Source organism: Harpia harpyja, unplaced genomic scaffold (assembly GCF_026419915.1).
Source record: "Harpia harpyja isolate bHarHar1 unplaced genomic scaffold, bHarHar1 primary haplotype scaffold_39, whole genome shotgun sequence".
Lineage (NCBI taxonomy): Eukaryota > Metazoa > Chordata > Aves > Accipitriformes > Accipitridae > Harpia > Harpia harpyja.
The window spans coordinates 136776-206160 of NW_026293320.1; the positions used below are offsets into that span (position 1 = coordinate 136776).

The 69385-nt window shown below is 60.8% G+C and overlaps 1 protein-coding gene and 1 non-coding gene across 2 annotated transcripts; one reads left to right on the forward strand and one right to left on the reverse strand.

Moving 5' to 3' along the window:
* Positions 1-22821: 22821 nt before the first annotated feature.
* LOC128138323 (olfactory receptor 14C36-like) lies at positions 22822-42452 on the reverse strand. Its single transcript, XM_052779622.1, has 4 exons — positions 42309-42452; positions 40835-41092; positions 30945-31033; positions 22822-23815 (listed from the first exon to the last, which is right to left on the reverse strand). Exons 1-4 carry the CDS (start codon positions 42450-42452, stop codon positions 22822-22824), a joined length of 1485 nt encoding a protein of 494 aa, XP_052635582.1.
* TRNAF-GAA (transfer RNA phenylalanine (anticodon GAA)) lies at positions 29607-29679 on the forward strand. Its single transcript has one exon. It is a non-coding gene; the product is annotated as a tRNA-Phe (tRNA).
* Positions 42453-69385: the final 26933 nt, after the last annotated feature.

The following is a 69385-nucleotide window of genomic DNA, read 5'->3' on the forward strand; positions in this document are numbered from 1 at the left end:
ACCTGGCCTCCCAAGGGCTGCCGGCGGGGTAGACCTGGCCTCCCAAGGGCTGCCGGCGGGGTAGACCTTGCCTCCCTAGCCGACGCCGGTTGGGTACACCAGGCCTCCCAAGCCGGCGCTGGCAGCGTAGACCTGGCCTCCCTAGCCGGCATCGGCGGCGTAGACATTGACTCCCTGCCGGCGCCTGCTTGGTAGACCTGACCTCCCTAGTCGGCGCCAGCGGGGTAGACCTGGCCTCCCAAGCCCACACCGGCGGCGTAGACATGGCATCCCTAGCTGGCGCTGGCAGGGTAGACCTGGCCTCCCAAGCCGGCGCCGGCGGGGTAGACCTGGCCTCCCAAGCCGGCGTCCGCGGGGTAGAACTGGCCTCCCAAGCCGGCGTCCGCGGGGTAGACCTGGCCTCCCTAGCTGGCGCCGGCGGCGTACACAATGTCTTCCAAGCCGGCGCCAGTCGGATAGACCTGGCCTCCATGCCGGCGCTGTCAGGGTAGACCTGGCCTCCCTAGCCAGCGCCGACGGGGAAGACCTGGCCTCCCTGCTGGCGGCGGAAGGGCAGACCTGGCCTCCCATGCCTGCGCCGGCGGCGTAGACGTGGCCTCCCTGCCGGCGCCGGCGGGGTAGACCTGGCCTCCCTAGCTGGTGCCGACGAGTTAGACCTGGCCTCCCTGCCGGCGCCGGCGGGGAAGACCTGGCCTACCTGTCGGCTCCGGTGGGGTAGACCTGGCCTCCGTAGACGGCGTCGGTGGGGAAGACCTGGCCTACCTCCCGGCGCCGGAGGGGTAAACCTGGCTTCCCAAGCCGGCGGCAGGGCGGTAGAACTCCCCTCTCTAGGCGGCACCGGCGGGGTAGACCTGGCCTCCGTAACCAGCGCCAGCGGAGTAGACTTAACCTCCCTGCCAGCGCCGGTGGGGTAGACCAGGCCTCCCAAGCCGGCGCCGGTGGCATAGACCTGGCCTCTCTAGGCGGCTCCGGCCATTTAGACGTGGCCTCCGTAGCCGGCGCCGGCGGGGTAGATCTGGCCTCCCTGCCGGCGCCGGCGCGGTAGACCAGGCCTCCCTAGCCGGCGCCGGTGGGGAAGTCCTGGCCTCCTTAGCCAGCGCGGGAGGGGTAGACCTGGCCTCCTTAGCCGGCGCCCGCGGGGTAGACCTGGCCTCCCGAGTCTGCGCCAACAGGTTAGATCTGGCCTCCCAAGCCGGTGTCCACGGGGTAGACCTGGCCTCCCAAGCAGGCGCCCGCGGCGTAGACCTGGCCTTCCTAGCTGGCCCCGGCGGCATACACATTGTCTTCCAAGGCGGCGCCAGTCGGATAGACCTGGCCTCCCTAGCCGGCGCCGGCGTGTTAGACCTGGCCTCCCAAGCCGGTGCCGACGAATTAGACCTGGCCTCACTGCCGGCGCTGGCGGGGTAGGCCTGGCCTCCCTAGCCGGTGCCGACGAGTTAGACCTGGCCTCGCTGCCGGCGCTGGCGGGGTAGGCCTGGCCTCCCAAGCCGGCGCCGGCGGGGTAGGCCTGGCCTCCCTAGCCGGCGTCTGTGGGGTAGACCTGGCCTCCCAAGCCGGCATCGGCGGCGTAGACATTGACTCCCTGCCGGCGCCTGCTTGGTAGACCTGACCTCCCTAGTCGGCGCCAGCGGGGTAGACCTGGCCTCCCTGCCGGCGCTGGCGGGGTAGACCTGGCCTCCCAAGCCCACACCGGCGGCGTAGACGTGGCATCCCTAGCTGGCGCTGGCAGGGTAGACCTGGCCTCCCTTGCCGGCGCCAGCTGGGTAGACCTGGCCTGTCTAGGCGGCGCTGGCCAGGTAGACTTGGCCTCCCTAGCCTGCGCCGGAGGGGTAGACCTGGCCTCCATGCCGGCGCCGGCAGGGTAGACCTGGCCTCCCTGCCGGCGCCGGCGTGGTAGACCTGGCCTCCCAAGCCTGCGCCGGTGGGGTAGACCTGGCCTCCCTGCCGGCATCGGTGGGGAAGACCTGGCCTACCTCCCGGCGCCGGAGGGGTAAACCTGGCTTCCCAAGCCGGCGGCAGGGCGGTAGAACTCCCCTCTCTAGGCGGCACCGGCGGGGTAGACCTGGCCTCCGTAACCAGCGCCAGCGGGGTAGACTTAACCTCCCTGCCAGCGCCGGTGGGGTAGACCAGGCCTCCCAAGCCGGCGCCGGTGGCATAGACCTGGCCTTTCTAGGCGGCTCCGGCCGTGTAGACCTGGAGTCCATAGCCGGCGCCGGCGGGGTAGACCTGGCCTCCCTAGCCGGCGCCGGCGGGGTAGACCTGGCCTTCCTAACCGGCGCTGGCGGGGTAGAACTGGCCTCCCAAGCCGGCGCCAGCGGGGTAGACCTGGCCTCCCAAGACGGCGCCGGCGGGATAGACCTGGCCTCCTTAGCCGACGTCGGCAGTGTAGACATTGCCTCGCTAGCCGGCGCCGGCGGGATAGACCTGGGATCCCAAGCCTTTGCCAGCGGGGAAGACTTGGTCTCCCTAACCGGCGCCGGCCGGTTAGACCTGGCCTCCGTAGCCGCGCCAGCGTGGTAGACCTGGCTTCCCAAGCCGGCGCCGGCGGGGTAGACCTGGACTCCCTAGCCGCGCCAGCGTTTTAGACCTGGCTTCTCAAGCCGGCGCCGGTTGGGTAGACGTGGCCTCCCTAGCCGGCCCCGGTGGGGAAGTCCTGGCCTCCTTAGCCAGCGCGGGAGGGGTAGACCTGGCCTCCGTAGCTGGCGCCCGCGGGGTAGACCTGACCTGCCAAGCTGGCACCGGTGTCGTAGACCTGGCCTCCCTAGACGGTTCGACGGCATAGACATTGCCTCCCTAAACGGCGCCGGCGTGGTAGACATGGCCTCCCAAGTCGGCGCCAGCGGCGTAGACCTGGCCTCCCTGCCGGCGCTGGCGGGGTAGACCTGGCCTCCCAAGCCCACACCGGCGGCGTAGACGTGGCATCCCTAGCTGGCACTGGTAGGGTAGACCTGGCCTCCCAAGCCGGCGCCGGCGGGGTAGACCTGGCCTCCCAAGCCGGCGTCCGCGGGGTAGACCTGGCCTCGCAAGCAGGCGCCGGCGTCGTAGACCTGGCCTCCCTAGATGGCGCCGGCGGTGTAAACCTTGTCTTCCAAGCCGGCGACAGTTGGATAGACCTGGCATCCCTAGCCGGCGCCGGCGTGGTAGACCTGGCCTCCCAAGCCGCCGCCGGCGGGGTAGACCTGGCCTCCGTAGCCGGCGCCGGCGGGGTAGACATTGCCTCCCTGCCGGCGCCGGCGGGGTAGACCTGGCCTCCGTAGCCGGCGCCGGCGGGGTAGACCAGGCCTCCCAAGACGGCGCCGGCGGCTAAGACCTGGCCTCCCTAGCCAAGCCGGCGGTGTAGACCTGGCCTCCCTACCCAGCGTCGGCGGGGTAGACCTGGCCTCCCTGCCAGCGCTGGCGGGGTAGACCTGGCCTCCCTAGCAGGCGCCGGCAGGATAGACCTGGCCTCCTTAGCTGACGTCGGCAGTGTAGACATTGCCTCGCTAGCCGGCGCCGGTGGGGTAGACCTGGGATCCCAGGCCTTCGCCAGCGGGGAATACTTACTTGGTCTCCCTAACCAGCACCGACGGGTTAGACCTGGCCTCCCTAGCCGCGCCAGCGTGGTAGACCTAGCTTCCCAAGACAGCGCCGGCAGGGTAGACCTGGCCTCCCTAGCCGGTGTCGGCGGCGTAGACCTGGCCTCCCTAGCCGGCGCCAGTGGAGTAGACCTGGTCTGTCTAGGCAGCTCTGGACGGGTAGACCTGGCCTCCCAAGCTGGCGCCAGCGGGGTAGACCTGGCCTCCCAAGACGACGCCGGCGGGTAGACCTGGCCTCCCTACCGGCGCCAGCAGGGTAGACCTGGCCTCCCTAGCCGGCGCCAGCGGGCTAGACCTGGCCTCTCTAGGCGGCGCCGGCCGGGTACACTTGGCCTCCCTAGCCGGCGCCAGCAGGGTAGACCTGGCCTCCCTGCTGGCGCCGGCGGGGTAGACCTTGTCTTCCTAGTCGGCGCCGGTGGGGTAGACCGCCGGCAGCAGCAGAGAGGTCAGGTCTAACCCTCCGGTGCCGGCAAGGAGGCCAGGTCTGCCCCAACCGCGCCGGCAAGGAGGCCATATCAAACCCGCCGTAGCCGACAGGCAGGCCAGGTCTACCCCTCCGGCAGCGGCAGAGAGGTCAGGTCTACCCAGCCGGCGCCGCAAGGGATGCCAGGTCTACCACGCCCGCGCCGGCAGGGAGGCCACGTCTACCTCGCCGGCATTGGCAGGGCGGCCAGGTCTACCCCAGCGGCAGCGGCTGATAGGGCAGATCTAACCCGCCAGCGCCGGCTGGGAGCCCAGGTCTACCCTGCCCGTGCTGGAATTTAGGCCAGGTCTACCTCTCCCGCGCCGGTAGGGAGGCCATGTCTACCCCGACCGCGCCGGCAAGGAGGCCAGGTCTAACCCGCCGTAGCGGACAGGCAGGCCAGGTCTACCCCGCCAGCGCCGGCAGTGAGGTCAGGTCTACCCCGCCGGCGCTGGCAGGGAGGCCAGGTCTTCCCCGCCGGCGCCGGCAGGCAGGCCAGGTCTACTCCGCCGGCGCTGGCTAGCGAGGCAATGTCTACGCTGCCGACGCCGGCTAGGGAGGCCAGGTCTACGCCGCCAGCGCCGGCTTAGGAGGCAAGGGCTACCCCGCCGGCGCCGGAAGGGAGGCCAGGTCTACCCCGCCAGCGCCGGCTAGGGATGCCAGCTCTACGCCGCTGGTGCGGTCTTGGGAGGCCAGGTGTACCCCGCCGGCGCCGGCATGGAGGCAAGGTCTACGCCGCCGACGCCAGCTAGGGAGGCCAGGTCTGCCTGCCGGTGTAGGCTAGGGAGGCCAGGTCTACCCCGCCGGAGTCGGCAGGGAGGTCAGGTCTTCCCCGACGGCGTCAGCTTTGGAGGCCAGGTCTACCCCGCCAGCACCGGCTAGGGACGCCAGGCCTACCCCAGAGCATCAGGTAGGGATAGCCGGCCTATCCCAGAAGGTAAGGTAGGGAGGTCGGGCCTACCTCCGATCGCCCGTAGGGATAGCAAGTGTACCCCGGAGTACCGGTGGAGGTACCGGTTCTACCCCGCAGTACTGGCGGGGGGTACCGGTACTACCCTCGAGAAACGGTGGGCGTACCAGTACTACACCGGATTACCAGGGCAGGTTATCACTACCACCCCGGAATACCGGGCGGGGGCTGGGTGTGGGGTATTGGTACTAGCCCAGAGTACCGGCGGGCGGTACCGGTACTAGTCTGGATTACCGGTGTGGGTAGAGGTACTACAACTGAGGATCAGGTATGGAATGTCAGGCCTACCCTGGAGCATCAGGTAAGGATATCAGGTCTAACCCACCTGCGCCGGCAGGGAGGCCAGGTCTACACCGCCGGCACTGGCTAGGAAGACAATGTCTACGCCGCCGGCGCCGGCTAGGGAGGCCAGATCTATGCCGCCGGTGCCGGCTAGGGAGGCCAGGTATACCCCGCCGGCGCCGGCAGGCGGGCCAGGTCTACCCAGCCGGCGCCGGCTAGGGAGGCAATATCTGCGCCGCCGACGCCGGCTAGGGAGGCCAGGTCTACGCCGCCGGCACAGGCTACGGAGGCCAGGTCTACCCCGCAGGTGCCGGCTTGGGAGGCCAGGTCTACCCCACTGGCGCCGGCTAGCGAGGCAATGTCTATGCCACCGACGCCAGCTAGGGAGGCCAGGTCTACCCCGCCGGCACCGGCTAGGGAGGCCAGGTCTACCCCGCCGGCGCCGGCTTGGGAGCCCACGTCTACCACGCCGGCACCAGCTATGGAGGCCAGGTGTACCCCGACCCCTCCAGAATTTAGGCCAGGTCTACCCAGACCACGGCGACAGGGAGGCCAGCTCTACCCTGCTGGTGTGGCAGGGAAGCCAGGTCTACCCTTCCGGTGCCGGCAGTTAGGCCAGGTCTACTCTGCCCGCGCCGGAATTTAGGCCAGGTCTACGCCTCACTCGCCAGCAGTGAGGGCAGGTCTACCCGGCCCGCACCGGCAGGGAGGCCAAGTCTACCCGGCCCAAGCTGGAACGGAGGCCAGGTCTACCCCACCGGCGCCGGCAGGGAGGCCAGGTCTACCACGCTGTCGCCGGCAGGGAGGTCAGGTATACCACACCGGTGCCGTCAGGGAGGCCAGGTCTACCCCTCCGGCGCCGGCAAGGAGGCCAGTTCTACCATGCTGGCGCCGGCAGGGAGGCCATGTGTACCCTGCTGTCGCCGGCAGGGAGGCCAGGTCCACCCCACCCGTGCGGGTAGGGAGGCAATGTCTACCCTGCCGGCACCGGCATGAAGGCCACGTCTACCCCACGTTCGCGCGAAGGGAGGCCATGTCTACCACACCCGCGCGGGAAGGTAGGCCAGGTCTACCCTGCCGGAGCGGGCAGGGAGGCCAGGTCTACCCCGCCACGTGGGTAGGGAGGCCAAGTCTACCCCTATTGACGTGGAAGTCCCGGACACTGCACACAATCAATGTGATCGAGCAGATGCCACTTTATTGCCCAAATAGCTCAGTTTATATACTCATTCTTGTTCCTGTTCATGCGTAAGCTGATTAAAGATTGGTTAACATGTGTTGTCCACGCTCCTAGTTACACCATATGATTGGTTATATCAACACTGTACATGCCCATAAACATAAGACATAATTGGTTGTATTAACTAAAACATGCAAAACTTTTCTCAGCCTAATTGGTCAAGATAAACTGCCGAATTGAGGTTCTTTGTGCCAAGTTCCCTTTATCGTGGAATGCGCACCTGTGTTCTTCTAATTGGCATCTTTCTTTTTTTGTCTTCTTGTTTATTCTGTTCAAGGCTTTCTAAAGGCATCTGGAACGCTCTTGCGACCGTTAGCTAAATATGTGTCCGCAACAATTCCCCCTTTTTTGTTTTACATCAATTAACACAGCCTTACTTGATCTATCAATTAATTTTTAAACACATTGCAACATACAAGGCACACAAATTAAAATACAAAAAAACCACTACGAGATAAATCAAAACTATCTTAATCAATGATTTAAGAGCAGCTCTATTTTGTAAGGTTGTGTGTCTAATACTATCTACATCTAACAGTAAATCAGATAATACTACACCAATCTGTATTCAGGAACCCCAGAATTTGTGATTCCTGGGTTGGCAATGAGGGTGAATGCCCGATCCATGGAAACCAGGCATTCCCATCCATTGAGTCCATGACCTGCTGCACAGGGGTCTCCATCAATAAGTTCTTAAACTTCGTTGATGCCAGTGGAACCCCCTATTAAACCTGTGAAAAAGGGATTACTTGGTGTTGCTGTATGGAGGCATAAGCAATCTTGTCCGGTCACGTCAGCCAGGGTCATCCAGAGGTTTTCTTTGGCTTGCGGTGGTATCCATGGCTACGTCCATCCGAGGACTGTGAGGAAGATGGACCATCCGTACATTCTTGTGCCGTCTTGCACCGCAAACTCAGCCCAGCAATCGGTCGGTGCCAGCTTTACGTCGGCATCCCCATGGAGGCAACGATGGCCTTGCCGTACAGCAGCCCGATGCTCTTTGGGAAATCCCGGTATTTATACGTTTATACATATATATACAAAGGAACGGATTTCAGCACACGTGGCCAGCGGGTGTCAAAATCCGCCTCGGTTGCAACATGGGGAGCCTATGACGCATGCGCTCACTGGCCAGGCACGCTGCACGAGTCATAGCCATCCTGTCTACTGGTTCATGGGTTTTGTGATGCGGTTGCAATGCACCGAGAATCTTGACCTGTTATGTTGGCCAAGGTGACCTACAAGATCTATGAACACAATTAATTAAACACAGTAAAAGCAACATTATACCTAATAAAATACACAAGAATAAAAGAAACCCCGATTTTTAACAAAGATACAAACCAACTCCTAAGTCCCCATCCTGCAGCTAAATGCTGTAAGCCGAAATGACAGCTTTCTTAATTGCGTTAAAGCTCTTGCAGCTCCTTCTTGCCTCTGCAGTTCTGTTATCTTGTTTATTAATTGCTCCACTGTCCAAGTTCCTCATGTCCGTTGTTTTTCTGGTGGTTCAAAGTCCGTTTATACTGCAGCTGTCACGTACTCCAGCCCACTCATGCTAACTGCGGCCTACTTATGCTAACTCTAAGTAATCAGGCTCAAAGAAATGTCCCCCATTTTCCATGAAATCTCCCACAATTCCCCCTTTTTGTTTTTGTGCAAGCCAAGTTACATGAAATGCTTTTGCAATCATATGTTCAACTATTTTTATGATACGTGGTACAATCATTACAACTGCTAATATTACAATTAAAATAACTAAGCCATGTATAAGCAAATCTTTCAACCATCCCGTAATTCTTAAACTTGTTAGTCATCTGCTTAACCCTGTGTTAGTTATCGTGAGTCTTTTACTGGGAATCATATTGATATCGGGTGTCAGTAACGTAAGTCGTCCAAGGCTACATGGCCTCCCGTTAAGTTTTGATGGAATTCCCCCCCACGCTCTAGCCCCACAAATTAAAAACATCCCTGCAGGTAAAGCAGCTGGAATAGAAAAAAAAAGCGTGATATTCTGGAATAGATATAGTTACACCAAGCTGTAGCATTTCTATATACAGGCAAAATAGCATTTACATTCTGACCCTTTCGAGTGGTGTTACAGATGTAATTAAACATTACACAGGGATTCATGATGACTGATCCTAACAACTCTAACTCTTGAGGTTCTTGTATTACTTGAGGCAGGTGTGCATACACACCGTCCCAATTATCGACACAGGATTGTGGGTTAGTACAAAGGGAAAATTCAGGCATTGGATCTGGCCAGGTGTCTAGAGGTAACCCCACCAAAGAGGTAGAAAAAGGATTTTCAGGGGTAGCGACAGAAAGATATATAGTTTCTTGATGCGTTATGTTTGCCAAAGTTACCCATACATTCTGTTTTGGTTGTTGGATCATCCATTCTTCACTTATGTGTGTCACCCATAACAGGCCAAATGCAGTGAGGAGGAGGAAAGCGAGGGGGGGGGGAAAGGGGGTGCATCAAAGGATACGGTTGGCGGTTTTTCTTGCTTCACAGCAGCCTCCAGCTGTGCCAGCTTTTCTATTACTGACTGTAACTGCTGCAAAGTGAACTCCGGCCCCTCTTCATGCTCTTGAGGCGACCCAGGCGTAGACGGAGGCAACGGAGGGTATATGCTAGGTATAATTTGTTCATGTTGAGCGGCAATATCTGGGGGCTGTTTTCTCGTAGGCGGATTTTTACTCGCTTCCTGATTCTGTAGTGTTTCCTTTAAGCGTACGGTTAGGGAGGCTTGGGAACTGTCAGATGGCTGATTATTATCGGCAGTCCCAGGGATGGCTCCAGGCGGGCTTCGAGAGCCTCCAGCCATTGTAACAGTTCCTTTAGTTGCTGATCCCCCGAACCTATTGCCCGTTCCTCCTTTCCCTTGAGCGGGGATGGAGGAGTGGATGGTAGCAGTGGTGGATACAGGGATGACGCAACTGGTTTAGGTGATGAAGGACGAGAATTAGAGACTAAGTTGTTTTCCGTCTCTTCTGGTGGTGGTGGTGGAAATTCTGCCAGGCTGTCGGCTTTTTCCAAGGGCTGATCTCTGGGCTCTGGATCTGCTATTGCAGATTTACTGACTGCACTAGCCCCTGCGCCAGATACATGGGTTGGAACAACAGCTGGAATTTGTGGTGGCATAAAGGTGAAGCTCACCAGGGATGGCATCCCTTGTGGCCCTTCGGGCTGCAGTGCGGCAAAAGCAGAAGCTACTGCCGAACGTTCAGCTTTCATATCTTTTAAAGTTTCTATAATTAACTTCCACATGGTGGAATATCTGCTCGCCTCTTTTGAACCTGAACTTATGTTATGCCATAATTCTTGCCCTATCATTTACCAAGTAGGGATGCCAAAAGCATCTCCAAAGATAGGGAGTAAGCCTTTTTCTCTCGCCCATAGTAACAGGACTTTCAGGGTAGACGAGTCATTAACTTAATCCTCTCGTAGAGAGCATATGTTGGAGGAGCTTAACCACTACTGCCTCTTCCTTGGACATAGTGGACCCCATCTCCTCCCCGGCCGCTCGCCTGATCAGGACGAGATTCCACGACGGTACCGTTTTTTTTTCCCAAGTGCTGGGGCAGCACTCGCCTACGGCCGGCTTCCGCACCCTCTCTCCGTCGGCTCCTGTCGTAGAATTCAACACCGATCCGAGGGTCCCTGTTCGGGCGCCACTTGTTGATGCGGAAGTCACGGACACTGCGCACAATCAATATGATCAAGCAGATGCCACTTTATTGCCAAGATAGCTCGGTTTATATGTTCATTCTAGTTACTGTTCACGCAGAAGCAAATTAGAGATTGGTTAGCATGAGCTGTCCACGTGCCTAGTTACACCTAATGATTGGTTATATCAACACTGTACATGTGCATAAACATAAGGCATAATTGGTTGTATTAACTAAAACATGCGAAACTTGTCTCAGTCTAATTGGTCAAGATAAGCTGCCGAATTGAGGTTCTTTGTGCCAAGTTCCCTTTATCGTGGAATGCGCACCTGTGTTCTTCTAATTGGCATCCTTCTTTTTTTGTCTTCTTGTTTATGCTGTTCAACGCATTCTAAAGGTGTCTGGAATGCTCTTACTACCGTTAGCTAAATATGTGTCCACAAGCAAAGCATCCTTGAAGCCTGCTGCCTACAAAACATCCTTGGCTCACAAATTGATCAATTCTATCGTGTCTGGATTGTTCATTATGTGCCCATTACTTTCCAAGTATCCCACAGTGAGGCCAGGTCTACCACGCCCGCCAAGGTAGGGATGCCAGGACTACCCAACCGGAGACAGCAGGGAAGACAAGACTACCCCGCCTGCGCATGTAGGGAGGCCAGGTCTACCCCGCACGCGCGGGTAGTGAGGCTAGGTCTACCCAGCCAGTGTGGATAGGGAGGCCAGGTCTACCCCGCCGGCGCTGGCAGGGAGACCAGGTGTACCCCGCCTGTGCGGGCAAAGAGGCCAGGTCTACCCCGCCCTCGAAGGCAGGGAGGCCAGGTCTACCCGGCTTGCGCGGGTACAGAGGCCAGGTCTACCCTGCCCGCGCAGGTAGTGAGGCCAGGACTACCTCTCTGGGTCCGGCAGGGAGGCCAGGTCTATTCCTCCGCGCCAGCAGGCAGGCCAGTTTTACCCCACCACACGTGTAGGGACGCCAGGTCTACCCTGTCGGTGCCGGCAGGGAGACCAGGTCTACCCCGCCCGCGCAAGTAGGGTGGCCAGGTCTACCCCGACGGCGCCAGCAGGGAGGCCAGGTCTACCCCGCCTGCGCGGATAGGGAGGCCAGATGTACCCCGCCGGCACCGGCAGGGAGGGCAGGTCTACCCCCCCCACGCGGGTAGGGAGGCCAGGCCCACACCACACGCGCGGGTAGGGAGGCCAGGTCTACCTTGGCGGCAAAGCAGGAAGGCCAGGTCTACCCCACCTGCGCCGGCAGGGAGGCCAGGTCTACCCCGCCGGCTCCAGCAGGGAGGTCAAGTCTACCCCACCCGCGAGGGCAGGGAGGCCAGCTCTACCCTGTCGGCGCCGGCAGGGAGGCCATGTCTACCCCGCCCGCACGCGTAGGGAGACCATGACTACCCCACTTGGGCGGGTAGGGAGGACAGGTCTACCCCACCTGCGCCGGCAGGGAGCCCAGGTCTACCCTGCCCGCGTGGGTACAGAGGCCAGGTCTACTCCCCCGGTGCCAGCAGAAAGGCCAGGTCTACCACGCCCGCCTGGGTATCGAGGCCAGGTCTATGTCGCTGGTGCCAGAATGGAGGCCAGGTCTATCCCACCTGCACAGGTAGGGAGGCCAGTTCTTCTTCGCCAGCGCGGGTAGGGAGGCCAGATCTACCCCGCCGGCCCCGGCAGGGAGTCCTGGTCTACTCCACCCACGCGTGTAGGGTGGCTAGGTCTACCCCGGCTGCACTGGCAGGGAGGCCAGGTCTACCGTGCCGGCTCCGGCACGGAGGCCAAGTCTACCCCGCCCGCGTGGGTAGAGAGGCCAGGTCTACCCTGGCCACGTGGGAAGGGAGGCCAGGTCTACCCCGCCAGCGCAGGAAGGGAGGCCGTGTCTACCGTGCCCGCCCCGGTTGGGAGGCCAGGTCTACCCCGCCCGCGCGGGTAGGGAGACCAGGTCTACCTCACTTGCGTGGGTAGGGAGGACCGTTCTACCCCACCTGCGCCAGCAGGGAGGCCAGGTCTACCTTGCCCGCGTGGGTAGAGAGGCCAGGTCTACCCCCCTGGAGCCGGCAGGGAGGCCACATCTACCAGGCCCACGTGGGTAGGGAGGCCAGGTCTATGCCTCTGGTACTGGTATGGAGGCCAGGTCTACCCCACCTGTGCAGGTAGGGAGGCCAGGTCTACCTTGCTGGCGCGGTTTGGGAGACCAGGTCTACCCCGCTGGCTCCGGTAGGGAGTCCAGATCTACCCTGCCCGCGCGGGTGGGGAGACCAGGTCTACCCACACGGCGCCGGCAGGGTGGCCAGGTCTACCCTGCCGGCGCCAGCAGGGAGGCCAGGGTTACCCCGCCCGCGCGGGCAGCGAGGCCAGGTCTACCCCGCCTGCGTGGGTAGGTGTTTTGGCTTTGTGTGGCAATGTTTTGGTAGCGGGGGGTTACAGGGGTGGCTTCTGTAAGAAGCTGCTGGAAGCTTCCCCTGTGTTCGAGAGAGCCCATACCAGCCGGCTCTAAGACAGACCCGCTGCCAGCCAAGGCCAAACCAATCAGCGATAGTGGTAACGCCTCTGTGATAACATTTTTATGAAGGAAAAAAAAAGTTGTGACAGACGGTAATTGGCTGCCGGAGTGAGGAGTGAGAACATATAAGAGAAACAACCCTGCGGACACCAAGGTCAGTGAAGAAGGAGGGGGAGGAGATGCTCCAGGCGCCGGAGCAGAGATTCCCCTGCAGCCCGTGGGGAAGACCATGGTGAGGCAGGCTGTCCCCCTGCAGTCCATGGAGGTCCACGGTGGAGCAGATATCCACCTGCAGCCCGTGGAGGACCCCACGCCGGAGCAGGTGGGTTCCCGAAGGAGGCTGTGACCCCGTGGGAACCCCACGCTGGAGCAGGCTCCTGGCAGGACCTGCGGATCTGTGGAGAGAGGAGCCCACGGAGCAGGTTTGCTGACAGGACTTGTGACCCCGTGGGGGACCCACGCTGGAGCAGTCTGTGCCTGAAGGACTGCACACCGTGGAAAGGACCCATGCTGGAGCAGTTCGTGAAGAACTGCAGCCCATGGGAAGGACCCACGTTGGAGAAGTTCATGGAGGACTGTCTCCCGTGGGTGGGCCACGCTGGAGCAGGGGAAGAGTGTGATGAGTCCTCCCCCTGAGGAGGATGAAGCGGCAGAAAATAACGTGTGATGAACTGACCGTAAACCCCATCCCCGTCCCCCTGTGCCGCTGGGGGGTTGGTAGAGAATCCGGGAGTGAAGTTATGCCCGGGAAGAAGGGAGGGGTGGAGGGAAGGTGTTCTGAGATTTGGTTTTATTTCTCATTACCCTACTCTGGTTGATCTGTAATAAATTGAGTTATTTTTCCCCAAGCTGAGTCTGTTTTGCCCGTGACGGTAATTGGTGAGTGATCTCTCCTGTCCTTATCTTGACCCACAAGCTCTGTGTTATATTTTCTCTCCCCTGTCCAGTTGAGAAGGAGGGGGAGTGATAGAACGGCTTTGGTGGGCACCTGGCGTCCAGCCAGGATTAACCCATCACAGCATCACACCCCCCCACCTCAAACTGCTCCCAGGAAGAGCTGTAAGCATCCCATGAAGGAACGGATCACCCTTCCCGGGTGCATGGGGGTCAGGGCTTGGCCATCCTGCTTGGTGAAACACATTTAGGGCTTTCACAGCCACCTCCACAATTGATCTTCCACCTGTAACCAGTGTCTCCGACTTCCTGTTTCACCAGTCCCCAGGGACGGTCTCCTTGTCTGGTCATTCCCTCCACGGTCTCTTCAGTGATGTTCCTCAGTGGAGCCCACTAACACCCTCAGAAACTTGGAAGTTTGATGCTGACTTTTACTTCTTGAGAGGCTTGTTCAATCTTTCAGCATCTGCAGTTCAGGAACTTGGCACCAGAGGGCTCATTAACATGCAAACTCCCTAACGAGCCAAGGCTCTGTGCATAATTTTCCTTTAGGTCTTCAATTCTTATGTGGTTAATTACAGACATTTCAGGAATGTAGTCAAAGTGGAAAGATTCAATACTAAACAATAAGAAAGAATACTTTTTTTCCCTCCGCTTTTCTTTAATTTTCTGCTCATGCATCATATAATATCAGAAATCCTCAATTCATATTGATCCTCCTAATGGAGTTTGAATGATTACAAAGATCAAGACCCTTTCCGTCTTAACAATCTATGGTCATTCTTCATCCCTACCCCCAGCCCCACCTTTTCTCTCAACCACCTGGCACTTACAGCAGCCTTGTTCAAATCTGAGCTTTCTTCACTGAAGTCTGTAGCTGCATGTTTCAGCCCGTGGGCACCAACTCCCTCCTGCTTGGAGAACGAGCTGCACACAGACACGCAGTGATGTAATACACTCAGCGGCTGTATATTAAGTCCACGTTACCTCCTGTGAAGTTCACTTCCCACAGCAGATAGCCTTAGACAAACAAAACCCAAATTTTTGAGTAAGCAGAGATCCCAGGACCCCCCCAATACACTCCCTGCCCTGGACTCTATCTGTCCATATCCACTCTTTGCACACAGCAAGTCACACGTTGAAGTCACGAGCTCCCCTGGTTCACAGAGGGAAAAAAGAGACAAAGCGAATGAAATGGTCTTTTTTGAATAGCCAAACGGGCACTAAGCCCAATATATCTGGACACAGGAGCATCTTCAAGCAGACTCTGCAATACCTAGACCCACTCATTTTTCATTCCCTGCAGGGTATAAAGTACATGTGGCTCTATCATCGGTGAAGACAGGGATGAGACTGATCTCCTCTAATGTTGGACACCTTGGGTGCTGCTGCCCAGGCTTCCTTTTCTACCTGTATTTGGTAGTCATCCGTTATAATCCAAAAAACCTGATGGCACTACATGTAGTTAAGGCTTGACTGTCTCCATTGTGGAGATCCCAGAGCCTTTCTGGGTGCATGTTCCCAGTGCCAGACAGACCTTATAGTGCAGGTTCTTTTCTCTTAAGCCTAGTCAGAATTTCCAATGGCCCAACTTTTTCCCATGGCTTCTCATCCTTCCACTGTGCCCACCTGGGAAGAGTCTGACTCATCCTCCTCTGCACCATCCCAGAAGCTAGCTGTAGACAAAGACAGTATCATCTCCCCTAGGCCAGCCTTGAATTTCTGACATCCTTCTCTTTGGCCCAGTGATATCGACCAGCCTTCAGCAGACTCCCCATTTCCAGTAGTTGGAGGTTGTTGGACTTGTGGGCCTAAACCTGTGTCTATAACCGCCATGCTGATCCCCACCAGGTCCCACTCCAGCTTCAGGAGATAACTAGGGATGAGAAGTCAGGGGTCACCCACCCCATTCCAGGGGTCTTCATTCCAATGAGACAGACCCTGTCCTCACACCAGTGTGTTGTCTGTACCGTTTCTGCAGTCACTCCATGGGGAATGGAGGTGAGCAGCTTTGATGCACATGTGCATCCACAGAGGCAGCTCCTCACACGCTGTTCTCTACAACATGGAATGTGGCAGAGGGGCCTAGTTCTACCTTTAATTACTTATGAGATGCCCCCATCACCCTGGAAAGATGTTCTCTGCAGGGGTAGAAATCCTTTCTGTTGCTCTCAGTGAAAGTAGAGACCCATGGAGGTGTAGTTTCCTGCAGTCAGAAGTTGATCTGACCATAAGGCTTGTCCTGTGCTGCCATGTGCTCTCAGCTAAACAGCAGTCACACTTGTGAGTTACCCGCCAAAACAGAAACTGTACTGTGCTAAAAAAGGAGTGCAGTTTCAAAGTGCAGATCTCCCAACTCCTCTGCCTTTCTTAGCCCAGACATGGAGAAAGTAACAAAGAAGGTGTGATGCATAAGTATCCTGACTCGGATGACCAAACCAAGGACTCTCCAATACCACAATGGTATCACAGATAGCACAAAGGGAGAGCTGTGCCTTTCTGGAGGGCAACCTACAGCCTGGCAGGAGTCCCACAAGAAGACAATAACACAGTGTTGGTTTAAAGAAGACGTAGGACTCATAGCCATATGATGTAGGCTATAGACATAGCCCCATGGACTACATTGCCTGGAGCCCCACAGGTTAGAAGGGGGCTTGGGCACCTCCATGCAGACACTTCCATGCCAGGACCAACAGGGTCAAGTGTCTGAAATGCGACTGAACGCCCCGTCCCAAAGAGCCTGGGAGCTAGAACAAGAGCAGCAGGCACAGATGGGGAAAACAAGGAGCAATAGTGTCATCCTCCTGCCGAGGGACAGACAGATGGGCACCCAGGAGACCCTTCACCTTCCCCAGCTGTGCACACCACCTTCCACAGCAGCATCACAGGGCAGTCTCTTTCAGCCCCTTTCTCCGGCAGAGGGCAAGGTGCACAATGGGGGAGATATGCAGGCACTATGCTCCTCTACTTGAGGTCCTGCTGCAGAGGAGGCAGCTCTGGGCTGTGCTTGACCCCAGTAACCCTTACCAGGCCTCATCCTGACCCCAACCTGTGGATCAACTTCCTGGCTTGACCTTGGACCTGCTCCATCATCAGAACCTCGCCAGATGATCTGGGCTTTGAACTGCCTCCAGCTGCCAGCCCCCTGGCCTGCCCTGCTCCCTTGTTGGCAGCTCAGGCTGGTGAGGCCCCCTCCCTGCTCACCTGGGGATACCCCTCACTTCCCAGCTAACTCTGCCTTCCAGAGCAGTTGTCCCTCGCTGCCCCCTAACAGAGCTGAGGTCCCAATCATGTCACCATTACCTGCATCTCCACTGCCCTCCCCTATGCTCTGGTTGTCTTGATGGCTTCACGATGCCCATTGTCCTGATGGACTCTCACTTTGCTACAGCTGACAGGGCCTCACAAGGAACAACCCACCGGCATCCTGGACTTTTTCCCTGCCCTCTCTCCATGCTGTTGTTTCTACTTGGCAATCTTAGTGATGAACTTGCTAAAAAAAAAATAAAAAAAAAAGAAAAAACAACCAAAAAAACCCTCAAAGAAAGAGGAAAATAAAACCCAAGAAAAACAAGTGATGCAAAAGAAGACAATTGCTCACCACCGATCAATCAATGCCCAGCCAATCCCCAAGCAAGGGCAGCTGCTTCTGACCTCTACCTCCCCAGTTTTATTTCTGAGCATGACATCATGCAGTATGGAATATCCCTTTGGTCAGTTGGGGTCAGCTCTCCCAGCTGTGTCCCCTCCCAACTTCTTCTGCACCTGCAGCCTACTTGCTGGCAAGGCAGCGTGAGGAGCAGAAAAAGCCTTAATGCTGCGCAAGCACTGCTCAGCAATAACTACATCATCAGTGTGTTATCAACCCTGTTTTCAGCACAAATCCAAAACACAGCCCCATACAAGCTACTGTGAAGAAATTTAACTCTGTCCCAGCCAAAACCAGTACACTCAGGTTGGAAAGGACCTCAGGAGGTCTCCAGCTCAGCAGGGTCAACTCTGGGGTGAGAGCTGGTTGCTCAGCACTTGATCTAAGTTACGACTTGAAAACCTCTAAGAATGGAAATGGGATTATTTCTTTGGGCAGCCACTTCATGTGCTTGGCTGTCCTCATGAGGAAAAAGCTTTCCCTTGTCTCTGGTGTGAACTTTTCTTGTGTCAATCTCTTGGCCTCCCTCCATGCACCACCGTGAACTGACTGGAGGAGGTGGGAAAAGGAAAAAATTCCTTGCCTCCAGCCCCCTACACCTGCAAGGAGCTCCAGCAAAACTCGGTCAGTACAGCAGACAGTACCTGTGCCTCTTGACTGAGCCGGTGGCCATTCCTGAAAAATTTCCTTAAAACTGGAAGCTTCCTGGAAGCTCCAGCTTTTTGGACAAGGTAGTTTTCTTCTCAGTTTTGTGTCTGATTGTCTCCTCTTGTGAAATACCTTTAAATTCTTCTTAACTTGGAAAGGAGGAGAGGAAATCGCAACAGTGCACAAGGATCGAGGAGAGAACTTGACGCATACAAATCTGTGCGGCTTCATCCACAGCTGCTGAGAGAGGACAGGGCATCCTCCTGAACAGGTAACACTCTGCCTGGAGCCAGGAGCAAGTGAAGTACTGCAAAGGTCTGTCCTGTCCTGGGAGCTCTTCTGCTCGATAGCTTTATTAATGACCTGGAGGTCTTGGTAGATGGCAAACTGCACGTGAACCAGCAGTGTGCCTTGTCAGCCAAGAAAGCCAACAGCATTCTGGGCTGTATGAAGAGGAGCATAGCCAGAAGATGAGGGAAAGTGTTTATCCCTCTCTCCTCAGAGCTTCTTAGACCACCTAGACAACACTGTATCCAGCTTTGGTCTCCTGTGCCCCGTCCCCCATCCTGGTGCAGGCAAGACACTGATGAGCTGGTGCAAGCTCAGCGGAGGGCTATGAGACCGATGGGTTGGGGGCAGTCTGGAGCACTTGCCATCTAAGGCAAGACGGAGGGAGCAAAGCTTGTTCAGGCTGGAGCAGAGAAGGCACCAGGCGATAAGGAGAAATGTTTTCACCATGAGGTCAGTTGCCAAGAGAGGCTGTGCCCTCCCTATTCCTGGAGGTATTCAAGTCTTCTCCCACCCTGCCTGTCATCTCCTCCCTTTGACCAAAACAGTCTTGCTCCTGCAAGAGTAAAGCAAGAGAGCCATGGAACCAGCACAGACTCTGCATGCCCTGAGACCTCGCTTTCCTACAGCAAAGAAGAGAGCTCTTTCGTCAGCCCCACACTTCTTTTTCCACCCTCGGCCTTTGTAGTTGCATGTGTCTGGCTTTTGCTAAGATCACATTTGAACTGGAAGCCCGCAAGATGCCTGGAACTCCTAACATCGATCTGGCATTCACCACAAACCTGGATCCCAGCCGGCCAGGAAGGCATCAGTCATCCAGTGCCTCAGCTGTGCTGCCCAAGGCAGGTTTTGTCACGCCACTGTCAGCGCTGCTGATGCTGTGCCCATGTCCCGTCCTTCTGCCACAGACTGCCCATGATCCCCCAAACAGCCCCAGCTGCCTCGGGGGCTGCAATGAAACATTTCAGGAGCGGGCTGAGGTGGGGTGGCGGGAGATGGGCTCTTGGCACCGCCTGGCTAGCAGGCCTGGGCAGGGAGAAGCCAGCTCCCCTCTGCCGGGGCTGGGCACAGTTTTTCCCAGGAACTTCCCTGAGGAACACGTCTTCTATATCTCTCCATGCCCTTGCATGGCTGGCATGGGGACTAGGGCTCCTGGGGCAGAGCTGAAGAAGCTCAGCGGGGAGAGTGTTAGAGTGAAGATCTAAAGGTCCCTGGCTCAAGCCCGGGCTTTGGCAATGTTTTCCCTCGGGCTTTTGCAGAGCCTCTTGCTCTTCTTCCAACCTACCCCTGCCCTCCTGCCTCTGCCTTCCTCATGCTCAAGGCAGAGTTTCCCCAGGGCTGGGCACAGCTTTTCCCTGGGGAGCTCCCTCTGGAGCTGCTCCTGGTGATCCTCCACCTCTACCCTGGCAGGAGCACCTGAGCTCAGGCTGCTGGGTGGATGTGCACAGGCAAGTGAAAGAGGGTCAGGCTGCCCAGGGGGAATGCAGAGACTGTGTCTGTGCAAGCAGGGGTAGAGTCAGGGCAACTCTAGTTAGAGCTCAGCTGGAGCTGGAACCAGCAAGGGGTGGGTAACCAGAACAGCTCCTCTAAGTAAATCCATAGCAAAAGCCACGATAGGAGCTAAGGAAAATGTGTACCTGCTGCTCAGTGGGGCAGGGGACCTTGTAACCAAGGGCATGTACAGACCTGAGGTATTCAGCACCTTTTTCCTCTGCCTGAGGCTTCCCAGTTTCCCAAGCCTTCCTAGCCTCCTTCCCTCCTCCTAACTGTGGGACGTAAGCACCCAGTCCCTGCCAACCCCAGCTGCATCTCAGGCATAGGACACAGCCATCTTCTGGGACCTCTTGGATTCTAGTCCAGAAGACAAGCCATGCTGGGCTGGCCTTTTTTCCTTAGTCTGGGTATGGAGATGTGCCGGAGGATGGAGCTGGCCATGTACCATATCACAGCCAGCACTGGAGATGAGTGATGTGAGGGGCTGCCCTGTGATGAGTGTCCCGCAGCAGCTTCTCCTTGTGTCCAGGGAGCAAGGGATCAGACTGAGCTTTTCTTCTGCACCTTCTACACTTGGTTTCTCTCCAGCAAGTGCTGGCTCTGCACCATGAGTACCATGCTGTTAGCCCATAGTCCCCAGTCATACTGAAGAGCTCGATGCTCGTCTCCATTTTTCAGACAAGCTCAGCCCCATTCCCAGCTCTCCCATTCCCAGCTCTCCCTGGTACCCGCCACAGGGACCTGCAGAGCTCTGGGATCTCCCAGCAAAGCCCGAGCTCCTTTGAAGGGAACAGCAGTCCCAGGAAGATGGGGAGCAGGGGCATCAGGGAGGAGGGCATGTCAGCCTTCTGTCAGCCCCAAACTGCAGGCCAGCAATGACTCCCTTGTATCCAGGAAAGTCCTCACCAAGACAGCCTTTGCCTTCCCCCCATTCCCACTGCCAGCCCCGCTCCCCAGGACAGTGCAAAAGCCCTGGTCCTGGGGATCCTGGGACCCCTCCATCCAGCCATAGATAAGCCAGCCCTGAACTTGCATGTGCAGAAATGGATTTCTCTTTCTTATTTAATCCAGAAGCAGGAGAGGTGTTTGGGTGCTACACTAGATCCAAGCCAAGGTTTTTTTACTGAGGGTGCATGAATCACTCTCCAGCCTCCCTCCCTGTGCCTGCTGGGTCCCTGCTGCCCCTCCTGGGATTGCAGAGCCCTCCATTACCTTTTCACACTTGGATCTAGTGTTTTCCCTTTTTATGACTACGCCTTGGGTGGTCCCTCATTTTGTGAAGCTCCCCACTCACTCCTGGGCACACGCTGTCCCTTCAGATCCCCTGAGCTCTCCCGATTCACCTCCAGAAAGGATGAGTGTTGGCCATTAGCCCATAGCACGTGTGGCAGCCCAAGGCAGGTAAGCATGAGACAACTCTCCAACTCTGTTTGCGCTAGGCACTGACACCTGAGCCCTGGATCCAGACGTGGGTCCCCAACAGATCACACTAGGGTGCTGAGCTCATCCTCCAGGTCAGTGGGGAACCTAACGAAAGCCAGAGGATCTTTTAGGGTGCAGCTCAATGACAATGTCCTTTCATGATCTTTTGAGTTATAGCCCGGTCTTCAGGACCTGCACTGAAGGTCTCTGTGGTGGGGAGACACCACTTTTTAAAGACATAGCATTGGAGAGCCAGCTGTGATAATGTTGTAAGCATTTACAGAATGCTTCTAGGTCAGACACAGCAGGTTTCACCATTAGCACAGCTGGGATGAATCCAAACATTTCTGTAGGATTGCAAGTATGACAGAGACTGCAACAAGAAAAACCAAGCAGATTGCAGACCTGCCCTTAGATACCATGGGTGCCATGACTGCATAGGGCTGGGCAAGGCATTCTAGATGAAAAAGGGCTCTGAACTCAATTTTCTCACTGCGTCCTTGAATTCCCTCTCCAAAGAGTGGAGGGCAGCTAATTCCAAGAGCAAGATTTCACAGAGAACAGGTGTCTAAAAGAGATGGAGATTTCCCCCTCTGTTAACCCCCATTTCTGTCCCTAGGCAGTGACAGCAAGAGGTCCATTTCCCCTTCTGTAGGGCAGTGACTCCGCTGAGCTAGCGCAGATATCCAGCCTCTGGTTAGAAACCCTCGGAGGGGATGGGTATTCAGCTCCCCCATGCACCCCACAGACCCACCCTCTTGCTGCAGTGCAGAAGTGCACAAAAGAAGCTCCTGCATGCGAGTACCTGGTCTGAGCTCCTTCTCTAATCAGTGGGGATGGAGGGTGGCAGTTAGTTACTCACACTTTTGTGTGGCCTGCTGCATTTGCAGTGCTGGGGTGGTCCGAGACATGTACAAGTGCCTGCAAGCCCTGACAGAGCAATTCTGAGTGACCCACAGCCTTCGTCTGCATCAACACTAGAGATGAGTGGGTCTCCACTGAATGGGGGTGACACTGATCACTCTCCAGACTCCTTTATGCTTGCTGCATGGTCCCTGCTGCCTCCTCTGGGATTGCAGAGTCCTTGTTTCCCTGTGGATACAGCAATTCGGCACTTCACCTTCGGTGACTCCACCTTGGGTGCTCTCTCACATTCACTGCCCACCTCCGGCACACTCTGTCCCCGGAGACCCTGGGGGATCTCCAGGCAGCTCCAGTTTCCCCTTGAGAATGATGTTGTCTGCCCCGTGTGACATGTGACAGCCTTGGGTATGTCACTCAGTGACCAGCCATGGCCTCCACTGTCACTAGGCACTGACGGGTGAGTCCTAAATCCAGTCCTTGATCTCTACATGGTCACAAGTCAACTGAGAGGCTTTTGTTCCTGCAGTCATGCAGAACCCTGAGCAACTCCTGACAGCAGCATTGGAAGACAAGCCCAGTGTTCACGCGCAGCACAGAAGAGATCTCATTTTATTACACAGATGTTGTAATGTGTTCAGCTCTCAACAAGCATTAGACACCTTTAGAGAGGCTCCAGGTAAGAAAGAGGGGGTTCATACCTCTGTAGAAGCAAGAGGAATCCAAAAATTACTGTAGGAATATTATAAATTAAGAATAAAAATTACAATAACAATAAAGAGAACAAAAAAAAAAGGTCAGGACTGGTGTGGAATAACCTGGCAGTCATTTGTGGAGAGATGGGATGTTTCTCGGAGCTAAATAGAAGTCCATGTAATCAGTTTTCTAATGCCATCCCTGAGGTCCTGATTCCTCATGCTGTAGATGAGGGGGTTCACAGCTGGAGGCACCACGGAGTACAGAACTGCCAGCACCAGATCCAGGGATGGGGAGGAGATGGAGGGGGGCTTCAGGTAGGCAAACATTCCGCTGCTGATAAACAGGGAGACCACAGACAGATGAGGAAGGCACATCGAAAAGGCTTTGTGCCGTCCTTGCTCAGAGGGAATCCTCAGTACACTCCTGAAGATCTGCACATAGGATAGCACAATGAAAACAAAACAATAGAAGTGCACAAAGACACTAACCACAAGTACCCCAACTTCCCTGAGGTAGGCATCCGAGCAGGAGAGCTTGAGGATCTGGGGAATTTCACAGAAGAACTGGTCCACAGAATTGCCTTGGCAGAGGGGTAGTGAAAATGTATTGGCAGTGTGCAGCACAGCATAGAGGAACCCACTGCCCCAGGCAGCTGCTGCCATGTGGACACAAGCTCTGCTGCCCAGGAGGGTCCCGTAGTGCAGGGGTTTGCAGATGGCAACATAGCGGTCATAGGCCATCACGGTAAGGAGATACAATTCTGCTGACATCAGAAAGGTAAACAGAAAGACCTGAGCAGCACATCCTGGGTGGGAAATGGCCCTGGTGTCCCAGAGGGAATTGGCCATGGATTTGGGGACAGTGGTGGAGATGGTGCCCAGGTCGAGGAGGGCGAGGTTGAGGAGGAAGAAGTACATGGGGGTGTGGAGGCGGTGGTCACAGGCTACAGTGGTGATGATGAGGCCGTTTCCCAGGAGGGCAGTCAGGTAAATGCCCAGGAAGAGCCAGAAGTGCAAGAGCTGCAGGTCCCGCGTGTCTGCAAATTCCAGGAGGAGGAACACAGTCATGGAACTGCTGTTGGGCACATGCGTCCTCTGGACACAGGGGACTGTCCAAGGAGGAAAAGGCAGTGAGAAGTTACCAGAAACATCTCTGAGTAAAACCAAAGATATTTCTCATAGACCCTCCCCCTGTCAAACACCCACCCTTTTTCCTTCCTTAGGAGAATCTTTCATTCTGCCTTTGGTCTTTGGCTTCATTTTCTGTGGCTCTTTGTGCTGGAGCAGGGCCTCTGCCCATTGTCTCTTGAGGAGTCGACCCAGCCCCACTGCAGTGGGTATATGGGGATGTGGCGGGGGGGGCTGGGTTTGATATTCAGAATACATCAGATAAAATCACTCCTAACACAGGAGGGTTTGTCAGCATCTGCACTCCCAGTGTTAAAGAAAGTGGGTGGCAGAAAGAAGTTTTAGGGGCTTTGGGGTTTTTTACCTACTTCCCCCATCCTTCCCTGTGAGTGTTCTCTGAAATCAGAAATCGTGCGCATTTCTACTGCACTCAGAGTGACCAGCTGTGAGACATGAGAGGCAACGGGATTCACTGTGGCTTACTGAGAAGTGAATGGAATTGGTTGGGCTTGTTCCCAGCTACCTTGTGCTTGCAGTTTTCTCAGATGGAGGGTGATCACACTCCCATGGTACCAGTAAAAGCCAGCAGACACTACTGAAAGGAGAGGGACCCACTGCAGACCACTAAATGCCTCACCCTTTCTCAAGGTCTCAGCACCCTGTTTCTAGCCAAGGACACACACGGCTCATTTCATCAACCCAACAACATTTCCTCAGTCATTGCATCTCCACACTTCTCTTTGTGGGCTTTCAGATAACAAAAAGATGCTATGTGAAGATTTTCATGCTTAAGGACAGCTCACAGCTTGGAAAGCCACCCCAAAGAGATAGCCAATGTTCTAATGATTACATGTAATCTAGGGAAAACCAGCTCATTCCCCAGCCCCACAGACTGCATTTCCTACAACCCCACAGGTGAAAGCTGCGACACCTCATTTCCATGGACACACCTGCATAGGAGGACCCACAAGGTCAGAGTGTAACTCTGCAGCTGAAACTCCCATTCCCAGAGAGCCTGACAGCAAGGATGAAATAACAATACAAACAACACAGACAACTGGAGACACATGGGAAAATGCAGTGAGGGTCTGGCTGAGAGAGGCAAGCAGGGAGGCAGCTGGGCACTCAGGAAAGTTCTGCTTACTCAGCTGTTCAGACCTCCTCCCAGACACCAACATTGCCAGGCAGATGCTCTCAGCCCTGAGCTCTGCAGAGGGAAATGGGCACGTGGCTGGAGAGCTGCACCCACGGCTCTGCTGGAGTTCTGGCTGCTGAGGAGATGGTTCGTGCCTTGGACCCCCCAGCTCTGAGGGCAGAGGCTTTGCTGGGAGGGAGAGGAGGCAAGGATGCTTGCTCAGAGAAAGGGGTCTGCAATGGAGGAGATCATAAAGAATTTTCTGGATGCTCCCTTCCACAACATTTCTGGGTTTTGTTTCCTCTCATCCCCTGATCATATTCCTGTTGCCTGGAGATTTTTTCCTGGGAGATATTTTCCTATCCCGTTTCTTTTCCCTGTGAGCACTCACAGACACCATCCCAACCTTTGCACACCTATCTTGGACCTACAGAAACCTCTCTGTTTGCAGAGCACTGGCTGGGTGCATGTTCCTGTTTGCAGGTGCAAAAGGGCAGCTCAGAACAACCCTGATGGGTCCAGAAAAGGGGGTGCTGTCCATAGGCAGAGCAGTGGCTCAAGGCACTTTAACAGCCTCCTAGCAGACCTACTGATCACTGTGCCCCGGTACACAGCCCCCTGGGGTAGAGGCACCCTGCTCTAAAGGACAGCTCAGGGGGGTGCCCTGCACAAATGCCTTCACACCCCTGCAGCCACCCCTGGAAAAAGGTAGCTGTCACGCCTTGTCCTTCTGGTGGTGCAGCAGGGAATTCCTGCTCTGGAGCACATCCTTCTTGTCTGCTGTAGAGAAACTGTGAGTTTTACTTAGAGAGCTCACAAGCTGTGGATTGTGCCAGCTTTTGGAGATCCCTTCAGGATACTCTTGTGCATTGCCCTGCAGTCAGAGACCTACCGGGTGAAGATGTGTCCTGCAACAAGCCCTCCTCTGTCCTCCAACTGCTGACTGCCTTTAACCTCCCTCTTCCTCACTCCTCTCCCCTGGGTGCCTGCAGGCAGTGCCCTCAGCCCTGCTGCGCTTTGCAGAGGAGCTGCTCCTGGGCAGAGCTGTCTCTCTGCAGTGCTGTCTCCTTGTAATGAGCTCGCTCCAGCCCAGCAGCCAGGCCCAGCCCAGCAGCAGAGGACCAGCCCAAGGCACCATTTCCTCTGCCTGCTCTGGGCTCCCTGAAGATGTCTCTGGAGCTCTGGGACTGACAGCTCCTGAAAGGCACTGGGGACACCCCTGGGGAGCATGCTGCAAAAACACCTGAAGTAATCACCAACAGTAGAGAGAAAGATTGATGATTCCAGCAGCATGGTTTGCCCTGCCAGAGTGCGGTTCTCTGTGACAGGTGTCAACGTTCCCCTCTGGACATCGATATTCTTCACCCACAAGAAAAGGGACACACAGACAGGGCCAGGGAGGGGCTTGGCTTCCCTTGTGCAGGCCAGGGATTCAGCTGAGGCAATGCAGGCTTCTCATCCTGACCAGGAAGCCCTTGGGTTGAAGCAGGACTCAGCTCCCCGCTTTGACTCCACAGACCCAGAGGAGCTGGGAAGCCTCCTGCTTCAGTTCAGGTGTCCACAAAAGAGTTGCCAGCGTGTGAGCCCTGCTCTGAGCCTCTTAACTTTAGTCACTGGGGACTCAGGTGCTCCCATACAGATACTTTGGGATGACTGAGGTGCCAGAGGTGGTCCAAGACATGTGCAAGTGTTTGCAAGCCCTGATGGAAAAATGTCTGAGAATAGCCACCTCCTCCCTGAGCATCAGCTGAGGGCCAGAGGGGGAATGGAGAGATCTTGGCCACCCACAATGACATCAGATGTTTAGGGCACCTGAATGTGCCTTGTAAAATATCCGAAAAGCCTCTAGTGCCATGCCAGGTGCCTGGGTGGCAAACACAACTCCACTCAGTAGGCAAACACAGCACCCAACCTCCAGGAAAGCCATGCCCTCTTAGAGCTGGTGGGGGGCAGACATCCCAGGGCCTCCCAAAGGGGTCCGGTGACTATGTGCCACTGCCTGAATGACAGCACCACGGCATTGATGCAAGGCCATGCCATCTACACCCGTGGTGATGCAGGGCTGGGAAGCAGATCACAGCAGGGTGCCGTCCCCTGTGCCTGTGTTCTCAGCCCCGGGCTATTCTCCTCTCTCTGAACCTCTACTCACCTGCCTGATACTAAGAAGAGGGAAGCTGATAAGAATAGAATCACAGACTCCTAGGATCATAGAATGGTTTTGGTTGGAAAGGAACCTTTAAAGACCACCTAGTTCAAACCCCTTGCTGTGGGCAGGGACATCTTTCACTAGATCAGCTTGCTCAAAGCCCCATCCAACTTGACCCTGAACGCTGACAATGATGGGGCATTCACAACTTCTCTGGGCAACCTATCCCAATGTCTCACTACAAAAATTTTCTTCTTATGTCCAGTCTACCCTCTTTTATTTTAAATCCCTTACCCCTTGTCCTGTCACTACAGACCTTGGTAAAAAGTCTCTCTCCATCTTCTTAATAGCTGCCTTTATATATTGCATGGCTGCACTAAGGTCTCCTGTCGCAGATCCTGATTTAGAATTCTGCCAAGCACACCAAATTGTCACAGACAGGCTTAAAGAATCACTGCCAGAGGTATCAGCAAAAGTGGTTGTCTTGAACCTTAACAAAGTTTGATGGCACGGTTCACTCTATCACTTACTGCACAAAGGAGATAAAAATGATTCAAAATTACCAACACAGAATCAAAGGTACCAATACAAAAGCTGTATAGAGCACTATCATACCAGGTTATACGTGATATTGGTCACTTCCCAAAGATCTGCAGATGGTAAGAAGTCTTTCAGCCTCGAGAACCTTGAGAGATCTCCCAGCTCAAGGGGAGATCACTGCCGTGCAGCCAGCTGCTTAGCAGGGAGAGCTCAAAGAAGGCTCACTTAGGCTGTCATATTTATGGCCTAAAGTGGTTGGCTTGCAGTCAAATTATATGCAATGGAGAAGATATGCATGAGACTCCTTGTACCCACAACTTTCTTTGTTCCTTGACAAATGAGCCATGGAGGAAACACCTGCTATTCATGTGTTAATCGCATGCTCGCTGTTCCAGTTTCCAAGCCCATATGCATCAATGTTCACCATGTCAGTCTCTTCCTGTGTGGGTTTGCAGAGAATAGCTTGGATCCAGAGAGGTTCTTGGTCCTGTTATACCTAGGCCTTTACCTCTTTCGGAGCCTGAACCAAACTACCACTAGTTTGGCCAAAGAGTCGAGTGCATCCATCCCAGGGACTCAGCTCCCTCCGATTCCTGCCACAAACCCATGGGTGGTGGGAATCCTCTTGCCTCAGTTCGGGTGTGCACTCAATACAGTCCTTTGAAGACTGGAAGAAATCACATGTCCCTCCTATGTCCAAGAAGGACCCAGGGAACTACAGGCCAATCAGCCTTACGTCTCTCCCTGGGAAGGTAATGGAGTAGCTAAGCCTGGAAATATTTCCAGGCACATTGTACTGGTTTTGGCTGGGGTGGAGTTAATTTTCTTCATGGGGGTCCCTATGGTGCTATGTCTGGGATCTGTGACCAAAAGAGTGTTGACAACACACCAAAGTTGTAGCTATTGCTGAACCATGTTTGCACAGCATCAAGACCCTCTCTGTTCTCTTTCTTCCTCCCCAGTGACTAAACTGTTTTTCTTGGTGAGGGAAGAGCAGGGGATGTCATTTAGCAAGTCAAAGCTTTACACTGTCTATTGGTGTCCATGTCCACATCTTGGTAGCAGGGGTGGTGCAGGGAAGGCCTCTGTGAGGAGAGACGAGGGGCTGCCTCCATGCCAGACACATCTGGTTCCAGCTGGCTCCAAAATGCACCCACCACTGGCCAAAACCTGAGCCCATCAGCAAAGCTGGGGGAACCTCTGTGAAGGTATATTTAGAGAAAGGACACGACTGCTAGAGTGGGAGAGGAGCGAGGAGAAAAAGTGTGAGAAACAGCCCTGCAGACACCAAGGTCAGTGAAGAAGGAGGGATTGCTCCAGGTGCCAGAGCAGATGGTCTCCTGCAGCCCATGGAGAAGACCACAGTGGAGAAAGTAATCCCTGCAGCCTGTGGACGACCCAACACTGGAGACGTTGGATAATTCCTGAAATAGTGGCTTGAGGAGAGCCCATGCTTGAGCAGGTTTATGTCAAAGGACTGTAGCCCATAGGAGGGACCACATGGGAAAAGTGTTAGAAGGAAGGAGCAGCAAAGAGGAACTGGTATGGACCGACCACAACCCCCCATTCCCCACCCCCTGCACTGCTCAGGGGGGAGGAGGTAGAAGAGTTGTGAGCTAAGGAGGGAAGTTGAGCAAGGGAGAAAAGGGTGGGGAGAGGCCTTCCATGGGGAAGGAGATAAGGTCTTCCTTATCTCCACCAGCCCCACACTTCTTCCACCCTCCGCCTTTGCAACTGCACATGCCTGGTCTGCCCACGTATCTTTGCCACTGTCACGTTTGTACAAGGCCCACACACATCTTGACACACACGAGTGTAAGCTGGCCTCCACCAAACCTGGAGCCCAGCTGGCCTTGGAGACAGAGAGGGGCCAGGTCCACTCTGCCCAGGGCTGGACACAGCTTTTCCCTGGGAACCTCCCTGAGGAGCTCTCCTCCGTTGTGTCAGCCTGTGGCCTGGCACGGGTGGCACAGGGACAAGGGCTGCTGGGGCAGGGCTGAAGTAGCTCAGCTGGGAGAGCATTAGACTGAAGATCTAAAGGTCCCTGGTTCAACCCCGGGCTTCAGCAGTGATTTGCTCCCTTTCATTTTTGCACAGCCCATCTGCCGCCTTCCAGCCTGCCCCAGCCCTGCTTGCTCCTTCACCCCTTGTCAGAGCACTGTCCCTGCCTTGTAGCTGCAGATCTGTGGCTAAGAAGGAGCCTTCCTCCAGCACCAACAGTCCCCAGCCTCCCCCTGGGCAGGACTCTCCATTCAGTGCTCCTCTGGGGTGCTCTCCAGCTGTCCCTCCTTCCCTGCTCCACACGGATTGGGATCTTTCCTCTGCGGGGTCTCTGCAAAGACCCCCTCTCTCTCCTGCTTGTCATTCTCGATGGTGCACAGTCTGCTCCCATCCTCATACACCTCCTCCACCTGCTCCTCAGTTCCCAGACCTGAGGCCACCATCCCCCCAGTCCCAGGGAGAGGCACTCCCTGGAGCTGAGGCCTCAATGGCAGCATTCTCCCTCCAGAGGTCTGTCACAGAGAGACCTCTGATGTGCCCAGGACAGCTGAGAAAGCCGTGCTGAGGATCAGCCACTGTAGTGCCTGGGCACCAGTGTTATTTAGTCTCAAGCAGAGTTTCTTGGCCCCGCTGCAATGATTGACGAAACACCTATGTGCTCCTCTCTGGGCATCAGCAGGGAGATACAGAGCACAGCGGGATCCCTCTGGGGCCCCACATGAACATCGCTCTGCATCAGTTCATGCCTACTGCAAGGGCACAAGTTGGGACACAAATGCCAGCAGTGGCTCCCCTGCGTTCCAGCATGGAAGGTCACCAACTCTCACACCGTGTCGTCACAACAGCCCCAGCTCAACCACTCCATGTTATTTTTACTCTCCAAATTTACCCTCTTCTGCATGTCCTGGCATCGCATACACTTCTGTGTTCTCCATCCCCCCAGCACCAGACCCAGGACCCACAGCACAAGTGTCTCAGTAGTCCCCAGTTCCCTTACTCAAACCTCCTCACCCACCAGACTGCACTGCCCAGCCCAGCTGCAGCCCCTCACAGCCATCAGTCCCTGCCCAGAAAAAGAAAGAGCTGCTCATGAGCAGCTGGGGTCTGCAAGGGCCCAAGGCAGCAGGAGCAGCCCATGGAGACTGGGGTCCTGGCAGAGCCATCAAAGGGGCAATCCCAGCCCGTGTGCCCCAGCAAGTGGCTCAGCACCCTGTGCCAGGGCAGTGGGGAGCAGAGCTGCCTCCTAACCACTGTGGGAGGTGATCCATGGGCCATGATACACCCTGGGGCTGGCCAGGGTGTTCACGGCATGATGGAAAACTTAGGGCTCACTTCTGTGGGGCTACAGCCCAGGGCTCGCCCCAGCACGGCAGCTCTGCCACGGCCTCGGCCGTGTTCGACCAGCGTGGCCCAGGCAGGGCCTAGGGGAAAGAACGACCAGGGAATGCCGGGATGAGGAGATGGGTGCTCTTGCTGAGGTGCATGACGGGAAATTGCAAAGGACCATTTTGATGGAAGCTGTGTGTATTGGTTTTGCGTGGCAAGGTTTTGGTAGTGAGGGGGGTTACAGGGGTGGCTTCTGTAAGAAGCTGCTGGAAGCTTCCCCTGTGTTCGAGAGAGCCCATACCAGCTGGCTCTAAGACAGACCCGCCGCCGGCCAAGGCCGAGCCAATCAGCGATAGTGGTAACGCCTCTGTGATAACATTTTTAAGAAGGAAAAAAGTTGGGACGGCGGTATTCGGCAGACGGAGAGAGGAGTGAGAACATGTAAGAGAAACAACCCTGCGGACACCAAGGTCAGTGAAGAAGGAGGGGGAGGAGATGCTCCAGGCGCCGGAGCAGAGATTCCCCTGCAGCTCGTGGGGAAGACCATGGTGAGGCAGGCTGTCCCCCTGCAGCCCATGGAGGTCCACGGTGGAGCAGATATCCACCTGCAGCCCGTGGAGGACCCCACGCCGGAGCAGGTGGGTTCCCGAAGGAGGCTGTGACCTCGTGGGAGCCCTGCGCTGGAGCAGGCTCCTGGCAGGACCTGCAGATCTGTGGAGAGAAGAGCCCACAGAGCAGATTTTCTGGCAGGACTTGTGACCCCATGGGGGGCCCACGCTGGAGCAGTCTGTGCTTGAAGGACTGCACACCGTGGAAAGGACCCATGCTGAAGCAGTTTGTGAAGAACTGCAGCCCGTGGGAAGGACCCACGTTGGAGAAGTTCGTGGAGGACTGTCTCCCGTGGGTGGGACCCCACGCTGGAGCAGGGGAAGAGTGTGATGAGTCCTCCCCCTGAGGAGGATGAAGCGGCAGAAAATAACGTGTGATGAACTGACCGTAAACCCCATCCCCGTCCCCCTGTGCTGCTGGGGGGGTGGTAGAGAATCTGGGAGTGAAGTTGTGCCCGGAAAGAAGGGAGGGGTGGAGGGAAGTTGTTCTGAGATTTGGTTTTATTTCTCATTACCCTACTCTGGTTGATTTGTAATAAATCAAGTTAATTTTTCCCCAAACTGAGTCTGTTTTGCCCGTGACGGTAATTGGTGAGTGATCTCTCCTATCCTTATCTCGAACCACAAGCTCTTTGTTATATTTTCTCTCCCCTGTCCAGTTGAGAAGGAGGGGGAGTGATAGAACGGCTCTGGTGGGCACCTGGCACCCAGCCAGGGTTAACCCATCACACTGTGGCTGGCGGGATGGAACTGTCAGCAGGAATATTCCCCAGGGACTGTTGGCTCTTGCAGCCCCACAGCCTGACCCCAAGACTGCTGTCCCTGAGATGTGTCCCTTCCCCACCGCCATGTCTTTGTGCTCTTCTCCCCCCAGTCAGCCTCAGGGAGACACCCTGACACCTGGGCAGGCAAGCACCAGCTCTGGCTCAAAGCCCCAAAGGCTTTTAATAAGAACAGCGTAAAAACAGGGTGCTAAAAGTAGAGGAAATACCCAGCTGCTTCTGCTGCCTGTGGGAAAAGGGAGACGGTTCCCTGGTGCTCACGGCTCTCCCAGCTGCACAGACCTCTCCTTCCTCCTGGCTGCACCCAGCCCCACGGCAGGGACGGGCTCTGCTTGCCCTGGCATCAGGGACTGTTGTGCACTGAGCTCCGGTGTCACAGCCGTTGTGTCCTCAGGGGCATGTGCCTGAGACCCCTCTTCAGCATCGTCATAGCCTGTGCTCTCTGGGGACAGGGACCAGGCATCTGCCTCAGCTCCAGGGGACCCAGCACTTCTCTGGGAGCACAGGATTCCCCCTGCAAACAGCAAGGCAGGCCATTGCCCATTTGCCCCCTGGGGTGCCCCTCCTGGCCTCTACATCACCTTCCTCCCTTCTCCTCACCAGTCCTGAGATGTTCCGCTCCCTCTCCCACCTACAGACCCCCAGGAAAAACTCCTGGGACACGTTCCTTCACCCCAGGAGGTTGGGCTCTCTCTCAGGACAGCACCAATTCATCCAGCACCCAGGAACTGGCAGTGCTTATCTTACTCTCTCACCTCCAGCTGCATCCCTGGGCCCTTCTCCCTCCTCTGGTGCCCTGGGCATCTCCCAGTCTCCCTGCCCAGACACAGGATCCTCCCCAGGGTCAGAAACCTCCCTGGCATCATCATAGCCATCCACTGGGTCACCTCCGGGCAGCACAGGGATGCCTTCAAGGAGAGGGGAGGTGCTGACATTGAGAAGATACACATGCAGAGCAGAGCATGGGAGGATATGCAGGGACACGAGGCTCAGACGGGGGTGTTGGCAGCACCACAGGAGACCCCCATGTCCTCCCCAACTTCAACAGTGACACTCAGTGACACCGCTGTTCTTCACATGCCTGCAGGGAGGAGGCAGCCACTCCTTCCCACACCCTATTACCTGGTGCTGACCCCAGACCATCCTCCTCCTCGCTGTCCCCAGGGTAGGGCTGCAGATTGGTCCGGAACCCCTCTGAATAGGAGCCTGGAGAGAGGTGCAGCAGGTGCCATGGGAGTGCACTCTGCTGACCCAGACTGTGGTCAGTGCTTCTGGGGACAGGGGACCCACAGAGCCAGGGCTGAGTGAGGAGGAGGGCTCAGGACTCACCCTGCCGCCCTGGGACAAACCCCATCTCAAAGGGACTCCCAGAGCTACCCCAGGACAGCACCTTCCCTCAGCCCTCAGGTGTCACCCAGGGTGTGGGGGCAGGCAGAGAGGGGCTGTCCCCCACATGGATGGGAGGAACTGGTGGGGAGAAAGCTCCTCTCTTGGGCCCAGGACCTGGCTGCTCTCCCCACAGACGCCACAGCCCCAGTGCTGCAGGGACCATTGGCCATGGGACTGCAGGGGGTCAGCCCTGAGTGGGAGGCAAGGGGAGAGAGAGAGAGACCTGGCCTCCGAAGCCGGCGCCGGAGACGTAGACCTGGCTTCCATAGCCATCATCGGTGGCGTACACCTGGCCTCCCTTGCTGGCGCCGGGGGGCTAGACCTGGCCTCCGTAGCCAGTGCCGCGGGGTAGACCTGGCCTCACAAGCCAGAGCCAGCGGGGTAGACCTGGCATCCCAAGCCGGCGCCGGTGGGGTAGACCTGGCCTCCCTAGCAGGCGCCTGCGGGATAGACCTGGCTTCCCTAGCCTGCGCCTGCGGGGTAGACCTGGCCTCCCAAGCCCGCACCGGCGGCGTAGACCTGGCCTCCCTGCCGGCGCCGGCGGGGTAGACCTGGCCTCCGAAGCTGGCGCCGGCGGCGTAGACCTGGCCTCCATAGCCAGCATCGGCGGCGTACACCTGGCCTCCCTTGCTGGCGCCGGGGGGGTAGACCTGGCCTCTGTAGCCAGTGCCGCGGGGTAGACCTGGCCACCCTAGCCGGAGCCAGCGGGGTAGACCTGGACTCCCACACCGGCGCCGGTGGGGTAGACCTGGCCTCCCTAGCCGGCACCGGCGGGGTAGACCTGGCCTCCCAAGCCGGCCCCGGCGGGGCAGACCTGGCCTCCCTATCTGGCATCGGCGACGTAGACATCACCTCCCTAGCCAGGGCCACGGGGTAGACCTGGCCTCCCTTGCCGGCGCCGGCGGGGTAGACCTGACCTCCCTAAACGACGCCAGCGGGGTAGACCTGGCCTCTCTAGGTGGCGCTGCCCGGGTAGACTTGGCCTCCCAAGCCGGCAACAGCGGGGTAGACCTGGCCTCCCAAGCCAGCGTCAGCGGCGTAGACATTGCCTCGCTAGCTGGCGCCGGCGGGGTAGACCTGGCCTCCATAGCCGGCGTCGGCGGCGTAGACCTGGCCTCCCTTGCCGGTGTCGTCGGCGTACACATTGCCTCGCTAGGCGGCGCCGGCGGTAAAGACGTGGCCTCCCTGCCGGCGCCGGCGGAGTAGACCTGGCCTCCCAAGCTGGTGCCGGTGAAGTAGACGTGGCCTCCCTAGTCTGCGCCGGCAAGGAAAACCTGGCCTCCCTTTTCGGCGCCGGCGGGGAAGATCTGGCCTCGGCAGCCGGTGCTGGTGGGGTAGACCTGGCCTCCCTAGCCGGCGCCGGCTGGGTATACCTGGCCTTTGTACCCGCTGCCGGTGGGGTAGACCTGGCCTCCCAAGCCGGCACTGGCGGCGTAGACCTGGTCTCCCTAGCCGGCGCCTGCAGGATAGACCTGTCCTCCCTAGCCGTGCCAGCATGGTAGACCTGGCCTCCCAATGCGGCGCCGGCCAGGTAGACCTGGCCTCAATAGCCGGCGCCGGAGGGGTAGTCCTGACCTCCGTAGCCAGCGCCGGCGGCGTAGACCTCGCCTCCCTAGCCGGCGCTGGCGGGGTAGACCTGGCCTTCCAAGCCGGCGCCGGCAGGGTTAACCTGGCCTCCCTGCCGGCGCCGGCGGGGTAGACCTGGCCTCCTTAGCCGGCGCCGGAGGGGTAGACCTGGCCTCCGCACCTGGTGCCGGCGGGGTAGACCTGGCCTCCCAAGCCGTCGCCCACGGCGTAGACCTGGCCACCCAATCCGGCGCCGGCGGGGTAGACCTGGCATCAATAGCCGGTGCCGGAGGGTTAGACCTGGCCTCCGTAGCCAGCGCCGGCGGGGTAGACCTGGCCTCGCAAGCCGTCGCCGGCGTGATAGACCTGGCTTTCCTAGCCGGCGCCGGAGGGGTAGACCTGGTCCCCGTAGCCAGCGCCGGCGGGTAGACCTGGCCTCAATAGCCGGCGCCGGAGGGGTAGACCTGGCCTCCTTAGCCAGCGCCGGAGTGGTAGACCGGGCCTCTCTAGGCGGCGCCGGCGGGGTAGACTTGGCCTCCCTAGCGGGCGCCGGCGGGCTAGACGTGGCCTCCGTAGCCGGTGCTGGCGGTGTAGACCTGGCCTCCCTAGCCGGTGTCGGCGGCGTAGACATTGCCTCGCTAGTCGGTGCCGGCGGGGTAGAGCTGGCCTCCCTGCCGGCGCCGGCGGGGTAGACCTGGCCTCCGCACCTGGTGCCGGCGGGGTAGACCTGGCCTCCCAAGCCGTCGCCCACGGCGTAGACATGGCCTCCCTAGCCGGCGCCGGCAGGATAGACCTGGCCTCCCTAGCTGTGCCAGCATGGTAGACCTGGCCACCCAATCCGGCGCCGGCGGGGTAGACCTGGCCTCAATAGCCGGCACCGGAGGGGTAGACCTGGCCTCCGTAGCCAGCGCCGGCGGGGGTAGACCTGGCCTCGCAAGCTGTCGCCGGCCTGATAGACCTGGCTTTCCTAGCCGGCGCCGGAGGGGTAGACCTGGTCCCCGTAGCCAGCGCCGGCGGGGTAGACCTGGCCTCCCTAGGCGGCGCCGGCGTCGTAGACCATGCCTCCCTAGCCTGGTCGGCGGCGTAGACATTGCCTCCTTAGCCGGCGCCCTCGTGGTAGACCTGGCCTTCCAAGCCGGCGCTGGCGACGTAGACCTGGCCTCCCTAGCCGGCGTCGGCAGCGTAGACCTGGTTTCCCTTGCCGCCATCGGCGGCGTAGACATTGCCTCGCTATCCGGCACCGGCGGGGTAGACCTTGCCTCTGTAGCCGGTGCGGGCGGGGTAGACCTGGCCTCCCTAGCCGGCGCCGGCAGGGAAGACCTGGCCTCCCTGCCGGCACTGGCGGCGTAGACCTGGCCTCCATAGCCCGTGTTGGGGGCGTAGACATTACCTCGCTAGCCGGCGCCGGCGGGGTAGACCTGGACTGCCTGCCGGCACCGGCGGTGTAGACCTGGCCTCAGTAGCCAGTGCCGGCGGGGTAGACCTGGTCTCCCAAGCCGGCGCCGGCGGGATAGACTTGGCCTCCATAGCCAGAGCCGGCAGGATAGACCTGGCCTCTCTAGCCGCCTCCAGCCGCATAGACCTGGCCTTGCTAGCCTGCGCCGGCGGGGTGGACCTGGCCTCCCTAGCCGGCGCCGGCGGGGTAGACCTGGCCTCCCTAGCTGAGCCAGCATGGTAGACCTGGCCTCCCAAGATGGCGCCAGCAGGGTAGACCAGGCCTGCTTAGCCGGCGCGGGAGGGGTAGACCGGGCCTCCGTAGCCAGAGCCGGTGGGGTAGACCTGGCCTCCCTTCCGGCGCCGGCGGGGTAGAGCTGGCCTCGCTGCCGGCGCCGGCGGCGTAGACCTGGCCTCCCTAGCGGCGTCGGCGGCGCCGGCTAGCGAGGCAATGTCTACTTTGCCGACGTCGGCTAGGGAGGCCAGGTCTACCCCGCCGGAGCCGTCTTGGAAGGCCAGGTCTACCCCGCTGACGCCGGCTTGGGAGGCGAGGTCTACCCCTCCCGCGCCAGCTAAGCAGGCCTGGTCTACGCCGCAGGCACCGGACCGGGAGGCCAGGTCTACCCCGCCGGCGCTGGCAGGGAGGCCAGGTCTACCCCGCCGGCACTGGCTAGCGAGGCACTGTCTATGCCGCCGACGCCGGCTAGGGAGGCCAGGTGTACGCCGCCGGCGCTGGCAGGGAGGCCAGGTCTACCCCGCCGGCTCTGGCTACGGAGGCCCGGTCTACCCCTCCCGCGCCGGCTAAGCAGGCCTTGTCTACCCCGCTGGCGCCAGCTTGGGAGGCCAGGTCTACCATGCTGGCACATCTACGGAGGCCAGGTCTACCACACCGGCGCCGGCTAGAGGGGCCAGGTCTATCCCACCGGCGCCAGCTAGCAAGGCCAGGTCTACGCGTCCGGAGGCGGCTAGGGAGGCCAGGTCTACCCCTCCGGCGCCGGATTGGGAGGCCAGGTCTACGCCGCAGGCGCCGGCATGCAGGCCAGGTCTACCCCGACGGCGCCGGCTTGGGAGGCCAGGTGTACGCCGCCGGCGCTGGCTAGGGAGGCCAGGTCTAAGACGCCGGCGCGGGCTTGGAAGGCCAGGTCTATCCCGCCGGCGCCGGCTAGGAAGACAATGTCTATCCCGCCGGCGCCGGCTAGGGAGGCCAGGTCTACCCCGCCGGCCCCAGCTTGGGAGGCCAGGTCTACCCCACCGGTGCTGGCTACGGAGGCCAGGTCTACCCCTCCGGCGCCGGATTGAGAGGCCAGGTCTACCATGCTGGCACAGCTAGGGAGGCCAGGACTAGCCTGCCGGCGCCGGATTGGGAGGCCATGTCTACCCCGCCGGCGCCGGCATGCAGGCCAGGTCTACCCCGACGGCGCCGGCTTGGGAGGCCAGGTCTACCCCGACGGCGCTGGCAGGGACGCCAGGTCTACCCCACCGGCGCCGCCAGGCAGGCCAGGGGTACTCCGCCGGCGCCGGCTAGGGAAGCGAGGTCTACCCCGCCGGCACCGGATAGGGAGGCCAGGTCTAAGACGCCGGCGCGGGCTTGGAAGGCCAGGTCTACGCCGCCGGCGCTGGCTAGGGAGGCCAGGTCTACGCCGCCGGCACCGGCTAGGGAGGCCAGGTCTAAGACGCCGGCGCGGGCTTGGAAGGCCAGGTCTACCCCGCCGGCGCCGGCTATGGAGGCCAGGTCTTCCCCGCCAGCGCCGGCTAGGGAAGCCAGGTCTACCCCGCCGGCACCGGCTACGGAGGCCAGGTCTATCCCGCCGGCTCTGGCTTGGGAGGCCATGTCTACCACGCCGGCGCCGGCTTGGGAGACCAGGTCTACCCCTCCGGTGCCGGCTTGGGAGACCAGGTCTATGCCGCCGGCGCCGGCAGTGAGGCCAGGTCTACCCCGCCGGCGCCGGCTAGGGGGGCCAGGTCTATCCCGCTGGCGCCGGCTAGGAAGACAATGTCTACCCCGCTGTTGCCTTCTGAGGTGCGGCGACCTGGTTCAGGAACGGCATGGCGACCCACCCCAGGCCGCTCGGGCCATCGGCTTGCAGACACCAATATGGTGGACAGCAAATGGCGTTTATTGATGAGTAACACAGCTTTATATAGCTAAGGTTTACAACGTCACTTCCGCCTGCTTACACCATAAACTAACCGTTATTGGCTATTAGGAGAGGGGCCCTATCTTCCCGTACAGCGCGACATCTTCCGGCCGCCAGACCCTAACTACCCACATTTTCCCCCCTCCCTATGCATAACTAAATTGGCTAAAATACAACAATCCTAAAAAAAATTGTATTTTTATTCTTATTCTATACTTTATAACAATCTTAAAAAGTATATGTCATAAACTTGAATAAAAAACATAAGGCACAGTGAACGGGTGGAAGTTAGAGGGTAACTGGTAATAATGGTGTGTAACTTGGGGTAACTTAGGGATAACTGGGGGTAACACTGAGTGGGTACATCCTTAAAGCAGTTGCTGGTGTTCTACCAGCATGATGTTAACCTTCTCTAGTCGGCTCTTGACAAACGACACGAGCCTATTCAGTATACAGGGTCCAAAGATCAGTGCTATCATGATCATTGCGATCGGTCCTATCAAGGTAGATATCAGGGTGGTTAACCACGGTGAACGGTTAAACCATGATTCAAACCAGCCTTGTTGGGCTTCCCTTTCTCTTTTTCTTTTGTCTAGACCCTCCCTAAGTTTGGCCATGGTATCTCCGACAACCCCAGTGTTATCTGCGTATACACAGCATTCTTCTCCTAATGCAGCACATAGTCCGCCTCGTTGTAGAAACATGAGATCTAATCCTCTACGATTTTGTAAAACTACTTCTGACAATGATCTCAATGACGTTTCTAAAGCGCTGATCGATTGTTCAATTCGAACCAAATCTTCATCTACTGCTATTCTAAGGGAGTGGAACCTCTGGTTTTGTTCAGCTAATGAGGCTATTCCTGTTCCTGCCCCTGCGGCTCCTACAGTTAGTAGGGTAGCTATGGTCAGAGCGGTAAAGGGTTCTCGCTTTTCTATATGATGAGAAGTTAAAAGGGTTTGATGATTATATATAAATTCTTCAGGATGGTATATGATTCTTGGGATAATTATTACTTGTATACAAAATTCATTACTTCCATTGAACAGTTTAAGAGATATACATGGGGTAACTCCAATTCTCGAACATAGCCATTTGGTGTTGTTCGCAGGAACTAGCCAATCACCTTTTGATCCTTTTTCTAGTGTGGTCTCGTTTGTACATAAACGCCTTTTCTCGGGGGGTACTTCGCCGACACATCTGCCCTGTCCTGATACATATTGCATCGTCATTCCTGGGCTGTTTTCAGTGTTCCATATACATTGTACAGGATTAGACCCATTCACTAGTTCTGGTTTAGAGGGTATACCTACTGCTTCATAAAAAGGGGGCCTTACGTCATAGCAAAGCCAGCAGTTTGTTGTCATATTTGGATTTGTAGAGTTCAATATCTGGTATGTTGAGTTCAACAACTTCCATAGGGGGGGCATTTCAAATTCTAAAGTTGTCAAAATTTTGGTGTTATTGGGAGCCGTATCCTCGGTATTATTTTTGGTGTTATGTATTAAAGGTTTGGATGTTTGTGGGTTAAGAACCGGGTTAGGCCCGATTGCTTGGGGTACTTGTTGCATGGTTCTAATGATTTGTATCACTACTCCTGGATCTTTAAACCCGTTGTGAAGAAATACTGACCACATTTTCCCCACAACCCAACCCGTATTGGTCGGGTTTAGGATTTCCAAAATCAAATGGGTACAAGTACCTTTTTCATATAGTAATCCATCGCTCGCAAACTTTGGATGTTTACACCTATTTGGTCCCCATCTTACTCGCAAAAATTCATCTTCTTTTTGTGGTTTCCATCTATCACTTGTCACAATGGTCTCGCATCCCCAATACCCACAAAACCAGTATCCTGGATAGTTACAATAACTTTTTCCTGGGTTTGAACTGGGACACCAGTATGTTCCCCATAATGAATCGCGTCCAATTATGGAGAATAAGTCACTATTTTTTATCGTAAAAGTTGGGGCACCTACTGTTACGTTCTCCCTTATCACTCGGTCACTTGCAGGGTCCCGTAGGATCCATCTGAACGGTTGATGGTGATAGTAGTTTGGTTCTGCCTGTCCTATAGTGACAAGCTCCGAAATCAGGATCACACAAAGGCATTGCAGCCCCCCCCTGCGGAGGCTATTTTGCCGTTGTCTGGATTCTGTCAGTGTGGAACTCCCAGGTTTGGACGGGACGCTTGCCACCGGGGTGTACGGGTTACGGGGGTGTCCGATGATCCGGTCCTGTGAACAAAAACTCACAGTTTTCATTAGTTTTATTCTGAAGGTCTGGTTTGATAGACTTAAGCGGGCACCACTTAACTCTACCATCTTTTCTGACAGCGGCATACCCTCGCCCTGTCAGAACCAGTTTCCACCCTTGTTCCCATTCTCCCAGCTCATTTCTAATTATGACCAACGGGCCTTCTTCTAGTGCTCGAGTGGCCCAATGTTTTTGGGTGGGGCTATTCACCTCCTCCCCCCTGGGGAATTGATTCAGTGCTAGTAGAGCAGTTGCTAGTAGGCGTGCTTGGTCTCCCGGGGGAATGGCGTTGACAAAACCTTCTGTTTTTGCCAATACCTCCAATTTAGATTTCAGAGTTTGATTCGCTCGTTCTACTATGGCTTGTCCCGTGCTATTATACGGGATGCCGTGTGTTAGGGTAATACCCCATTTCAGAGCAAATGCCTGAACTGATTTAGAAACAAAATTTGGACCGTTGTCCGTTTTGATCTGATTAGGGACGCCAAGCCACGCCATGGCTGTCAGCCAATGTTGGATGGTTGTTTTAGAGTCAGTCTTAAGGTGTTGAGTGGCTACAATCACCCCGCTATATGTGTCTACAGTTACCGCTAGCCACGCTCGAGGTTTTAGCAACTGGCAGAGTGTAAAATCCGTCTGCCACACCTCGGAGGCTTTAAGACCTCTGGGGTTCACCCCGCTGGACCACAGTGGTGCTTTCTGACAGTGGGGACATGTAGCTACTATGTGTTTTGCGTCAGTGACTGAGATCCCGCATCTCTTTACTAACGCTTTTGCTCCGATGTGGAGAGACTCATGTAGCTGACGGGCATCTCTTAGTGTCCACAATCCTTTTGCAGCGGCGTCTGCTTTGTCGTTACCGGTTTGGAAAAACCCTTTAATTGGGCTGGGGCTGTTGACATGGATGACCGATATAGTGCCCTTTCGAGAAAAAAGTGCTTCTTCCAGCATTAGGGCTGTTGTGGATGTTGACACGCCGGGCCCTGACATGGCCAAGCAAAGTTTGGCCACAAACATCGAATCAGTTACTATGTTAAGATGTTCTGCTGGGAACAGTCTGCACGCTAGTACTACGGCCGTCGCTTCTAGCTGCTGGACTGAAAGAGCACAATCGGTCATTTTAATGCAGTGCCATTCTCCTCCCGATTGCCATACTGCTGCCGCGGTTGAGGTCGCTGAGGATGCGTCTGTGAAGACCGTTGGTCCCGGTTGGGGCCGGTCCACGATCTTCCGTGGAAGGTTGATGTTGACAATTGTCAGCATTTGAGCCCAGGGGGGCTTTGTGGCGTACCGGACTTCTCCACCAAATCCGACGAGAGCTATGGCCAGATACTCTGACATCGCCACTGATTGCGTTGGAAGCTGTTTGCGGAAGGGTAGGTATATCCTGGCGGGTTCGATGCCTAGGTGCCTTAGGGCGAGTTTTCTGCCTTTCATGATGAGGTTACCAAGGCACTCGACTCCTGGAGAAAATGCACGTGACGTTTTTCCTAGGACTATCCATTGTACTGGCTGGGCTTTTTCAGGGGGGCCCTGGGCTAATGCTCCTACTCCCCCCCCCGCCGTCAAGTGTACATACAGATCAAGTGGTATATTCGGGTTCCACCTGGCGAGCGTGCTTGATGACACCTGTTGCTCGATAAAGTCGAGAGAGTTCGTTGCTTCTATCATCAGAGTTTTTTGTTCCCATGGGTTCTTTCCTTTCAAAAGATCGTACAGGGGGACCATGATTTCGGGAGGGATCAAAACAGTTGCGGAGCCATTGCAAGGACCCCACTAACTGTTGCATATCATGGAGTGTCTTAATGTTCTGACGGATTTTTATTTGGGGGGGGGTTACGTAAGAACTTGTGATCTCCACTCCCAAAAAACTTACGCATGGTCCTCTTTTAATTTTCACGCTTGCAATTTCGAACCCGTTTGTTTTTAGAGTTTCTGAAACCGTTGACACTAGCTGGTCTACCTGACTTCCTGATGGTGCAGCGATTAAAATATCATCCATGTATTGAATGATAGTCGCAGTCGGGTTACTGCGCCGGACCGGTGCCAATGCCCGATCCACCGTAATCTGGCAGATAGTGGGTGAGTTGATCATTCCTTGGGGCAGCACTTTCCACTGGAAGCGTAGGTTGGAGCGTTGGCTGTTTGGGAACACGACGGAAAAAGCAAACCGCTCCTTGTCCTCCTCATGCAGGGGTATCGAGAAGAAACAGTCCTTAATATCAAGGACAGCACAAGGTTGTCCTTCCGGTATCATAGAGTTCATAGGCAACAGCGTTTGGACAGGACCCATTGGTTGGATTGTCTTGTTTACTTCACGCAGGTCATGGAGGAGACGAAACCCTTCGCCAGTTCATTTGGGTATTACGAAAACTGGGGTGTTCCACGAGCTAGTGGAAGGCTCTATGTGACCTCACTGTAGTTCGCGGTCAATTAGCTCAAGAAGAGCGTCCATTCGAGGCTTCGATAGGGGCCACTGCTCGACCCACACTGGGTCGGAAGATTTCCACGTCAGCCTAATTGGTGGAAGTGGGTGTGCGGCAGTGGCCCTTAGGGTAAATTTGTCACTCTGGCTTTTAGCAGGGCTAGAGCGTCCCTCCCCAACAGGGGTGGGACTCCTGACATGACATATGGGAAAAGGGTGATGGTTTTCTCTGGTCCCTTTTCAGTGTGGAGCGTGATTGCTACCAATTGAGCACTCTTCCGAGCTCGGGTTAATCCCCCGACTCCACCCACCATGGGGGCGTCTTCCAATTTCCAGCGTGGGGGCCAATTCGTCTCAGGAATAACTGTAACATCTGCTCCGGTGTCAATCAAGAAGGGGACGCTAATGGTGGTGTCATTTGAGATATTATAGAGGGAACAGATCCCCCATACCACTGGCGGGTTGTCACACTTTACTGCCAGGGCCACCCTGAGGTCTCGCCCCCAAGGGGTAGTCCTTGTTGTCCCTGTGATAGGGGCTGATTGGGCTGGACCATCGGTTGGACCATGAAGTTGGTCGCTTCTCGAGGGGGCAGCGGGTTCGGGAGCGCCTCACCCCACCCGGGGTTGGCATAGTTGGGCCGCCTCATGTCCCAAGTGGGAGAGGGTCGTGCGCGGCCCGAGTGCCCTCTCCCCCCCCCCCCCGTTTCCCTGGGTTTTAGATCTGCAATCCTTAGCGAAATGTCCTTTCTTTCCACAGGCCCAACATGGTCCTCTGGATTGATTTTGGCGCGGGGGGGGCGCTGTTGGCGGGTCCCTCAGTCGGGGGCAGTTTGCCACCACGTGGCCCGCCTGGCCACATCTAAAACATGCCATCACATTAGCTATTGCGGTGCGAACAGCCGCCTGAATCGGGGCCAGATGCTCTTCTTTCACGACATGCTTAATCATGTCCGCGATACTTGACCCCACCGGTAGTGATCGTAGGATTTCTTTGGTTTTTGAATTACACTGCTGACGTAAGCAGTCTGCAACGACCGGACCTTTTGCTTCCGCGGGTAGGGTCGAGGAGTCGACCGCTGCTTGGAGGCGATCCACAAATTGTGTAAAGCTTTCACTTTCATTTTGTTTTATTGTAGACCATGGCGATGGCTTGGCGATAACTCTAGAGGCTGTGCGAATAGCTTCTCTAGCTGCACGAGTAGTTGCCGTAACTTCATGGGCCCGCAGGCCTTGGGCTTGTGCCTGGGGGGTAATCATTGTTGGGTCTGTACCCATTAGTCGCTGCAGGCTGGAGCCATGTAGTGGGTGATCTGCCCCAGTTACTTGGGCTAGTTGTTTCGTACAGTTGTCCTCCCATTCTTGTTTAAAAACAATCATCCCTGCCCCATCAAAAATCAATCTACAAGTCTGTTTTATATCGAATGGGAGCATGTCATCTCCTCCGAAAACCCCATCTATGAGGATGGAGACCATGGCAGAATTAAGCCCTTTGTCCGTAATTGCTTTAACAATCGCTTGTATATCCTTAGGGTTTATTGGCGAATGGACCCTTTGTCCCCCGTCCGTCACCCGGACCGAGAACGCTAGCGTGGCCGATGGGGCCCAATTGGCACACGCAATCTTTATTTTTTTCCAATCCGTGAGAGGAATTTTTCCCCCTCGCAGTCCCTCTTTATTGCGGATGGGGATATTTTGGTTTTTAACCTTGTTTACCCCCGCTTCCTCCCCCTCTGAATTTGGATCGGTTGCGAGCCACTCGTCCCAGCTAGTGTCTGATCCGGAATCAGAACTCGACTGACTGGTTACTTCCGGGCTCCGATACTTTTTTGTTGGGCTCCGGCCCCGCCCACTTCCCTTGCGGGCGGGCTGTTCCCCCCCTCTTGGCTTGCCCCGCCTTCTACTAGGGGGGGTGTTTGCCCTATAAGGGCATTTCTTCAGATGGCCGTTCTGATTGGCCCTCCACCCATCACTCACGCTCCCCTTCCCTTCCCGTTTGTCCCCACCACTTTTCTCCTTCTCGTTCTCCTCCCCTTCCCGTTTGCACGCGCTTGTTAGTTCTAGCGCTTCCCTCCTGTTCCCGCCGGGGGTATCCTCGCCCCGCCCTCCCCCTTGCTGCTCGGCGCCATTTTGGGGCGCATAGGGCGGTGGTCTAGCCCAGACGTCCTCAAACTCTGATTTCCCCGCGGCACCTCTGGCCTCCTCGGCTAACCCACCCCAGAAGGATTTTGCTTGATTCTGTCCGTCTGTAAGCGGGTCGGGGTTCGGGGATTTGGGGGGCGTATCGCCCTCTCGCAAGTTTTTAGGCTCAGCAGAATTGCCACCGTCTGGGGGGAGCGGAGTCTGTGTGGCTGCCCTGACTCCTACTTTCGGGGTGACCAACAAACAGTCCCTTGCTGCCACCCAGGTCTCCTGCTCTTGTATGGCCTTCTGCAGGGCTTGTACGACTTTCCCCAAGACTTAAGGTTTTTCCCACAACCCGAGGACATCGTCTCCTCGGCTAACGCTTTAGTACACTTATCCCACACTGCAGGGTGGAGAATATCCACCGGCTGGTCAATGACCCCTATTTGTAAAAGCCTCGCAACGGCGACAGTAAAATCTTTGGGTTTACAATCAATACCCCATTGCTTATGTAATTGTGATACGACCTTCACAAGGGCTTCCATCCTCCTTGTTGGTCCGGGAGCGTCCTCCCCGCCGGGCTGGTCCTGCCGCTCCGGCCGCCGTTCACCCGTCCAGGAGATGATCCCGGGTTTCGGCACCACTTGTTGCCTTCTGAGGCGCGGCGACCTGGTTCAGGAACGGCACGGCGACCCACCCCAGGCCGCTCGGACCATCGGCTTGCAGACACCAATATGGTGGACAGCAAATGGCGTTTATTGATGAGTAACACAGCTTTATATAGCTAAGGTTTACAACGTCACTTCCGCCTGCTTACACCATAAACTAACCGTTATTGGCTATTAGGAGAGGGGCCCTATCTTCCCGTACAGCGCGACATCTTCTGGCCGCCAGACCCTAACTACCCACACCCTGCCGGCGCCGGCTCGGGAGGCCAAGTCTACCCCGCCGGCGCCGGCTAGCGAGGCAATGTCTACGCCGCCGCCGACGGCTAGGGAGGCCAGGTCTACCCCGCCGGCACTGGCTACGGAGGCCAGGTCTACCCCGCCGGCGCTGGCTAGGGAGGGCAGGTGTACCCCTCTGGCGCAGGCAAGGGAGGCAATGTCTACGCCCGCGACGCGGGCTATGGAGGCCAGGTCTACCCGCCGGCGCTGGCTACGGGGACCAGGTCTACCCCTCCGGCGCCGGCTAGGAAAGCCAGGTCTATCACACCGGCACCGGCTTGCGAGGCCAGGTCTACCGCGCCGGCGCCAGCTTGGGAGGACAGGTCTACCACGCTGGCGCGGCTAGGGAGGCCAGGTCTACCCCGACGGCGAGGCTAGGGAGGCCAGGTCTATCCCGCCGGCTCGGCTAGGAAGAAAATGTCTACGCCGCCTGCGCCGGCAAGGGAGGCCAGGTCTACGCTGCCGATGATGGCTATGGAGGCCAGGTCTACGCCGCCAGCGCCGGCTAGGGAGGCCAGGTCTATCCAGCCGGCGCCGGCTTGGAAGGACAGATCTACCACGCCGGCGCCGGCTAGGGAGTCCAGGTCTACTCCTCCGGCGCCAGCTTGGGAGTCCAGGTCTACCCCGCCGGCACCGGCTACGGAGGCCAGGTCTACCCCGCCGGCGCCGGCTAGGGAGGCCAGGTCTATCCCGCCGGCGCCGGCTAGGAAGAAAATGCCTACGCCGACGACGCTGGCTAGGGAGGCCAGGTCTACGCCGCCGCCACTGACAGGGAGGCCAGGTCTACCCCACCGCCACCGGCGGGGGAAGCCAGGTCTATCCCGCTGGCGCTGGCTTGCGAGGCCAGGTCTATCGCGCCGGCGCCGGCTTGGGAGGCCATGTCTACCCCGTCAGTGCCGGATTGGGAGGCCAGGTCTACCACGCTGGCGTGGTTTTGGAGGTGAGGTCTACCCCGACGGCGCCGGCTAGGGAGGCCGGGTCTAAACCGCCGGCGCCGGTTAGGAAGACAATGTTTACCCCGCCGGCGCCGGCTAGGGAGGCCAGGTCTACGCCGCCGGCGCCGGCTTGGGAGTCCAGGTCTACCCCGCCGGCACCGGCTACGGAGGCCAGGTCTACCCCTCCCGCGCCGGCTAAGCAGGCCAGGTCTACCCCGCTGGCACCGGCTAGAGAGTACAGGTCTATCCCGCCGGAGCCGGCTAGGAAGACAATGTCTACCCCGCCGGCGCAGTCTTGGGAGGCCAGGTCTAGCACGCCGGCACCGGCAGGGAGGACATTTCTGCTCCACCGGCGCCGGCCAGCAAGGCAATGTCTGCGCCGCGGACTCCGACAAGGGAGGCCAGGTCTACCGCGCCGGCACCGGCTACGGAGGTGTGGTCTACCCCGCTAGCGCCGGCTAGGGATGCCAAGTCTACCCGGCCGGCGCCGCCTAGAGAGGCCAGGTCTACCCCGCTGGCGCCGGCTAGGGAGGTCAGCTCTACCACGCCGGCGCCGGCTAGGGAGGCCAGGTCTACGCCGCCGACGCCGGCTAGGGAGGCCAGGTCTACCCTGCCGGCGCCGGCTTGGGAAGCCAGGTCTACCACGCTGGTGCCGGCTAGGGAGGCCAGGTCTAACCCGCCGGCGCCGGTTAGGGAGACCAAGTCTTCCCCGCTGCCGAAGGCTTGGGTTCCCAGGTCTACCCCGCCGGCGCCGGCTAGGGAGGCAATGTCTACGCCACCGGCGCCGGATAGGGAAGCCATGTCTACCCCACAGGCGCCGGCAAGGGAGGCCAGGTCTACCACTCTGGCGCCGGCAGGGAGGCCAGATCTATCCCGCCGGAGCCGGTAGGGGGGCAGGTCTAACTCGCCGGCGCCAGCTAGGGATGCCAGGTATACGCCGCCGCCGCCGGCTAGGGAGGCCAGGCCTACGCCAACGGCGCTGGCTTGGAAGGCCAGGTCTACCATACCTGCGCCGGCTAGGGAGGCCAGGTCTACCCCAACGGCGCCGGTTATGGAGGCAATGACCATGCCGCCGATGCATGATAAGGAGGCCAGGTCTACGACACCACTGACGGCTTGGTTGGCCAGGTCTATCACGCCGGCGCCGGTTAGGAAGACAATGTATACGAAGCCGGCGACAGCTAGGGGCCAGGTCTACGCCGCCGGTGCAGGCTTGGGAGGCCAGGTCTACCCCGCCGGCGCCGGCTATGGTGGCAATGACTATGCCGCCGACGCCTGATAGGAAGGCCAGGTCTACGACGCCGGCGCCGGCTTGGTTGGCCAGGTCTATCCCGCCGGCGCCGGCTAGGAAGACAATGTATACGAAGCCGGCGACAGCTAGGGAGGCCAGGTCTATGCCGCCGGCGCAGGATTGGGAGGCCAGTTCTACCCCGCTGGCGCCGGCTTGGGAGGCCAGGTCTACCCCGCCGGCGCCGGCGGGGAGGCCAGGTCTTCCTTGCCGGCGCTGGCTAGGCAGGCCAGGTCTATTCCGCCAGCGCCAGCTACGGAGGACAGGTCTACCCGGCCGGCGCAGCCTAGAGAGGCCAGGTCTACCCAGCCAGCGCCGGCTTGGTAGGCTGGTCTACGCCGCCGCCGCCGGCTTGGGAGGCCAGGTATACGCTGCCGGCGCCGGCTAGGGATGCCAGGTCTTCCCCGCCGGCGCCGACTTGGGAGGCCAGGTCTACCCCGCCGGAGCCGGCAGGGAGGCCAGGTCTTCCCCGCTGGCACCGGCTTCGGAGACCAGCTCTACCCCGCCGGCACCGGCTAGTGAGGCCAGGTCTATCCCGCCGGCGCCGGCTAGGAAGACAATGTCTACGCTGCAGGCGCCAGCTAGGGAGTCCAGGTCTAAACCACCGGCACCGGCTAGGGATGCCAGGTCTTCCCCGCCGGCGCCGACTTGGGAGGCCAGTTCTACCCCGCCGGCGCCGGCTAGGGAGGCCAGGTCTACCCCGCTGGTGGTGGCTAGGAAGAAAATGTCTACGCTGCCGGCGCCAGCTAGGGAGTCCAGGTCTACACCACCGGCGCCGGCTAGGGATGCCAGGTCTACAACGCCGGCGCCGGCAGAGAGGCCAGGTCTACCCTGCCGGCGCCGGGTAGGGAGACCAGGTCTACCATGCCAGCGCCGGCTTGGGAGACCAGGTCTACCCCGACGGCGCCGGCGGGGAGGCCAGGTCTACCCCACCGGTGCCGGCTAGCGGGGCAATGTCTATGCGCCGACGCCGGCTAGGGAGGCCAGCTTTACGACGCCGGCGCCGTCTTGGGAGGCCAGGTCTACCCCGCCCTCGCCGGAAGAGAGGCCAGGTCTACCCTGCCGGCGCCGGGTAGGGAGACCAGGTCTACCATGCCAGCGCCGGCTTGGGAGTCCAGGTCTACCACGTTGGCGCCGGCTAGGGAGGCCAGGTCTACCCCCCCGGCGCCGGTTTGGGAGGCCAGGTCTACCCCGCCGGCGCCGGCGGGGAGGCCAGGTCTACCCCGCCGGTGCCGGCTAGCGGGGCAATGTCTATGCGCCGACGCCGGCTAGGGAGGCCAGCTCTACGACGCCGGCGTCAGATTTGTTGGCCAGGTTTACACTGCCGGCGCCGGCTAGGAAGACAATGTATACGAAGCCGGCGACAGCTAGGAGGCCAGGTCTACGCCGCCGGTGCAGGTTTGGGAGGCTAGGTCTACCCCGCCGGCGCCGGCTATGGTGGCAATGACTATGCCGCCAACGCCTGATAGGAAGGCCAGGTCTACGACGCCGGCGCTGGCTTGGGAGGCGAGGTCTACCCCGCTGGCGCCGGCTTGGGAGTCCAGGTCTACCCCGCCAGCGCCGGCAGGGAGGCCAGGTCTTCCTTGCCGGCGCTGGCTAGGGAGGCCAGGTCTACCCCGCCAACGCCAGCAGGGAGGCCAGGTCTTCCTTGCCGGCGCCGTCAAGGGAGGTCAGGTCTAAGTCGCCGGCACTGGCTAGGGAGGCCAGGTCTACCCCACCAACGCCGGCAGGGAGGCCATGTCTACCCTGCTGGCGCCAGGTAGGGAGGCCAGGTCTACCCTGCCGGCACCGGGTAGGGAGACCAGGTCTACGCCGCCAGCGCCGGCTTGGGATTCCAGGTCTACCACGTTGGCGCCGGCTAGGGAGGCCAGGTCTACCCCCCCGGCGCCGGTTTGGGAGGCCAGGTCTACCCCGCCGGCGCCAGCGGGGAGGCCAGGTCTACCCCGCCGGTGCCGGCTAGCGGGGCAATGTCTATGCGCCGACGCCGGCTAGGGAGGCCAGCTCTACGACGCCGGCGTCAGATTTGTTGGCCAGGTTTACACTGCCGGCGCCGGCTAGGACGACAATGTATACGAAGCCGGCGACAGCTAGGAGGCCAGGTCTACGCCGCCGGTGCAGGTTTGGGAGGCTAGGTCTACCCCGCCGGCGCCGGCTATGGTGGCAATGACTATGCCGCCAACGCCTGATAGGAAGGCCAGGTCTACGACGCCGGCGCTGGCTTGGGAGGCGAGGTCTACCCCGCTGGCGCCGGCTTGGGAGTCCAGGTCTACCCCGCCAGCGCCGGCAGGGAGGCCAGGTCTTCCTTGCCGGCGCTGGCTAGGGAGGCCAGGTCTACCCCGCCAACGCCGGCAGGGAGGCCAGGTCTTCCTTGCCGGCGCCGTCAATGGAGGTCAGGTCTAAGTCGCCGGCGCTGGCTAGGGAGGCCAGGTCTACCCCACCAACGCCGGCAGGGAGGCCATGTCTACCCTGCTGGCGCCAGGTAGGGAGGCCAGGTCTACCCCGCCAGCGCCGGCTAGGGAGGCCTGGTCTACGCCGCCGGCGCCGGCTTGGGAGGCCAGGTCTACCCCGCTGGCGCTGGCTAGGGAGGCCAGGTCTACCCCGATGGCGCCGGCTAGCGAGGAAATGTCAACGCTGCTGACGCCAGCTAAAAGAGGCCAGGTGTGCGCCGCTGGCGCCGGCAGGGAGGCCAGGTCTACCACGCCAGCGCCGGCTGGGGAGTCCAGGTCTACCGCGCCGGCGCCAGCTACGGAGGCCAGGTCTACACCACCGGCGCCGTCTAGGAAGACAATGTATACGCAGCCAGCGCCAGCTAGGGAGGCCAGGTATACGAAGCCAGCGCTGGCTTGGGAGGCCATGTCTAATCCCGCTGGCGCCGGCTTGGGAGGCCAGATCTACGCCACCGGCGCCGGCAGGGAGACCAGGTCTACCCCGCCAGTGCCGGCAGGGAGGCCAGGTCTTCCCCACCGGCGCCGGCTAGGGAGGCCAGGTCTACCTCGCTGGTGCCGGCTAGCGAGGCCAGGTCTACGCCGCCGGCGCCGGCTTAAGCTGCCAGGTTTCCCCCGCCGGCGCCGGCTAGGGAAGCAATGTCTATGCCGCCGGCTCCGGCTAGAGGGGCCAGCTCTACGACGCCTGCGCCGGCTTTGGAGGCCAGGTCTACCCGCCGGCACCAGCAGGGAGGCCAGGTCTACCCCGCCGTCGCTGGATATGGAAGCCAGGTCTACCCCGCCGGCGCTGGCTAAGGCAGCCATGTCTACCCCGCCGGAGGCGGCTTGGCAGGCCTGGTCTACCATGCTGGCGTGGCAACGGAGGCCAGGTCTATCCCGCTGGCGCCGGCGTGGGAGGCCAGGTCTACTATACCAGCGCCGGCTAGGGAAGCCAGGTCTACCCCGCCAGTGCCGGTTTGGGAGGCCAGGTCTACGCCTCCGGCGCCGGCTTGGGAGGCCAGGTCTACACCGCTGGCGCCGGCTGGGACTCCAGGTCTATCCCGCCGGCGCCGGCTAAGGAGGCCAGGTCTACACCGCAGTCGCTGGTTAAGGAGGCCAGGTCTATCCCGTTGGCGCCGGCTATGGAAGCCATGTCTACCCCACCGGCGCCAGTTTGGGAGGCCAGGTCTACCACGCTGGTGCTGCTAGGGAGGCCAGGTCTACCCCGTCGACGCCGTCTTGTGAGGCCAGGTCTACCCCGCTGGCACCGGCTTGGGAGGCCAGGTCTACCCCGCCGGCGCCGGCACGGAGGCCAGGTCTACCCCGCCGGCACTGGCTAGGGAGGCAATGTCTACGCCGCCGACGCCGGCTTGGGAGGCCAGGTCTACGCCGCCGGCGCCGGCTAGGGAGGCCAGGTCTACCCCGCCGGCGCCGCCTAGACAGGGGAGTTCTACTACCCTGCCGCCAGCTTGGGAGGCCAGGTCTACCCCGCCGGCGCCGGCTTGGGAGGCCAGCTCTAACACGCTGGTGCGGCTAGGGAGGCCAGGTCTACGCCGCCGACGCCGGATAGGGAAGCCAGGTCTACGACGCCGGTGCCGGCTTGGGAGGTCAGGTCTACACCGCCGGCGCCGGCAGAGAGGCAATGTCTACGCCGCCGATGCCGGCTAGGGAGGCCAGGTCTGCCCCGCCGGCACTGGCTACGGAGGCCAGGTCTACCCCGCTGGTGCCAGCTAGGGAAGCCAGGTCTATCCCGCTGGCGCCGGCTTGGGAGGCCAGGTCTACCCCACCGGCACCGTTTTGTGAGGACAGGTCTACCCCGCCGGCGCCGGAAGGGAGGCCAGGTCTATCCCTCCGGCGCCCGCTAGGAAGGCCAGGTCTACGCCGCCGGCGCCATCTTGGGAGTCCTGGTGTACGCCGCCGGCGCCAGCTAGCGAGGCAATGTCTACGCCGCCGACGCCAGCTAGGGAGGCCAGGTCTATGCCACCAGCGCCGGCTTGGGAGTCCAGGTATACCCCGCCAGCACCGGCAGAGAGGTCAGGTCTATCTCTCCGGCGCCAGATAGGGAGGCAAGGTCTACCCCGCCGGCGCCGGCAGGGAGGCCAGGTCTACGCCACCGGCGCCGTCTTGGGAGGCCAGGTCTACCCCACCGGCGCCCGCTAGCGAGGTAATGTCTATGCCGCCGACGCTGGGTAGGGAGGCCAGGTCTACCCCGCCGGCGCCAGCTAGGGACGCCTAGTCTACCAGGCCGGCGCCGCCTGCAGGGGCCAGGTGTACCGTGCCGGCTCCGGCTAGTGAGGCAATGTCTACGCCGCCGACGGCGGCTAGGGAGGCCAGGTCTACGCCGCAGGCACCGGCTTGGGAGGCCAGGTCTACCCCGCCGGCGCCGGCAGGGAGGCCAAGTCTACCCCGCCGGCGCCGGCTAGCGAGGCAATGTCGACGCTGCCGACGCCGGCTTGGGAGCCCAGGTCTACCCCGCCGGCGCCGCCTAGACAGGGGAATTCTACTACCCTGCCGCCAGCTTGGGAGGCCAGGTCTACCCCGCCAGCGCCGACTTGGGAGGCCAGGTCTACCATACCGGCGCCGGCTAGGGAGGCCAGGTCTATCCCGGCGGCACCGGCTAGGAAGACAAAGTATACGCAGCCGGCGCCAGCTAGGGATTCCAGGTCTACCATGCCGGTGCCGGCAGGGAGGCCAGGTCTACCCCGCCGACGCTGGCTACGGAGGCCAGGTCTACCCTGCCGGCGCCGGCTAAGGTGGCCATGTCTACCCCGACAGCGCCGGCTTGGGAGGCCAGGTCTACCACGCTGGCGCGCTATGGAGGCCAGGTCTACCCCGCTGTTGCCGGCTAGAGAGGCAATGTCTACGCCGCCGACGCCGGTTAGGGAGGCCAGGTCTACGCTGCCGGCGCCGGCTTGGGAGTCCAGGTCTACCCCGACGGTGCCAGCAGGGAGGCCAGGTCTTCCCCGCCGGCGCCGGCTAGGGAGGCCAGGTCTACCCCGCTGGCGCCGGCTAGGGAGGCCAGGTCTACGCCGCCGGCGCCGGCTAGGGAGGCCAGGTCTACCCCGCCGGCGCCGGCTAGGGAGGCCAGGTCTACCCCGCCGGCGCCGGATATGGAAGCCAGGTCTACCCCGCCGGCGCCTGCTTGGCAGGCCAGGTCTACCCCGCTGGCGTGGCTAGGGAGGCCAGGTCAACCCCGCCGGCGCCGGCTAGGGAGGCCAGGTATACCGCGCCGGCACCGGATAGGGAGGCCAGGTCTACCCCGCCGGCGCCGCCTTGGGAGGCCAGATCTACCCAGCCGGCGCTGGCAGGGAGGCCAGGTCTAACTCGACGGCGCCGGCTAGGGAGGCCAGATCTACGCCACCGACGCCGCCTTGGGAGGCCAGGTCTACCTCGCCAACGCCGGCAGGGAGGCCAGGTCTACTTTGCCGGCGCCCGGTAGAAAGGCCAGGTCTTCCGCGCCGACGCTGGCCACGTCTAGGGGCTATGGAGGCCAGGTCTACCGCGCCGGCGCCGGCTTGGGAGGCCAGGTCTACCATACCGGCGCCGGTTTGGCAGGCCAGGTCTACCATGCTGGCGTGGTTAGGGAGGCCAGGTCTACCACGCAGGCGCCAGCTTGGGAGGCCAGGTCTACTATACCAGCGTCGGCTAGGGAAGCCAGGTCTACCTTGCCAGCGTCGGTTTGGGAGGCCAGGTCTACGCCGCCAGCGCCTGCTTAGGAGGCCAGGTCTACCCCGCTGGCGCCGGCGGGGACGCCAGGACTAACTCGCCGGCCTCCGGCTAGGGAGGCAATGTCTACGCCGCTGACGTCGGCTAGGGAGGCCAGGTCTATGACGCCGGAGCCGGCTTTGGAGGCCAGGTCTACCCCGCCGGCGCCGGCTAGCGAGGCAATGTGTATGACGCCAGCGCCGGCTAGGGAGGCCAGGTCTACCCCGCCGGCGTTGGCTACGGAGACCACGTCTACCCCACCGGCTCCGGCTTGGGAGGCCAGGTCTACCATACCGGCGCCGGCTAGGGAGTCCAGGTCTACCACGCCGGCACCGGCTACGGAGGCCAGATCTACCCCGACGGCGCCGACTAGGGAGGCCAGGTCCACAACGCCGTCGCCGGATAAGGAGGCCAGGTCTATCCCGCCGGCGCCGGCTCAGGAGGCCATGTGTACCCCGCCGGCGCCGGCTTGGGAGGCCAGGTCTACCACGCTGGTGCGGCTAGGGAGGCCAGGTCTACCCCGCCGGCGCCGGCTACAGAGGCCAGGTCTACCCCGCCAGCGCCGGCTATGGAGGCCAGGTCTATGTTGCCGGCGCCGGCTTGGGAGGCGAGGATTGACTCGCCTGTGCCGGCTTGGTAGGCCAGGTCTACGCCACCGACACCGGAAGGGAGGCCAGGTCTACCCCGCCGGCGCCAGCAGGGAGGCCAGGTCTAACTCGCCGGCGCTGGCAGGGAGGCCAGATCTACCCTGCTGGTGCCGGGTAGGGAGGACAGGTCTACCGGGCTCGCGCTGGGAAGGAAATCCAGGTCTACCCCGACGGCACCAGCTACGGAGGCCAGGTCTACCCCACCGGCGCCTGCTTGGGAGGCCAGTTCTACGCTGCCGGCGCCGGCTAGGGAGGCCAGGTCTAACCCGCCGTCGCCGGATATGGAAGCCAGGTCTACCCCGCCGGCGCCGGCTAGGGAGGCCAGGTCTACCCCGCCGGCGCCGGCTAGGGAGGCCAGGTCTACGCCGCCGGCGCCGCCTTGGGAGGCCAGATCTACCCAGCCGGCGCTGGCAGGGAGGCCAGGTCTAACTCGACGGCGCCGGCTATGGAGGCAATGACTATTCCGCCGATGCTTGATAGGGAGGCCAGGTATACGACGCCGGCGCTGGCTTGGTTGGCCAGGTCTATCCCACCGGCGCAGGCTAGGATGACAATGAATACGCAGCTGGCGCCAGCTAGGGAGGCCAGGTCTAGACCACCGATGAGGGGTTGGGAGGCCAGGAGTACAATGCCAGCGCCGGCTACGGAGGCCAGGTCTACCCTGCCGGCGCCAGCTATGGAGGCCAGGTCTATTCCGCCGGCGCCAGCTCGGAAGTCAATGTATACGCAGGAAGCGCCAACTAGGGAGGCCAGGTCTACGCCACCGGCGCCGGCAGGGACGCCAGGTCTTCCTTGCCGGCGCCGGCAGGGTGTCCAGGTCTACTCCGCCGGCGCCGGATAGGGAGACAATGTCTATGCCGCTGGCCCTATCTAGAGAGGCCAGGTCTACCACGCTGGCGTGGCTAGGGAGGCCAGGTCAACCCCGCCGGCGCCGGCTAGGGAGGCCAGGTATACCGCGCCGGCACCGGATAGGGAGGCCAGGTCTACCACGCCGGCGCCGCCTTGGGAGGCCAGATCTACCCAGCCGGCGCTGGCAGGGAGGCCAGGTCTAACTCGACGGCACCGGCTAGGGAGGCCAAGTCTACACCGCCCGCGCCGTCAGGGATGCCAGGTCTACCTCTCCGGCGCCGAAAGGGAGGCCAGGTCTACCGTGCCGGCGCCGGCTAGGGAGGCAATGTCTACGCCGCCGGCACCGGATAGGGAGGCCAGATCTACGCCACCGACGCCGCCTTGGGAGGCCAGGTCTACCTCGCCAACGCCGGCAGGGAGTCCAGGTCTACTTTGCCGGCGCCGGGTAGAAAGGCCAGGTCTTCCGCGCCGACGCTGGCTAGGGTGGCCACGTCTACCCTGCCGGCGCCGGCTTGGGAGGCCAGGTCTACACCGCCGGAGCCGGCAGGGAGGCCAGGTCTACCCTGCTGGTGCCGGCTAGCGAGGCCAGGTCTACGCCGCCGGCGCAGGCTAGGAAGACAATGTCTACGCCACTGGCGCTATCTAGAGAGGCCAGGTCTACGCCGCCGACGCAGGCTTGGGAGGCCAGGTCTATCCCGCCGGTGCAGGCTAGGAAGGCAATGTCTACACCGCGGTCGCAGCTAGGGAGGCCAGGTCTACCCCGCCGGCGCCGGCAGGGAGGCCAGGTCTTTGTATTGGTTTTGTGTGGCAAGGTTTTGGTAGCGGGTGGGGTTACAGGGGTGGCTTCTGTAAGAAGCTGCTGGAAGCTTCCCCTGTGTTCGAGAGAGCCCATACCAGCCGGCTCTAAGACAGACCCGCCGCCGGCGGGTAACGCCTCTGTGATAACATTTTTAAGAAGGAAAAAAAGTTGGGACGGCTGTATTCGGCAGCCGGAGAGAGGAGTGAGAACATGTAAGAGAAACAACTCTGCGGACACCAAGGTCAGTGAAGAAGGAGGGGGAGGAGATGCTCCAGGCGCCGGAGCAGAGATTCCCCTGCAGCCCGTGGTAAAGACCATGGTGAGGCAGGCTGTCCCCCTGCAGTCCATGGAGGTCCACGGTGGAGCAGATATCCACCTGCAGCCCGTGGAGGACCCCACGCCGGAGCAGGTGGGTTCCCGAAGGAGGCTGTGACCCCGTAGGAACCCCGCGCTGGAGCAGGTTCCTGACAGGACCTGCGGATCTGTGGAGAGAGGAGCCCACGGAGCAGGTTTTCTGGCAGGACTTGTGACCCCGTGGGGGGCTCACGCTGGAGCAGTCTGTGCCTGAAGGACTGCACACCGTGGAAAGGACCCATGCTGGAGCAGTTCGTGAAGAACTGCAGCCCGTGGGAAGGACCCACGTTGGAGAAGTTCGTGGAGGACTGTCTCCCGTGGGTGGGACCCCACGCTGGAGCAGGGGAAGAGTGTGATGAGTCCTCCCCCTGAGGGGGATGAAGCGGCAGAAAATAACGTGTGATGAACTGACCGTAAACCCCATCCCCGTCCCCCTGTGCCGCTGGGGGGGGTTGGTAGAGAATCCGGGAGTGAAGTTGTGCCCGGGAAGAAGGGAGGGGTGGAGGGAAGGTGTTCTGAGATTTGGTTTTATTTCTCATTACCCTACTCTGGTTGATTTGTAATAAATCAAGTTAATTTTTCCCCAAACTGAGTCTGTTTTGCCCGTGACGGTAATTAGTGAGTGATCTCTCCTATCCTTATCTCGACCCACAAGCTCTTTGTTATATTTTTCTCTCCCCTGTCCAGTTGAGAAGGAGGGGGAGTGATAGAACAGCTCTGGTGGGCACCTGGCATCCAGCCAGGGTTAACCCATCACAGTCTTAGACACCGGCGCCGGCTAGGGAGGCAATTTCTACGCAGTCGGCGCCAGCTAGGGAGGCCAGGTCTACCCCGCTGGCGCCAGCTAGGGAGTCCAGGTCTATCCTGCTGGCGGCGGCTAGGAAGACACTGTATACGCAGCCGGCGACAGCTAGGGAGGCCAGGTCTACACCACCGGCGCTGGCTTGGAAGGCCAGGTCTACCCCGCCGGCGCCGGCAGGGAGGCCAGGTCTACCCCGGCGTCTCCGCCTAGGGAGCAACGTGTACGCCGCCGACGCCGGCAGGGAGGCCATGTCTACCCCGACGGTGCCGGCAGGGAGGCCAGGTCTACCCCGGCGGCGCCAGATAGGCAGCAACGTGTATGCCGCGGACGCCGGTTAGGGAGGCCAGGTCTACCCCGCAGGTGCTGGCTACGGAGGCCAGGTGTACCCCGGTGGCGCCGGCTAGGGAGCAACATGTACGCCGCCGACGCTGGCAAGGAGGCCAGGTCTATCCCGACGGTGCCGGCACGGAGGCCAGGTCTACCCTGGCGGCGCCGGCTAGGAAGACAATGTCTACACCGCCGGCGCCGGCTTGGGAGGTCAGGTCTTCCCCGCGGGCGCCGGCTAGGGAGGCGAGGTCTACCCCGCTGTCGCAGGCTAGGGAGGCCAGGACTACAACGCCGGCAGCGGCTTGGTAGGCCCGGCCTACCCCGCCGGCGCCGGCTTGGGAGGCAATGTCTATGCCGCCGACGCCGGCTAGGGAGGTTAGGTCTACGACGCCGGCGCCGGCTTGGGAGGCCAGGTCAACACTGCTGGCGCCGGCTAGGGAGGCCACATCTACGACGCCGGCGCCGGCTTGGAGGCCAGGTCTACCCCGCCGGCGCCGGCTTGGGAGGCCAGGTCTACCGCGCCGGCGCCGGAGAGGGAGGCCAGGTTTACCCTGCCGGCGCCGGCTTGGGAGGCAATGTCTGCGCTGTCGAAGCCAGCTAGGGAGGCAAGGTCTACCCCGACGGCGCTGGCTACGGAGCCCACGTCTACCAAGCTGGCCCCGGCTAGAGAGGCCATGTCTACCCCGCCGGTGCCGGCAGGGAGGCCAGATCTTCCCCGCTGGTGCCGGCATGGGAGGCCAGGTCTACCCCGCCGGCACCGGCAGGGGGGCCAGTTCTTCCTTGCCGGCGCCGGCTAGGGAGGCCAGGTCTATCCCGCCGGTGCCAGCTAGGAAGACAATGTATACGCAGCCGGCGCCAGGTAGGGAGGCCAGGTCTACACCACCGGCGCCGCCTAGGGAGGCCAGGTCTACCATACCGGCGCCAGCTAGGGAGGCCAGGTCTACCCCGCCGGCGCCGGCTACGGAGGCCAGGTCTACCCCGCTGGCGCCGGCAGGGAGTCCAGTTATACCACGCCTGCACCGGCTAGGGAGGCAATGTCTATATCGGCGACGCCAGCTAGGGAGGTCAGGTCTACCCCGACGGCGCCGGCTACGAAGGCCAGGTCTACCGCGCCAGCGCCAGCTAGGGATGTCAGGTCTACCACGACTTCGCCGGATTGGGAGGCCAGGTCTACCCCGGCGTCTCCGGCTAGGGAGCAACGTGTACGCCGCCGACGCCGGCAGGGAGGCCATGTCTACCCCGACGGTGCTGGCAGGGAGGCCAGGTCTACCCCGGCGGCGCCAGATAGGCAGCAACATGTACGCCGCGGACGCCGGTTAGGGAGGCCAGGTCTACGCTGCCGTCGCCGGCTTGGGAGACCAGGTATACTCCGCCTCCGCCGGCTACGGAGGCCAGGTCTACCCCGCAGGTGCCGGCTACGGAGGCCAGGTGTACCCCGGTGGCGCCGGCTAGGGAGCAACGTGTACGCCGCCGACGCTGGCAAGGAGGCCAGGTCTACCCCGACGGTGCCGGCACAGAGGCCAGGTCTACCCTGGCGGCGCCGGCTAGGAAGACAATGTCTACACCGCCGGCGCCGGCTTGGGAGGTCAGGTCTTCCCCGCGGGCGCCGGCTAGGGAGGCGAGGTCTACCCCGCTGTCGCAGGCTAGGGAGGCCAGGACTACAACGCCGGCAGCGGCTTGGTAGGCCCGGCCTACCCCGCCGGCGCCGGCTAGGGAGGCCAGGTCTACGCCGCCAGCGCTGGCTTGGGAGGCCAGGTGTACCCCGCCGGCACAGGCTAGGCAAGCCAGGTCTACCCCGCCGGTGCCAGCTAGGGAGGCCAGGTCTACGCCGCCAGCGCTGGCTTGGGAGGCCAGGTCTACTCCGCCTGCGCCGGCTTGGGAGTCCAGGTCTACCACGCTGGCGCGTCTAGGGAGGCAAGGTCTACCCCATGGCGCCGGCTAGAGAGGCCAGGTCTATCCCGCCGGGGCCGTATAGGAAGACAATGTCTATGCTGGCGGCGCCCCGGCTTGGGAGGCCAGGTCTACGACGCCGGCGCCGGCAGGGAGGCCCGGTCTACCCCTCCGTCGCCGGATATGGAGGCCAGGTCTACCCCGCCGGTGCCGGCTAAGGAGGCCATGTCTACCCCGCCGGCGCCGGCTTGGGAGGCCAATTCTACTCTACCGGCGCCGGCTATGGAGGCCAGGTCTACCCCGCCGGCGCCAGCTTTGGAGGCCAGGTCAACACTGCTGGCGCCGGCTAGGGAGGCCACGTCTACGCCGCCGGCGCCGGCTTGGAGGCCAGGTCTACCCCGCCGGCGCCGGCTACAGAGGCCAGGTCTACCCTGCCGGCGCCGGCAAGGGAGGCAATGTCTACCCCCCCGGCTCCGGCTAGGGAGTCCAGGTCTACACCACCGGCGCCGGCTAGGAAGACAATGTATACGCAGCCAGCGCCAGCTAGGGAGGTCAGGTATACGCCACCGGCGCCGCTAGGGAGGCCAGGTCTTCCTTGCCAGCACCGGCAGGGTGTCCAGGTCTACCCCGCCAGCGCCGGCTAGGGAGGCCAGGTCTCCCATACCGGCGCCAGCTAGGGAGGCCAAGTCTACCCCGCCGGCGCCGGCTATGGAGGTAATGACTATGCCGCCGACGCCTGATAGGGAGGCCAGGTCTACGACGCCAGCGCTGGCTTGGTTGGCCCGGTCTACCATACAGGCGCCGGCTAGGGAGGACAGGTCTACCCCACTGGCGCTGGCTATGGAGGCAATGACTATGCCGCAGACGCCTGATAGGGAGGCCAGGTCTACGACGCCGGCGCTGGCTTGGTTGGCCAAGTCTATCCCGCCAGCGCAGGCTAGGATGACAATGTATACGCAGCCGGCGCCAGCTAGGGAGGCCAGGTCTAGACCACCGGTGACGGCTTGGGAGGCCAAGACTACAATGCCAGCGCTGGCTAGGGAGTCCAGGTCTACCCCGCCGGCGCCGGGTATGGAGGCCAGGTCTACCCCACCGGAGACGGCTAAGGAGGACATGTCTACCCCGCCGGCGCCAGCTTGGGAGGCCAGTTCTACCTCGCTGGAGTGGCTAGGGAGGACAGGTCCACTCCGCCGGCGCCGGCTAGGGAGGCGAGGTCTATCCCGCCGGCGCCTGCTAGGAAGACAATGTCTACGCTGCCAGCGCCGGCTTGAGAGGCCAGGTCTATCCCGCTGGCGCTGAATTGGTAGGTCAGTTGTACCCACCCAGCGCCGGCTTGGGAGGCCAGGTCTATACCGCGGGCCCTGGCTAGGGAGGCCAGGTCTACCCCGCCGGCGCCGGCTAGGGTGGCCAGGTCTACCGCGCCGGCGCCGGCAGGGAGTCCATGTCTACCAGGACAGCGCCGGCTTGGGAGGCCAGGTCTACAACGCCGGCGCCAGCAGGGTGGCTAGGTCTACCACGACAGCGCCGGATATGGAGGACAGGTCTACCCCTGCAGCGCCGGCTAAGGAGGCCATGTCTACCCCGCCGGCGCCGGCTTGGGAGGCCAGGTCTACCCCGCCGGCGCCGTCTGGGGAGGCCAGGTCTACTATACCGGCGCCAGATAGGGAGGGCAGGTATACGCCGCCGGCGCCGGCTAGGCAGGCCAGGTCTACGCCACCGGCGCCGGCTAGGGAGGCCAGGTCTTCCCCGCCGGCGCCGGCTATGGAGGCCAGTTCTATCCCGCCGGTGCTGGCTACGAAGACAATGTATACGCCGCCGGCGCCAGCTAGGGAGGCCAGGTCTACCCCGCTGGCGCCGGCTAGGGAGGCCAGGTCTACCCCGCTGGCGCCGGCAAGGGAGGCAATGTCTACGCCGCCGAAGCCGGCTAGGGAGGCCAGGTCTAGCCCGCCGGCACTGGCAGGGAGGCCAGGTCTAGCTCGCCGTCGCTCGATATGGAGGCCACGTCTACCCTGCAGGCACCGGCAAGGGAGGCAATGTCTACGTCGCCGACGCCGGCTTGAGAGGCCAGGTCTACCCCACCGGCGCCGGCTTGGGAGGTCAGGTCTAATATACCGGCGCCGGCTAGGGAGGCAATGTCTACGCCGCCGGTGCCGGCTTGGGAGGCCAGGTCTACCACGCCAGCGCCGGCTATGGAGGCAATGACTATGCCGCCGAGGCCTGATAGGGAGGCCAGGTCTACGCTGCTGGCGCCGGCTTGGTTGGCCAGGTCTACCCTGCCAGCACCGGCTAGGGAGGCCAGGTCTACCATGCCGGTGCCGGCTACGGAGGCCAGGTCTAACTCCCTGGCGCCGGCTTGGGAGGCCAGGTTACCCCTCCGGCTCCGGCTTGGGAGGCCAGGTCTACATCGACGGCACCGGCTACGGAGGCCAGGTCTAACCCGCCGGCGCCAGCTAGGGAGGCCAAGTCTACTCGGCCTGCGCCGCCTAGAGAGGCCAGGTCTACCTCACCGGCGCCGGCTTGGGAGGCCAGGTCTACCACGTTGGCGCCAGCTAGGGAGGCCAGGTCTACGCCGCCGGCGCCGGCAAGGAGTCCAGGTCTACCACAACAGCGCCGGATATGGAGGCCAGGTCTAACCCTGCGGCGCCAGCTAAGGAGGCCATGTCTACCCCGCCGGCGCCGGCTTGGGAGTCCACATCTACTATACCGGCACTGGCTAGGGAGGCCAGTTCTTTGCCGCCGGCGCCGGCTTGGGAGGCCAGGTCTACAACGCCGGCGCCGGCTTGGGAGGCCAGGTCTATGCCGCCAGCGCCGGTAGGGAGGCCAGGTCTAATATACCGGCGCCTGATAGGGAGGCCAGTTCTTTGACGCCGGCGCCGGCTATGGAGGCCAGGTCTGCGCCGCCGGCGCCATCTTGGGAGGCCAGGTCTACTCCGCCGGCTCCGGCAGGGAAGCCAGGTCTACCCCGGCAACGTCGGCAGGGAGGCCAGGTCTACCCTGCTGGCGCCAGGTAGGGAGGCCAGGTCTACCCCGCCAGCACCGGCTAGGGAGGCCAGGTCTAAGCTGCCGGCGCCGGCTTGGGAGGCCAGGTCTACCCCGCTGGCGCTGGGTAGGGAGGCCAGGTCTACACCTCTGGCGCAGGCTTGGAAGGTCAGGTCTACCCCAACGGCGCCGGCTAGCGAGGAAATGTCTACGCTGCCGACGCCGGCTAAAGAAGGCCAGGTGTGCGCCGCCGGCGCCGGCTTGGGAGGCCAGGTCTACCCCGCCAGCGCCGGCAGGGAGGCCAGGTCTACCCCACTGGCAGCGGCTACGGAGGCCAGGTCTAACCCGCCGGCGCCAGCTAGGGAGGCCAAGTCTCCCCGGCCTGCGCCGCCTAGAGAGGTAAGTTTTACCCAACCGTCGCCGCCTAGAGAGGCCAGGTCTACCGCGCCGGCGCTTGCTTGGGAGGCCAGGTATACCCCGACGGCGCCGGCTACGGAGACCAGGTCTACCGCGCCGGCGCCGACAGGGAGGCCAGGTCTACCCCGCTGGCGCCGGAAGGGAGGCTAGGTCTACACCGTCGGCGCTGGGTAGGTCAGCAATGTCTACGCTGCCGATGCCAGCTAGGGAGGCCAGGTCTACCCCTCCGGCACCGGCTACGGAGTCCAGGTCTACCCCGCCGGCGGTGCCTAGGGAGGTCAGGTCTACGCCGCCGGCGCCGGCTACGGAGTCCAGGTCTACCACGCCCGCGGTGGCTAGGGAGGCCAGGTCTACCCCGCCGGCATGGGCTTGGGAGGCCAGGTCTACCCCGTCGGCGCCGGATTGGGAGGCCAGGTCTACCATGCTGGCACAGCTAGGGAGGCCAGGTCTAACCTGCCGGCGCCAGCTAGTTAGGCCAGGTCTATCCCGCCAGTGCCGGCTAGGAAGACAATGTCTACGCTGCCGACGCCGGCTAGCGAGGCAATGTCTACGCCGCCGATGCCGGCTAGGGAGGCCAGGTCTACGCCGCTGGCACCGGCTAGGGATGCCAAGTCTACGCCGCCGGTGCCGGCTTGGGAGACCAGGTCTACCCCGCCGGCGCCGGCTTGGGAGTCCAGTTCTATCCCGCCGGTGACGGCTAGGAAGACAATGTATACGCAGCCGGCGCCAGCTAGGGAGGCCAGGTCTAACTCGCCGGCGCCGGCTAGGGAGGCCAGGTCTACCCCGCCAAAGTCGGCAGGGAGGCCAGGTCTACCCTGATGGCGCCATGTAGGGAGTCCAGGTCTACCCCGCCAGCGCCGGCTTGGGAGGCCAGGTCTAAGCCGCCGGCGCCGGCTTGGGAGGCCAGGTCTACCCCGCTGGCGCTGGGTAGGGAGGCCAGGTCTACACCTCTGGCGCAGGCTTGGAAGGTCAGGTCTACCCCAGCCGCGCCGGCTAGCGAGGAAATGTCTACGCTGCCGACGCAGGCTAAAGGAGGCCAGGTGTGCGCCGCTGGCACCGGCTTGGGAGGCCAGGTCTACCCCGCCGGCGCTGGGTAGGGAGGCCAGGTCTACCCCGGTGGCGCAGGCTTGGAAGGCCAGGTCTAACCCGCCGGCGCCGGCTAGGGAGGCCAGGTCTACGCCGCCGGCGCCGGCTTGGAGGCCGGGTCTACCCAACCGTCGCCGCCTAGACAGGCCAGGTCTACCGCGCCGGCGCTTGCTTGGGAGGCCAGGTATACCCCGACGGCGCCGGCGAGGGAGGCCATGTATACGCCGCCGCCGCCAGCTTGGGAGACCAGGTCTACCACGCAGGCGCCGGCTAGGGAGGCAATGTCTACGCCGCCGGCACCGGCTAGGGAGGCCAGGCCTATCCCGCAGGCGCCGGCTAGCGAGGCCAGGTCTATCCCGCCGGCGCCGGCTAGGAAGATAATGTCTACGCCGCCGGCGCCGGCTAGGGAGGCCAGGTCTACCCCGCCGGAGCTGGGTACGGAGGCCAGGTCTACCCATCCGGCGCAGGATTGGGAGGCCAGGTCTACCATGCTGGCAGAGCTAGGGAGGCCAGGACTAGCCTGCCGGTGCCGGCTAGGGAGGCCAGGTCTCTCCCGCCGGCACCGGCTACGGAGGCCAGGTCTAGCCCGCCGGCACCGGATTGGGAGGCCAGGTCTACCATTTTGGCACAGCTAGGGAGGCCAGGACTAGCCTGCCGGCGCCGGCTAGGGAGGCCAGGTCTATCCCGCCGGCGCCGGCTAGGAAGACAATGTCTACGCCGACGGCGCCGGCTAGGGAGGCCAGGTACACGCCGCTGGCGCCGGCTAGCGAGGCAATGTCTACGCTGCCGACGACGGCTAGGGAGGCCAGGTCTACCCCGCCGGCACCAGCTACGGAGGCCAGGTCTACACCGTCGGCGCCGGATTGGGAGGCCAGGTCTACCATGCTGGCACAGCTAGGGAGGCCAGGTCTAACCTGACGGTGCCAGCTAGTTAGGCCAGGTCTATCCCGCCAGTGCCGGCTAGGAAGACAATGTCTACGCTGCCGACGCCGGCTAGCGAGGCAATGTCTACGCCGCTGATGCCGGCTAGGGAGGCCAGGTCTACGCCGCTGGCGCCGGCTAGGGAGGCCAAGTCTACCCCGCCGGCGCCGGCTTGGGAGTCCAGTTCTATCCCGCCGGTGACGGCTAGGAAGACAATGTATACGCAGCCGGCGCCAGCTAGGGAGGCCAGGTCTAACTCGCCGGCGCCGGCTAGGGAGGCCAGGTCTACCCCGCCAAAGTCGGCAGGGAGGCCAGGTCTACCCTGATGGCGCCATGTAGGGAGTCCAGGTCTACCCCGCCAGCGCCGGCTTGGGAGGCCAGGTCTAAGCTGCCGGCGCCGGCTTGGGAGGCCAGGTCTACCCCGCTGGCGCTGGGTAGGGAGGCCAGGTCTACACCTCTGGCGCAGGCTTGGAAGGTCAGGTCTACCCCAGCCGCGCCGGCTGGCGAGGAAATGTCTACGCTGCCGACGCCGGCTAAAGGAGGCCAGGTGTGCGCCGCCGGCGCCGGCTTGGGACGCCAGGTCTACCCCGCCGGCGCCGGCAGGGAGGCCAGGTCTACCCCGCTGGCAGCGGCTACGGAGGCCAGGTCTAACGCGCCGGCGCCAGCTAGGGAGGCCAAGTCTCCCCGGCCTGCGCCGCCTAGAGAGGTAAGGTCTACCCAACCGTCGCCGCCTAGAGAGGCCAGGTCTACCCCGCTGGCGCCGGAAGGGAGGCTAGGTCTACACTGCCGGTGCCGGGTAGGTCGACAATGTCTACGCTGCCGATGCCGGCTAGGGAGGCCAGGTCTACCCCTCCGGCACCGGCTACGGAGTCCAGGTCTACCCCGCCGGCGGTGCCTAGGGAGGTCAGGTCTACGCCGCCGGTGCCGGCTACGGAGTCCAGGTCTACCACGCCCGCGGTGGCTAGGGAGGCCAGGTCTACCCCGCCGACGCGGGCTTGGGAGGCCAGGTCTACCTCGCCGGCGCCGGCTAGAGAGGCAATGTCTACGCTGCCGATGCCGGCTAAGGAGGCCACATCTACGCCGCCGGCACTGGCTACGGAGTCCAGGTCTACCACGCCGACGCCGGCTAGGGAGGCCAGGTGTACGCCACCGGCGCCAGCTAGGGAGGCCAAGTCTACCGCGCCGGCGCTGGCAGGGAGGCCAGGTCTAACTCACCGGCGCCAGGTAGGGAGGCCAGGTGTACCCCGCCAATGCCGGCAGAGAGGCCAGGTCTTCCTTGCCGGCGCCGTCTAGGGAGGTCAGGTCTAACTCTCCGGCTCCGGCTAGAAAGGCCAGGTCTACCCCGCCAACGCCGGCAGGGAGGCCAGGTCTACCCTGCTGGCGCCAGGTAGGGAGGCCAGGTCTTCCGTGCCGGCGCTGGCTAGGGAGTCCAGGTCTATCCCGCCAGCGCCGGCTAGGGAGGCCAGGTCTACGCCGCAAGCGCCGGCTTGGGAGGCCAGGTCTACCCCGCTGGCACCGGCTACGGAGGCCAGGTCTAACCCGCCGGCGCCAGCTAGGGAGGCCAAGTCTCCCCGGCCTGCGCTGCCTAGAGAGGTAAGGTCTACCCAACCGTCGCTGCCTAGAGAGGCCAGGTCTACCACGCCGGCGCTTGCTTGGGAGGCCAGGTATACCCTGACAGCGCCTGCTACGGAGACCAGGTCTACCCCTCCGGCGCCAGCTAGGGAGGCCAGGTGTACGCCGCCGGCACCATCTTGGGAGGCCAGGTCTACTCCGCCGGCTCCGGCAGGGAGGCCAGGTCTACCAGGCCTGCGCCGCCTAGAGAGGCCAGGTCTACGCTGCCGGCGCCGGATTGGGAGGCCAGGTGTACCTCGCCGGCACCAGGTAGGGAGACCAGGTCTACCCCAACGGCGCTGGCAGGGAGGCCAGGTCTACACCGCCAGCGCCGGATAGGGAGGCCAGTTCTATCCCGCCGGCGACGGCTAGGAAGACAACGTATACGCAGCCGGCGCCAGCTAGGGAGGCCATGTCTACGCCACCGGCGCCGGCTTGGGAGGCCAGGTCTATGCCGCCGGCGCCGGCTTGGGAGGCCTGGCCTACCCCGTGGGCGCCGGCAGGGAGGCCAGGTCTACCTCGCCGGCGCCGGCTAGTGGAGCCATGTCTACCGCGCTGGCGCCAGCTACGGAGGCCAGGTCTGCGCCGCCGGCGCCATTTTGGGAGGTCAGGTCTACTCCGCCGGCTCCGGCAGGGAGGCCAGGTCTACACTGCTGGCGCCGGGTAGGGAGGCTACGTCTTCCGCGCCGGCGCTGGCTAGGGAGCCAGGTCTAACCCCGCCAACGCCGGCAGACAGGCCAGGTCTTCCTTGCCGGCGCCGTCTAGAGAGGTCAGGTCTAAATCGCCCGCGCCGGCTAGGGAGGCCATGTCTACCCCGCCAACGCCGGCAGGGAGGCCAGGTCTACCCTGCTGGCGCCAGGTAGGGAGGCCAGGTCTACCCCGCCAGCGCCGGCTAGGGAGGCCAGGTCTACGCCGCCGGCGCCGGCTTGGGAGGCCAGGTCTACCCCGCTGGCGCTGGGTAGGGAGGCCAGGTCTACTCCGCTGGTGCAGGCTTGGAAGGCCAGGTCTACCCCAACGGTGCCGGCTAGCGATAAAATGTCTATGCTGCCGACGCCGGCTAAAAGAGGCCACGTGTGCGCCGCCGGCGCCGGCTTGGGAGGCCAGGTCTACGCAGCCGGCGCGGGCTTGGGAGTCCAGGTCTATCGCGCCGGCGCCGACTAGGGAGGCCAGGTCTACCCCGCCGGCGCAGGCAGGGTGGCCAGGTCTTCCCCGCCGGCGCCGGCTATGGAGGCCAGGTCTACCCCGCCGGCGCCAGCTACGGATGACAGATCTACGCCGCCGGCGCGGGCAGGGAGGCCAGGTCTACCCGGCCGACGCAGGCTTTGGACGCCAGGTCTACCCCGCCGGAACCGGCAGGGAGGCTACGTCTACCACGCTGGCGCGGCTAGGGAGGCCAGGTCTACCTCGCCAGCGCCGGTTAGGGAGGCCACGTCTATCCCGCCGGCGCAGGCTAGGAAGACAATGTCTACGCCGCTGGTGCTATCTAGTGAGGCCAAGTCTACGCCGCCGGCGCCGGCTTGGGATGCCAGGTCTACCACGCCAACGCAGGCTTGGGACGCCAGGTCTACATCGCCGGAGCCGGATAGGGAGGCCAGGTCTATCCCACCGGCGCAGGCTAGGAAAACAATGTCTATGCTGCTGGCGCTATCTAGAGAGGCCAGGTCTACGCCGCAGGCGCCGGATTGGGAGGCCAGGTCTACTTCGCCGTACCCAGATAGGGAGGTCAGGTCTACCCTGCCGGCGCCGGCA

Coding starts and splice junctions, on each gene's coding strand:
- LOC128138323 (XM_052779622.1), bottom strand. CDS start 42,452: ATGTCAGAGTATCTGGCCATAGCTCTCGTCGGATTTGGTGGAGAAGTC. Junction 41,093..42,308: donor GGCCCCAACCGGGACCAACG/GTCTTCACAGAC, acceptor TTTTGTTCACAG/GACCGGATCATCGGACACCC. Junction 23,816..30,944: donor TGGGCTGTAGCCCCACAGAA/GTGAGCCCTAAG, acceptor GGTTTTACTCAG/AGATGTTTCTGGTAACTTCT.